Genomic DNA, 72,089 nt, shown 5'->3' on the forward strand with positions numbered 1-72,089 from the left:
AGGTTCTGTTTTTCTTTAAATTTAGCCTCTAGCTGCTCATACCCCTTGGTAGGACCTCCCTCCTAGTTCTACCTATGTTGTTGGTACCCACATAGACCATGACTGGATACTCCCCCTCCCACTGCGAGTTCCTCTCCAACCCTGAGCTGATGCCCCAAGTCCTGGCATTGGGTAGATAGTGTAAATGCTTTCCCTAATCTTCCAATTTTCCTTAGTGGTGGTGGTATCAGAGGATTGGAGAGTGTCAAATGTGATACAGCTATTCAAGAAAGGGTGTAAGGCCATTTCTTGTAACTGCAGGCTGGACAGTTTGACGTCAATGCGACATAAAGTTTTAGAAACAATACTCAAGAATAGAATTAAGAGGCACCTGGAGAGGTTAGAGTTAATTCAGGGGAGCCAGCAGAGATTTGTAAAAGGCAGATTGTGTTTGACTAATCTAATTGGATTCTTTTGTTGAAGGAACAGCTAAGGTTGATGAAGAGAGTGTGGTGGATGTCTAAATGTATTTTAAGAAATTGTAGTAATTATAGTTCTGATAAACATAGGACTGTAGCTTTAGGAATAATCCTGTGTTGTAAGATCACATGATCTGTGTAAACCAATGAGTTAACAGTGTGGGGAACCTCTAAGAGAGAGATCTTCTATAGTTTTAGAGTTTGATGGACATGTGTAGTTGCTGCTGCTATCTTGTAAATAAAGTTAAATGTTTCCACCAAGAAAAGTTGTCTGGAAGATCAGCTCTTTAAAAAACTGGTGATGAGGATAAATCAGATCCAGTGCTGTACCTCGCCAGTGATTGTGAGTATCTAAGATAATTAAAATGAAAGAAAGATATACTCATCCAAGATGCCACAGTTTGGCAGAATTGAACCCTTTGAACCAGCCTCAGACAACTGGTCTCAATATATAGAATGTCTTGCGTTCTTCTTTCAAGCCAACAAAATCACGGGGAGGAAAAGAGGAGAGCAATTCTCCTGAGTATTTCTGGGAGCAAAACCTATAATTTAATTTGAAGATTGACAGCCCCCAGTGCCCCAGATTTGAAGACTTTCAGTGAATTAGTAGACCTCATTAAGGAACATTTTCAACTCAAGCCCTCAGTCATAATGTAGAGTTTCAGGTTCAATTCACGAAATAGAGCCCTGGGGGGAGGGACAATTGCTACCTATGTGGCGAAATTAAAACAACTAATTGAATATTGTGATTTCAGTGAAACTCTGAATGACACGCTCAGAGATCATTTAAAAAAAACTTGGCTTGTAGGAAGACATTATTCAGTGAAGATTGCTGGCTGAAGTGAATCTTGATTTTAAGAAAGGATTAGAAATAGTGCTAGCGATGGAAAGTGGTGTAAGTGATTCACAAGCAATTCAAGGAGTGCACAATGGGGCCGTTCTTCTATTTGGACAGGAACGGTCAGCCGGAGGTGACGCAAAAAGCTGGGACTCCACTGCGAAGCAGGAAACAGCTCCCGCTAACTGAAAATTTAGAGGAATCAGCTTAGCAGCAAAGTCGAAAATTAATTTTTATTGACATGGAAACAATCATTCACTTAACGATTGGCAATTTAAAAAAGTAGAATGTTATTTTTGTTACAGAAATGGACACATATTGAAACATTGCAAAGCAAGATTTAAACAGGCCTCCAAACATCAAACAAAGTCCAATGAAGTCTATAGTGTGGAAGAGTCAGAAACAACCAATTCTGTCATTTATTCATTATTCAACATGAAAGTTGGGAAGACAGAGACAATTACTGTCACAGTGTGAGTGAATGGTAAATCATTGAAAATGGAAGTAGACACTGGTGCTTCTACCACTGTAATAGGAGAAAACACTTCTAGATATTTAAATAAAGGGGATCAACAATTAAATTTGGAAGAAACATCTGCCAAGTTGAAAACGTACACAGGCGAAGAAATCCAGGTGAAAGGTATCGCCAGAGTGACTGTTGATTATAGACACCAATGGGCACAGCTACCAGTGATGGTGGTAGAAGGTGAAGGGCCAAACCTTCTAGGTTGAAATTGGTTGAAGGAGATTAAACTGGTCTGAAATCTTTCAGTTGTGAGCAGGGGACTGCCAGAGCTGCTAAAAAAATGATACCATCTTCAAGAATAAACTGGGCCAAGATTTACTTGGGCCCAGAAACAACCCCTCGTTTCTTGAAAGCAAGACCAGTGCCATACACCCTGAGAGAGAAGGTTGATGCTGAGCTGAACCAGCTAGAGAGGCTGGGTGCCATAAAAGCGGTTCAGTTCTCAGAGTGGGCAACACCCATAGTCCCTGTCCTTAAACCAGACCAGACTGTCCAGATCTGTGGGGACTATAAACTAACATCAAACTGGACAGGTACCCTATTCCCAAGATCAAAGACCTATATGGTAAACTAGCAGGAGGGACACGTATACAAAGCTTGACATGAGACAAGCACATCAGCAACTGGAGCTGGATGATGCCTCCCAAGAACTTGTGATCATAAACACCCACAAAGTGTTATATCAATACACACGCCTGCCCTTTGGTGTTTCTTCGACCTGTGCCATTTGTCAGAGGATGATGGAGGGACGGTTACAAGGGCTACCTCAAGCTGTGGTCTACCTGGGCAATATACTAATAACCGGATTCACAGAAAAGGATCACTTGGCTAATCTAGAAGAAGCCCTGAAACGATTTTTAGAAGCAGGAGTGTGCCTAAAGAAGGAAAAATGCACTTTTCAGCAAACAAAGTCATTTATTTGGGCCACCAGGTAGATGCCCAACGGTTACTCCCAGTTGAGTAGAAGGTTAAAGTAATCTGAGAGGCACCTACACGCCTCTGAACTTAAATCGTTTTTAGGGGTGGTAAATTATTATGGCTGATTTCTACCAAATTTATCAACAGTTCAGGCCCCTCTATATTCACTGCTAAAGAAAAACCAGCATTGGGTTTGGAAGTCACCCCAAGAAGAAGCCTTCGTGAAAGTAAAACAGCTCATACACTCTTCAAATCTGTTAGTGCACTATGACCTGACAAAGGGATTGGTGCTAACCTGCGATGAGTCCCCCTATGGAGTGGGAGTGGTACAATCTCACAAGATGGACAACAGTACAGAGAGGCGAATAGGCTATGTGTCCAGGACACTTACCACAGCTGGAAAAGGATATTCTCAGATCGAAAAGGAAAGCCTGTCAATTATTTTTGGTGTAAAAAACTTCCACCAATACATGCACAGGTGATATTTCACAATAGTTTCAGATCACAAACAACTTTTGGGTCTGTTTAGTGAGGAAAAGGATTTCCCTCCCATAGCTCCTGCACAAATTCAAAGATGGGCCCTAATTTTGGCAGCATATGAATACACCTTTGTGCATAGACCAGGGATTCATATAGCCAATGCCGATTCCCTAAGCCACCTTCCTTGACAAGAGAATGATGAACATGTCCCAACTCCACAGGAGCTCGTGTTAGTGATGAATTCTCTCGATTCCTCACCAGTCTGTGCCAGGCAGATAAGAAACTGGATAAATCGTGATCCAGGCCTATCTCAAGTGAGAGACCAGGTGTTACATGGATGGTCCCAGGAACCAGTCTCTGATGAATTGAAACCATTTTTCAACCAAAGACATGAAATGAACAGTCAAGATGGTATTCTATTACAGGGTAAGCAAGTAGTAGTTCCTTCACAAAGAAGGGAACCACTCCCAGTAGAGCTACACAGTGCCCATCCAGGAATCTCACGAATGAAGACAATAGCGCAAAGTTATCTTTGGTGGCCGGGAATGGACGGCAATGTTGAGAAGGTGGTAAAACACCGTGTGCAATGTCAACAGCTACAGATGTTGCCGGTGACAGCCCCATTACACTCATGGGAGTGGCCTGGGAGATCCTGGGTGAGATTGCACATAGATTACATCAGTCCTTTCCTTGGAACCATGTTTCTACTGATTATAGAAGCTCATTCCAAGTGGTTAGATGTTTTTGAGGTTAAGTCGCCAATGTCAGGCGCTACTATAGAAAAACTACGTCAAAGCTTTTCTATCCGGGGATTGCCAGAAGTAATCGTCTCAGATAATGGGAATGTGTTTACTAGCGCTGAATTTCAAAGATTTACCAGCCTAAAGGGTATCAGCCACATGAAGCCTGCACCATACCATCTGTCATCTAATGGACAGACAGAAAGGGCAGTACAAACTCTTAAGGTGGGAATGAAAAAGTTAACAGGTGAATCATTGGAAACTAAACCACCAATCCCCCCTCCCATCCCCCACCCCCCACACTACGACAGGAGCAATACCTGCAGAGTTATTGATGAGGTGCCGTCTTTGAACAAGACCAAGCCTGATACTTCCCAATTTGGAGGGGAAGGTGGAGAAAAGTCAAGGGAACCAAAAAGCAACTCACGATTTGCAAAGTCATGAGCAACAATTTCCTGTTGGAGAAGCAGTATATGTAAGAAATTTCGGTGGAGGATCAAAGTGGTTACCTGGTAAAGTAAGCTCTGTGAACGGACCATTGTCGTACCACATGGAAGTGGAGGGCTGGATCACCTGTGAGCATGTGGATCATTTAAGAAGAAGGGAGATACCCCAACAAAATGATGTTCCACCTGTAACCACGCCCAATGTCTCTGTCGGAGTGGAAGACACTGAACTGCATGTGCCTAATGAGGTACCTGATGTTAATGCGGTTCCAGAGAATGTTGTTCCCGCCAAAGAATCGGAAATCGTAGATCTACGAAATTCCACACGGATCAGGAAACCACCTGAAAGACTGAACTTGTAATTTCATGATCTGTGTAAATATTGTAATGTCATGAGATAAATACCCTTGTAAATACAAAATGGACAGAAAAGTTAAAGGGGGAGGGATGTAGTAATTACAGTTCAGATAAACGTAGGACTGTAACTTTAAGATTAATCCTATGTTGTAAGATCACATGATCTGTGTAAACCAATGAGTTAGCAGTGCAGGGAACCTCAAGGAGAGAGTTCTTCTTTAGTAATAGAGTTAGATGCACACGTGTAGCTGCTGCTGCTGTCTTGTAAATAAAGTTCAATGTGTCCACCAAGAAAAGTTGACTGGAAGATCAACTCGATAACAAATTATTTGACAAAGTACCACATAAAAGACTGGTTAACAAAATTGACGCTCACGGAATAGCAGGGTCAGCATCAGCTTGGATAAAAACATGGCTTAAGGACAGGAAATAGTGAATCATGGTAAATGTTTGTATTTCAGACTGGAGGATGGTAGATGCTCCATGTATAAGAACAGCAGTGCTTCAGTATTATCTTCTCAGTGAGAGGCTTTATTGAACCAGTTAGAAATGGCAACTGACAGTCAGCTTGCCTCATGGCAGAGTCACATGACCATGGCAAGCTGGGTAGTACACTTAGTAAGATTGCATTTTCAGAACCGCAAACAGTAGACAGTGAGAGTTCCTCAAGGGTCAGTGCTAGGGACACTGCTTTTTTTGATATATATAAATGACTTGGATATTGGAATACAGAGTAAAATTTCAAAATTTGCCAATGACACCAAACCTGGAGGAGTGGAAACAGTGAGGATGTTACAAATCAACTGCAACAGGACTTAGATAGGCTGGCAGAATGGGCAGCAAGTGGCAGGTAGAATTTAACACAGTGAGGTGATGTATTTGGCTAAAGTGATATGGAGAGGCAATATAGACTGATTGGCAGGGACAGAGGAACCTGGTGCATCGATCTTTGAAGATGACAGGGCTTAATGAGAGAGTTGTTAGCAAAGCTTATGAGGCCTTGGGCTTTATAAATATTGTGTACGAAAGTGGGGAAGTTATGCTGAAACTTTCTAAAGCTCTGATTAGGCCACAGTTAGTGCACTGTGTCTAGTTCTGGTCAGCAGACTTTAGGAAGGATGTGAGGGTCCTTGAGAGGGTGCAGAGGAGCTTTACCAGAATGGTTTCAGGGATGAGGGATTTTGGTGACAAGAATAGGTTGGAGAAGCTGGGATTGTTCTCCTTGGAGTAAAGGAATGTTTGGTAGAGGTGGTTTAGATAAGGTAGGCAAAAGAAAGCTTTTCCCATTAGCTGATGGTACAGGAGCTTGGGGACACAGGTTTATGGTTTTGGGCAGGAGACGCAGGGAGATATGAAGAAGAGATCTTTACCTCTGCAAGTGGTAATAACCTGAAACACTCTGTCTCTGAGGGTGGTGGAAGTGGATATGATTGATGATTTCAAAAGGAAATTGGATGGGCACTTGAGGGAAATAAACTTAGAGCTATGGGGATAGAGTGGGGGATGAGAGTGAGGCCGATCTGATTGCTTACAGAGGACTGGCATGGGTTTGACAGGTCGACCAGTCTCCTTCTGCGCTGCAATGACTTTATGGCTTACAGAAACTATTAGAATGTGTTTTTGTATTTCTGGCTAATTTACTTCCATATTCTATTTTCTCCCTTTTTAACAATGTACTGGTCATCATGTGCTAGTACCTAAAACACTGGCAATCCTCAGTGCTAGTTCAGATGGAAATAGTACAAGCCTATTATTTTAACCAAATATTATCCTTAACTTCTAATTAGCCATGAATGGATCTCTTTCCCCTGGATTTTTATTTTTCAACAGAATATAACATTTTGAAGTATTTCTTTAAATGTTTCCATTATTTCACCATCATACTTTTAAATCTATTTTCCCAATCTACTTTAGCAAACTAGGACTTCATATCTATGCAATTGGCTTTATTGAAGTTCAGTATTCTAGTTTGGGGCCGATGTGGTTCACTCCCATATAAAGGAGCTCAGAAGTGCTGGAGCTACAGATTTAAGGAGTTTGATGGGGTAACATCTGACATTAAGGAATGGAAAGGATCAACATTAAAAATTAAAGATTGAGGCAGTGCCACATATAGAACTAAATAATCAATGCACATGGAACCTTTCCAAAAATGTTTAATAAATTAAGGGTAGGTTGTCAGGTATAAATATCACCATGCAGTTTGTATAAGTTAAGGAAATAATTTACACTGAGGTAGGGTGGACTCGGGTGCTACTGTGTCATGGTTTCCATGTTTTCCTGGTGAGAACGCACACACAGGCAGTCCTGATCCGAATGAAATTCCACCTGATGAGATTGTTGTCCAGCACCAATGCATGGACGTGGCTGTCGGTGGTGTCGCAGTGAGAATTCCAGTGACGGCTGTCAATCCCCCGACATCCTTGCCTGGTGGGCTTCCTCTTCTTGCATGTGGTCTCATAAAACATCTGTCGAACCAGCGTCCCATTCACGTAGAAGTGTGACAGCACACTCACCTCTCGGCCCCGAATGTCCAGGGCCACTTTCTTATCCAGGATCCAGTGGTGCTTCTTATCACAGACTGAAAACTGGCCCTGGTGTCGCACACTCGCGTCACGACGCTTCAGGTGGTGACTCGGCTTGATGGGCGGCTGCCAGGCTCTGGTATCACTGGCTGAAAGTTCACCAAGGTGTTGACTGTGAAACCGCACTCGAGTGGAATGGATGGGCCGGTTTCTGAACAAGTCAGCTTCAACTGTGAAAGGCTGGAAATCCCTCATCCTCACATTCATCCGTCCTGCCAGGGGCTGAGTATTTGGGGCACTGCCAGTGGGGGACCCATGCCTATGCCCCCCTGGGTTGGAGGGAAGCATCAATATGGCATTGTCAATCCTTGTTGAGGCCGGAATGGCACTGAGGTAAATAATGAGAAAACAGCAAAAGATGGACATCACTCATTTACCTGAGAAAAAAAAGGAAATTGCATCAGAAGCGTACAGAATGTAAACCAAACGCCCTGGCACTCTGTGTACACTCCACTCATCATATGTACACTTCCCTGGCTCTGTGTACACTCCACTCACCATATGTATACTTCCCTGACTCTGTGGCACTCCACTCATCATGGGTACACATCCCTCACTCTGGGAACACTCCACTCACTATGTGGACATTTCCCTCACTCTATATACACTTCACTCACCATGTCAACACTTCCCTGACTCTGCGTACACTCCACTCACCATGTGTACACTTCCCTCACTCTGTGTACACTCTACTCATTGTGTGTACACTTCCCTCACTTTGTGTATACTCCAATAATTGTGTACACTTCTCTCACTCTGTGTGCACTCCACTCACTGTGTGTACACTTCCCTCACCTTGTGTGCAATTCCCTCAGTCTGTGCATACTCCACTCACCATGTGTACATTTCCCTCGCTCTATGTATACTCCACTCACCATGTATACACTACCCTCACTCTGTGTATAGTCCTGTCACTGTGTGTACACTACCCTCACTCTGTGCATACTCCACTCACCATGTGTACACTTCCCTCGCTCTATGTATACGCCACTCACCGTGTGTAACTTCCCTCTCTGTGTATAGTCCAGTCACTGTGTGTACACTACCCTCACTCTGTGCATACTCCACTCATCATGTGCACACCACCTTCGCTCTGTGTATACTCCACTCATTGTGTATATAATTCCCTTACTCTGAGTATACTCCACTCACCCTGTGTACACTTCCCTCACTCTGTGTACTCTCCACTCACTGTGTACATTTCCCTCACTCTGTGAATACTCCACTCACTTTGTGTACGCTTCCCTCAATCTTTATGTACTCCAATCACTGTGTGTGCACTTCCCTCAGTCTGTGCATACTCCACTCACCATGTGTACACTTCCCTCTCTGTGTATAGTCCAGTCACTGTGTGTACACTTCCTCACTCTGAGTACATTCCACTCACCCTGTGTACATTTCCCTCACTCTGTGTATACTCCAATCACTCTGTGTACACTTCCCTCGCTCTGTATTATTTACTCATGGTGTGTACACTACCCTCACTCTCCTTATACTCCACTCACTGTGTGTACACTTCCCTCACTATTATTTACTCACCGTGTGTGCACTTCCCTCAGTCTGTGCATACTCCACTCACCATTTGTACACTTCCCTCACTCTATGTATACTCCACTCACCGTGTGTACACTTCCCTCACTCTTTATATACTCCACTCACTGTATGTACACTTCCCTCACTCTGAGTACACTCCACTCACCCTGTATACACTTCCCTCACTCTGTGTACACTCCACTCAGTGTGTACACTTCCCTCTCTGTGAATAGCCCAGTCACTGTGTGTACACTAACCTCACTCTGAGTACATTCCACTCACCCTGTGTACACTTCCCTCACTCTGTGTATACTCCAATCACTCTATGTACACTTCCCTCGCTCTGTATTATTTACTCATGGTGTGTACACTACCCTCACTCTATTATTTACTCACTGTGTATGCACTTCCCTCAGTCTGTGCATACTCCACTCACCATGTGTACACTTCCCTTGCTCTATGTATACTTCACTCACTGTGTGTACACTTCCCTCTCTGTGCATAGTCCACTCACTGTGTTCCACTTCCCTCACTCTGAGTACACTCCACTCACCCTGTGTAGACTTCCCTCACTCTGAGTACACTCCACTCACCCTGTGTAGACTTCCCTCACTCTGTGTACACTCCACTCACCATGTGTACACTTCCCTCACTCTGTGTGTACTCTACTCACTGTGTGTACACTTCCCCCACTCTGTGTATACACCACTCACCGTGGAGCTGTACACACACCTGGGACTATCTCCATGATGACCAATTCCAGGGAACCGTTGACACACGTTGCATTATCTGAGTAATGACGGATTGCCGTCACACACCTGGGAATCTATTAGTAATAATAGCTTCCCAAAAGCCGATCACACACCTGCAACTGTCTTAACGAAGACAGCTTCCCGGGAACCGTACACACACCTGGGACCAACTCCGTAATGATGGATTCCCGGCATCTGTACACACGCATCTGGGACTATCTCTGTACTGATGCATTCCCGGGATTCGTACACATACCTGGGACTGTTTCAGTAGTGACAGCTTCCCGGGAATCATACACACCATATGATCCTTTATGATGGTAACACACGTTTTGCACATTGATACACAGTCACCCCTTTCTGTTGACGAATACTGCTGCTGAACCTGAGAGATACTTGTCGGCCACATGTGTGCAGCCTATAACCTCCTGACCCTGGCCAACCCTTTATAGTGCTGAGTCCATAGGCCCTCTGTGCCTGACTTGCATTATAGGGACAGAATTTTATGTACTCCCTTGTGCTCACAAGCCAGGCACCCATCACCTGCCTGATGCACTGATGGGCTGCTGATTATGAGATCCCACAAATGTCTGCAGCTGATCCCTCGAATGACCTGTTGCCTGAAAATTGAGTGCCACGTTCACCCACCACATTCCCCCCTCCAGCATTCTGCTCAGGTCAACGACTACCCGTCTGTAGAAGTACAGGCATCACAGAAACTGCCAAACTGACAGGGTCTTCTAACAGCCATTGCCTGTAGACCACTTGCATTTGGCAATACCTCCTTCCAGCATTCATCTCCCTTTCTGCCCCTCTGTGCCCTGCACATGCCTGTACCAGCATAGTGCCTCCCCCTGGTGACCCTCTGTCGCTGCAGCCAGTTTCATCTGGCAGCTAATGTGGCAGCCCTGTCACTCCCCTCCTGACTGGAGGAGGTGCTCTCTGAGTGCAGAGCACCCATGTCCCTTTGCAGCGTCCAACACTTCATCACTGTCAACACCCCCTGTGCCCGCCATGCACCCTCCTGCCCCCCCCGCTCGGCCCCCACCACTTGCACTCCCCACTTCACACCCCCCGCCACCTCTTACATTGCTTGGGCTCAGTGAAGGGCTCCAGTTACTGCCCCCTGCAGCATTCCTTCCTCACTGCAATCCTTTCAAACTACTCTCACTTCCAGTGGCAGATCCTGTGCATCTCGAGGGAAACTTTACATTCATGATGACTTGTCAGCTACAGGCATCCATCACCTCTCTCTCTCTACACCAGCCTCCTTACGGCTGGCAAACCAAACCATGTAGGAGTGTTTACAATTCCCGGGAAGCTGCCATTACAGAGAGAGTCCCAGCGCCTTCTATAGAATTCCAAACACTGCTCCAAATGGGCGTCAATGGTGCTGTTAATGGCCTCAATTTAGTGTCAGTCAGCAGCGTGCGGGCTCCTGATGCACCTCACTGACCACTCCTGGGAACATGGTGGTCAGCAGTCACAATAACTTCTTCCGCTATTCTCCCAACAGCCCCCACCCCCCGACACCCGACCCACCCCCACACACACCCGACCCACCCCCACTCACACCCGACCCCACCCCCTCCACACACCCGACCCCACCCCCTCCACACACCTGACCCCACCCCCTCCACACACCTGACCCCACCCCCTCCACACACCCGAACCCACCCCCTCCACACACCTGACCCCACCCCCTCCACACACCCGAACCCACCCCCTCCACACACCCGACCCCACCCCCTCCACACACCCGACCCCACCCCCTCCACACACCCGACCCCACCCCCTCCACACACCCGAACCCACCCCCTCCACACACCCGACCCCACCCCCTCCACACACCCGACCCACCCCCACACACACCCGACCCACCCCCACTCACACCCGACCCCACCCCCTCCACACACCCGACCCCACCCCCTCTGCATACCCGAACCCACCCCCACCACACACCCGACCCACCCCCACTCACACCCGACCCCACCCCCTCCACACACCCGACCCCACCCCCTCCACACACCCGACCCCACCCCCACTCACACCCGACCCCACCCCCTCCACACACCCGACCCCACCCCCTCCACACACCCGACCCCACCCCCTCCACACACCCGACCCCACCCCCTCCACACACCCGACCCCACCCCCTCCACACACCCGACCCCACCCCCTCCACACACCCGACCCCACCCCCTCCACACACCCGACCCCACCCCCTCCACACACCCGACCCCACCCCCTCCACACACCCGACCCCACCCCCTCCACACACCCGACCCCACCCCCTCCACACACCCGACCCCACCCCCTCCACACACCCGACCCCACCCCCTCCACACACCCGACCCCACCCCCTCCACACACCCGACCCCACCGCCTCCACACACCCGACCCCACCGCCTCCACACACCAGACCGCTCCCCCCTTATGACACTCGACACCAGGCCCTCCACTCACACGTACACCCACCCTCCACACAGCCGACCCCACCCATTACACATCCCCGTCTCCACCCCCTCTACCCGACCAACCCCAGCCCCTCTACCCACCTGACCCCACCCCCTCCACACCCCCGACCCCACACCCTCCACACACCCGACCCCACACCCTCCACACACCCGAACCCACCCCCTCCACACACCCGACCCCACCCCCTCCACACACCCGACCCCACCCCCATCCACACACCCGACCCCACCGCCTCCACACACCAGACCGCTCCCCCCTTATGACACTCAACACCAGGCCCTCCACACACCCGAACCCACACCCTCCACACACCCGACCCCACCCTCATCCACACACCCGACCCCACACCCTCCACACACCCGACCCCACCCCCATCCACACACCCGACCCCACACCCTCCACACACAGGTCACCATCCCCTCCACACACTGGACCCCACCCCCAGATAGAACAGACCCCATCTCCCAGACACACCCGACCCCACCTCCACACACACCTGACCCCACCCCCAGACACGCCAGACACCATCCACCACACGCACCCAAACCCACCGCCTCAGCCCACCTGATCCCACACCCACACACACCTGACCCCACCCCCAGACACACCAGTCCCCATTCCCCACACACACCCAACCCCACCCCCTGCATGCACCCAACAGGACCCCCACACACACCCGACCCCACCCTCTCCACACTCCCTCCAACCGACCGACCAAAACACCTCCACCCACCCGACCCCACCCCCTCCACAGACCCGACCCCACCCCCTCCACACACCCGACCCCACCCCCTCCACACACCCGACCCCACCCCCTCTGCATACCCGACCCCACCTACTCTGCACACCCAATTCCACCCGACTCCGCACACCTGACCCCACCCACACAGACACCCGACTCCTCCCCGTCCTCAGACCCGACCCCAACCCCTCCTGACAACCGACCCCACCCCCTCCACATACCCGACCGCTCCCCCCTTATGACACCCGACCCCACGCCCTCCACTCACACGAACCCCCACCCTCCACACACCTGACCCCACCCTTTACACATTCCCGACCCCACCCCTACACACACCCATCCCCAACCCCTCCACACACCTGACCCCACCCCCTCCACACACCTGACCCCACCCTTTACACATTCCCGACCCCACCCCTCCACACACCCATCCCCAACCCCTCCACACACCTGACCCCAACCCATCCACACGCCCGACAAAACCCGCAAACAGAGCCAACCCTATCCCATCCGCAAACCCGACCCCAACCCCTCCACACACCCGACCCCACCCCCTCCACACACCCGACCCCACCCCCTCCACACAGCCGACCCCACCCACTACACACACCCGACCCCACCCCCTTCCACACACCCAACACCACCCACCACACACCCGACCCCCCCTCCACTCACCCGACCCCACCCCCTCCACACACCCGACCCCACCCCCTCCACACACCCGACCCCACCCCCTCCACTCACCCGACCCCACCCCCTCCACTCACCCGACCCCACCCCCTCCACACACCCGACCCACCCCCTCCACACACCCGACCCCACCCCCTCCACACACCCGACCCCACCCCCTCCACACACCCGACCCCACCCCCTCCACACACCCGACCCCACCCCCTCCACACACCCGACCCCACCCCCTCCACACACCTGACCCCACCCCCTTCCGCACACCCGACCCCCACCCCCTCCACACACCCGACCCCACCCCCTTCTGCACACCTGACCCCACCCCTTCCGCACACCTGACCCCACCCACTACACACACCCGACCCCACCCCCTCCACACACCCGACCCCACCCCCTTCTGCACACCTGACCCCACCCCCTTCCGCACACCTGACCCCACCCACTACACACACCCGACCCACCCCCTCCACACACCCGACCCCACCCCCTCCCACACACCCGACCCCACCCCCTCCACACAGCCGACCCCACCCACTACACACACCCGACCCCACCCCTTCTGCACACCTGACCCCACCCCCTTCCGCACACCTGACCCCACCCACTACACACACCCGACCCCACCCCCTCCACACACCCGACCCCACCCACTACACACACCCGACCCCACCCCCTCCACACACCCGACCCCACCCCCTCCACACACCCGACCCCACCCCCTCCACACAGCCGACCCCACCCACTACACACACCCGACCCCACCCCCTTCTGCACACCTGACCCCACCCCCTTCCGCACACCTGACCCCACCCACTACACACACCCGACCCCACCCCCTCCACACACCCGACCCCACCCACTACACACACCCGACCCCACCCCCTCCACACACCCGAACCCACCCCCTCCACACACCCGAACCCACCCCCTCCACACACCCGAACCCACCCCCTCCACACACCCGAACCCACCCCCTCCACACACCCGACCCCACCCCCTCCACACACCCGAACCCACCCCCTCCACACACCCGAACCCACCCCCTCCACACACCCGAACCCACCCCCTCCACACACCCGACCCCACCCCCTCCACACACCCGAACCCACCCCCTCCACATACCCGACCGCTCCCCCCTTATGACACTCGACACCAGGCCTTCCACTCACACGTACACCCACCCTCTACACAGCCGACCCCACCCATTACACATCCCCGTCTCCACCCCCTCTACCCGACCAACCCCAGCCCCTCTACCCACCTGACCCCACCCCCTCCACACCCCCGACCCCACACCCTCCACACACCCGACCCCACACCCTCCACACACCCGAACCCTCCCCCTCCACACACCCGAACCCACACCCTCCACACACAGGTCACCATCCCCTCCACACACTGGACCCCACCCCCAGATAGAACAGACCCCATCTCCCAGACACACTCGACCCCACCCCTAGACACACCCGACCCCACCTCCACACACACCTGACCCCACCCCCAGACACGCCAGACACCATCCACCACACACACCCAAACCCACCGCCTCAGCCCACCTGATCCCACACCCACACACACCTGACCCCACCCCCAGACACACAGTCCCCATTCCCCACACACACCCAAAGCCACCCCCTGCATGCACCCAACAGGACCCCCACACACACCCGACCCCACCCTCTCCACACTCCCTCCAACCGACCGACCACAACACCTCCACCCACCCGACCCCACCCCCAAACATAGCCGAACCCACCCCCTCCACGCACCCGACCCCACCCCCTCCACACATCAGACCCCACCCCCTCCACGCACCCGACCCCACCCCCTCCACACACCCGACCCCACCCCCTCCACACACCTGACCCCACCCCCTCCACACACCCGACCCCACACCCTCCACACACCCGACCCCACCCCCTCTGCATACCCGACCCCACCTACTCTGCACACCCAATTCCACCCGACTCCGCACACCTGACCCCACCCACACAGACACCCGACTCCTCCCCGTCCTCACACCCGACCCCAACCCCTCCTGACAACCGACCCCACCCCCTCCACATACCAGACCGCTCCCCCCTTATGACACCCGACCCCACGCCCTCCACTCACACGAACCCCCACCCTCCACACACCTGACCCCACCCTTTACACATTCCCGACCCCACCCCTCCACACACCCATCCCCAACCCCTCCACACACCTGACCCCAACCCCTCCACACACCTGACCCCACCCCCTCCACACACCTGACCCCACCCCCTCCACACACCTGACCCCACCCCATCCACACGCCCGACAAAACCCGCAAACAGAGCCAACCCTATCCCATCCGCAAACCCGACCCCAACCCCTCCACACACCCGACCCCACCCACTACACACACCCGACCCCACCCCCTTCTGCACACCTGACCCCACCCCCTTCTGCACACCTGACCCCACCCACTACACACACCCGACCCCACCCCATCCACACACCCGACCCCACCCACTACACACACCCGACCCCAACCCCTCCACACACCCGACCCCACCCACTACACACACCCGACCCCACCCCCTCCACACACCCGACCCCACCCCCTCCACACACCCGACCCCCCCCCCTCCACACACCCGACCCCACCCCATCCACACACCCGACCCCACCCACTACACACACCCGACCCCAACCCCTCCACACACCCGACCCCACCCACTACACACACCCGACCCCAACCCCTCCACACACCCGACCCCACCCACTACACACACCCGACCCCAACCCCTCCACACACCCGACCCCACCCACTACACACACCCGACCCCACCCCCTTCCGCACACCCAACCCCACCCCCTCCACACACCCGACCCCACCCCTCCACACACCCGACCCCACCCCCTCCACACACCCGACCCCACCCACTACACACACCCGACCCCACCCCCTTCCGCACACCTGACCCCACCCACACACACATCCGACCACTCCCCGTCCTTACACCCGACCCCACCCCCTCCTGACAACCGACCCCACCCCCTCCACATACCCGACCGCTCCCCCCTTATGACACTCGACCCCAGGCCCTCCACTCACACGTACACCCACCCTCCACAGAGCCGACCCCACGCATTACACATCCCCGTATCCACCCCCTCCACCCGACCAACCCCAGCTCCTCTACCCACCCGACCCCAACCCCTCCACACACCCGACCCCAACCCCTCCACACACCCGACCCCAACCCCTCCACACACCCGACCCCAACCCCTCCACACACCCGACCCCAACCCCTCCACACACCTGACCCCACCCCCTCCACACACCCGACCCCACCCCCTCCACATACCCGACCGCTCCCCCCTTATGACACCCGACCCCACGCCCTCCACTCACACGAACCCCCACCCTCCACACACCTGACCCCACCCTTTACACATTCCCGACCCCACCCCTCCACACACCCATCCCCAACCCCTCCACACACCTGACCCCAACCCCTCCACACACCTGACCCCACCCCCTCCACACACCTGACCCCACCCCCTCCACACACCTGACCCCACCCCATCCACACGCCCGACAAAACCCGCAAACAGAGCCAACCCTATCCCATCCGCAAACCCGACCCCAACCCCTCCACACACCCGACCCCACCCACTACACACACCCGACCCCACCCCCTTCTGCACACCTGACCCCACCCCCTTCTGCACACCTGACCCCACCCACTACACACACCCGACCCCACCCCATCCACACACCCGACCCCACCCACTACACACACCCGACCCCAACCCCTCCACACACCCGACCCCACCCACTACACACACCCGACCCCACCCCCTCCACACACCCGACCCCACCCCCTCCACACACCCGACCCCCCCCCCTCCACACACCCGACCCCACCCCATCCACACACCCGACCCCACCCACTACACACACCCGACCCCAACCCCTCCACACACCCGACCCCACCCACTACACACACCCGACCCCAACCCCTCCACACACCCGACCCCACCCACTACACACACCCGACCCCACCCCCTTCCGCACACCCAACCCCACCCCCTCCACACACCCGACCCCACCCCTCCACACACCCGACCCCACCCCCTCCACACACCCGACCCCACCCACTACACACACCCGACCCCACCCCCTTCCGCACACCTGACCCCACCCACACACACATCCGACCACTCCCCGTCCTTACACCCGACCCCACCCCCTCCTGACAACCGACCCCACCCCCTCCACATACCCGACCGCTCCCCCCTTATGACACTCGACCCCAGGCCCTCCACTCACACGTACACCCACCCTCCACAGAGCCGACCCCACGCATTACACATCCCCGTATCCACCCCCTCCACCCGACCAACCCCAGCTCCTCTACCCACCCGACCCCAACCCCTCCACACACCCGACCCCAACCCCTCCACACACCCGACCCCAACCCCTCCACACACCCGACCCCAACCCCTCCACACACCCGACCCCAACCCCTCCACACACCCGACCCCAACCCCACACACACCTGACCACACCCCCTCTACACACCCAACCCCAACCCTCCACACACCTGACCACACCCCCTCTACACACCCAACCCCACCCCCTCTACACACCCGAACCCAACCCCACACACACCTGACCACACCCCTCAACACACCTGACCCCACCCCCTCCACACACCTGACTCCACCCCCTCCACACACCCGACCCCACCCCCTCCACACACCCGACCCCACCCCCTCCACACACCCGACCCCACTCCCTACACACACCTGACCCCACCCCCTGTACACACCTAACCGCACCCCCACACTCACCCGACCCCACTCCCTAAACACACCTGACCCCACCCCCACACACACCCGACCCCACCCCCTCCACAAACCAGACCTCATCCCCTCCTTATACCCGACCCCACCCACTCTGCACACCCGACCCACTCTCCAAACACCCGACCGCCCCTCCACGCACCCGACACCCCTTCCACACACCCGACCCCCCCTCCACACACCCGACACCCCACTCCACACACCCGAACCCCACTCCACACACCCGAACCCCCCTCCTCACACCCGACCCCCCCTCCACACACCCAACACCCCACTCCACACACCCGACACCCCACCCCACACACCCGAACCCCCCTCCACACACCAGACCACACCCCCTCCTCACACCCGACCCCAACACCTCTGCAGACCTGACCCACCTTCTCACATAACTCTCCCCACCCCCTCCACATACATGAAAGCCCCCTACACACCTGACCACCCCTCCACACTCCCGACACCCCCCTCCACACACCCGACCCCACCCACTCGACTCAATCGAGCGCCCCCTCCACACACCCTACCCCACACTCTCCACACACCCTACCCCCCTCCAGACACCCTACCCCACCCTCTCCACACGCGACCCCACGCCCTCCACAAACACTCGAACCCACCCCCACACAAATTCAACCCCACCCCCAGACACACCTGACCCGACCCCTCCACAAACCTGACTCCTCCCCCTCCCAACAACCGACCCCACCCCCGCCACACACGCGTCGACACCCCCTCCAGACACCCATTCCCAACCCCTCCACACAGCCGACCGAACACCCACAAACACCTGACCCCACCCCCTCCACACAGCCGACCCCACCTACTCCGCACACCAGACCACATCCACTGCACAACCGACCCTGGAAACACATACACCCGGCCACACCCCCACAACACAACTGAGCCCACCCCCTCCAAAAAACCGACCCCACCACCTCCACACACACGAACTTCCCTCCACACACCCGACCCCACCCCCTCCACACACCGGCCCCCACCCTCTCCACACACCCGACCCCAACCCCTCGACACACCCGACCCCAAACCCTCCACACACCCGACCCCAGCCCTCGTCAAACCCGACCCCACGCCCTCCACAAACCCGACACCACCCTCTTCACACACCCGACCCCACCCACTCCACACACCCGACCCCAGCCCCTCCACACACCCGACCCCACACCCTCCGCATACCCGATCACACCCCCTCCACACACCCGACCCCACGCTCTTCACACACCCGACCCCACCCCCTCCGGACACCCGATCACAGGCCACACACACGCCCGGCCTGACCCTCTCCACAAAACTGACCCCATTCCCACCACACACCCGACCCCACCCCGACTCTCAACCAACCCCACGCCCACCACACACCCGTTCCCAACCCAATCACACTCCCGACCCCACCCCATGCACAGCCACAACCCCACCCCCTCCACACACTCGACCCCACCCCCAAACATACCTGACCACACCTCCTCTACACACCAGACCCCACCCCCTCCAGACACCCATTCCCAACCCCTCCACATAAATGACCCCACCCCCTCGACACACCCGACCCCACCCCCTCCACACACACGACCCCACCCCCTCGACACAGCCGACCCCACCCCCTCCACACACCCAACCCCAACCCCTCTGCACACCTGACCCCCCCCTTCACACATCCGACCCCTCCCACCACCTCACACCTGACCCCCCTTCACACATCCGATCCCACCCACTCCACTAACTTGACACCCCGTCCACACATCCGACCCCATCCCCTCCACATACCCGACCTCCCCTCCACACACCAGACTCCACCCCCTCTGTACACAACCGACCCCAACCCTCCACACACCCGACCCCACCCCCTCCACACACCCGACCCCACCGCCTCCACACACCTGACCCCACCCCCTCCACACACCCGACCCCACCCCCTCCACACACCCGACCCCACCGCCTCCACACACCTGACCCCACCCCCTCCACACACCCGACCCCACCCCCTCCACACACCCGACCCCACCCCCTCCACACACCCGACCCCACCCCCTCCACACACCCGACCCCACCCCCTCCACACACCCGACCCCACCCCCTCCACACACCCGACCCCACCGCCTCCACACACCCGACCCCACCCCCTCCACACACCCGATCACAGCCACATACACGCCCGGCCTGACCCCCTCCACAAAACTGACCACATTCCCACACACAACCGACCCCACCCACACTCTCAACCGACCCCACCCCCACCACACACCCGTTCCCACCTCCATCACACACCAGACCCCACCCTCTGCACAAGCTGAACACCACACATTACGCATCCCCGTCCCCACCCCACCCACCCGACCGACCCCACCCCCTTCACACACTCGACCCCACCCCCAAACATACCTGACCACACCTCCTCTACACACCAGACCCCACCCCCTCCAGACACCCATTCCCAACCCCTCCACATAAATGACCCCACCCCCTCGACACACCCGACCCCACCCCCTCCACACACACGACCCCACCCCCTCGACACAGCCGACCCCACCCCCTCCACACACACGACCCCACCCCCTCGACACAGCCGACCCCACCGCCTCCACACAACTGACCCACCCCCTCCACACACCCGACCCCATCCCCTCCACACACACGAACCCACCCTCCACACACCCGACCGAACCCCCACACACACCCGACCCCACATCCTCCACACACACGACCCGACCCCCTCCACACACCCGACCCCACCCCCTCCCCACCCCCTCCACACACCCGACCCCACCCCCTCCACACCCAACCCCACCCCCTCCACACACTCGACCCCACCCCCACCACACACCCGACCCCACCCCCTCCACACACCGGACCCCACCCCCTCCACACACCCAACCCCACCCCCTCCACACACCAGACCCCACCCCCACACAAATTCGACCCCACCCCCAGACACATACCCGACCCCACCCCCTCCACACACCTGACCCCACCTCCTCCACACACCCAACCCCACCCCCTTCACACACCCGACCCCACACCCTCCACACACGCGACCCCACCCCCTCCACACACCTGACCCCAGCCTCTCCACACGCCCGACCCCACCCCCTCCACACACCTGACCCCACCCCCTCCACACACCCGACGACCCCTCCACACACCCGACCCCACCCTCTTCACACACCCGACCCCACACCCTCCGCATACCCGATCACACCCCTTCCACACACCCGATCCCACCCTCTTCACACACCCGACCCCACCCCCTCCGCATACCCGATCACACCCCTTCCACACACCCGATCCCACCCTCTTCACACACCCGACCCCACCCCCTCCGCATACCCGATCACACCCCCTCCACACACCCGACCCCACCCTCTTCACACACCCGACCCCACCGCCTCCACACACCCGACCCCACCCCCTCCACACACCCGATCACAGCCACATACACGCCCGGCCTGACCCCCTCCACAAAACTGACCACATTCCCACACACAACCGACCCCACCCACACTCTCAACCGACCCCACCCCCTCCACACACCTGAACCCATTCCCTCCACACATCCGCCCCGACCCCCTCCACACACCCGCCCCCACCCCCACACACACCTGAACCCAACCTCTCCACACAACCGACCCCAACCCCTCCACACACCCGACCCCAACCCCTACACACACCCGACCCCAACCCCTCCACACACCCGCCCCCACCCCCACACACACCTGAACCCAACCTCTCCACACAACCGACCCCAACCCCTCCACACACCCGACCCCAACCCCTACACACACCCGACCCCAACCCCTCCACACACCCGCCCCCACCCCCACACACACCTGAACCCAACCTCTCCACACAACCGACCCCAACCCCTCCACACACCCGACCCCAACCCCTACACACACCCGACCCCAACACCTCCACACACCCGCCCCAACCCCCACCACACACCTGAACCCACCCCCTCCACACACCCGACCCGACCCCCTCCACACACCCAACCCCACCCCCTCCACACAACTGACCCCACCCCCTCCACACAACTGACCCCACCCCCTCCACACACCCGACCCCACCCCCACCACACACCCGACCCGACCCCCTCCACACACCCAACCCCACCCCCTCCACACACCTGACCTCATGCCCTCCACACCCCTGACCCCACCCCCTCCACACACCCGACCCCACTCCCTCCACACACCCGACCCCACTCCCTCCACACACCAGACCTCACCTCCTCCACACATCCGACCCCACCCCCGCACAAATTCGAACCCACCCCCAGACACATGCCTGACTCCACCCCCTCCACACACCCGACCCCTCCCCCACCACACACACGACCCCACCCCCTCCACACACCCGACCCCACCTCCTCCACACACCCGACCCCACCCGCTCCACACACCCGACCCCACCCCCTCCACACACCCGACCCCACCCCCTCCACACACCCGACCCCACCCCCTCCACACACCTGACCCCACCCCCTCCACTCACCCGACCCAACCCCCTCCACACACCCGACCCCACCCCCTCCACACACCCGACCCCACCCCCTCCACACACCTGACCACACCCCCTCCACACCCCTTACCCCACTCCCTCCACACACCAGACCTCACCCCCTCCACACATCCGACCCCACCCCCACACAAATTCGACCCCACCCCCAGACACATACCTGACGCCACCCTTTCCACACATCCGACCCCTCCCCCTCCACACACCCGACCCCCCCTCCAGACACCCGACCCCACGCACCACACACCCGACCCCCCCTCCACACACCGGACCCTACCCGCTCCACACACCCGACCCCTCCCCTTCCACACACCCAACACCACCCACCACACACCCAACCCCCCCTCCACTCACCCGACCCCACCCGCTCCACACACCAGACTTCACTCCCTCCACACACCCGACCCCACCCCCCCCACTCAACCGACCCTACCCCCTCCACACACCCGACCCCACCCCCTTCACACACCCGACCCCACCCCCTCCACACACCTGACCCCACCTCCTCCACACACCCAACCCCACCCCCTTCACACACCCGACCCCACACCCTCCACACACGCGACCCCACCCCCTCCACACACCTGACCCCAGCCTCTCCACACGCCTGACCCCACCCCCTCCACACACCTGACCCCACCCCCTCCACACACCCGACGACCCCTCCACACACCCGACCCCACCCTCTTCACACACCCGACCCCACACCCTCCGCATACCCGATCACACCCCTTCCACACACCCGATCCCACCCTCTTCACACACCCGACCCCACCCCCTCCGCATACCCGATCACACCCCTTCCACACACCCGATCCCACCCTCTTCACACACCCGACCCCACCCCCTCCGCATACCCGATCACACCCCCTCCACACACCCGACCCCACCCTCTTCACACACCCGACCCCACCGCCTCCACACACCCGACCCCACCCCCTCCACACACCCGATCACAGCCACATACACGCCCGGCCTGACCCCCTCCACAAAACTGACCACATTCCCACACACAACCGACCCCACCCACACTCTCAACCGACCCCACCCCCTCCACACACCTGAACCCATTCCCTCCACACATCCGCCCCGACCCCCTCCACACACCCGCCCCCACCCCCACACACACCTGAACCCAACCTCTCCACACAACCGACCCCAACCCCTCCACACACCCGACCCCAACCCCTACACACACCCGACCCCAACCCCTCCACACACCCGCCCCCACCCCCACACACACCTGAACCCAACCTCTCCACACAACCGACCCCAACCCCTCCACACACCCGACCCCAACCCCTACACACACCCGACCCCAACACCTCACACACCCGCCCCCACCCCCACACACACCTGAACCCAACCTCTCCACACAACCGACCCCAACCCCTCCACACACCCGACCCCAACCCCTACACACACCCGACCCCAACACCTCCACACACCCGCCCCAACCCCCCACCACACACCTGAACCCACCCCCTCCACACACCCGACCCGACCCCTCCACACACCCAACCCCACCCCCTCCACACAACTGACCCCACCCCCTCCACACAACTGACCCCACCCCCTCCACACACCCGACCCCACCCCCACCACACACCCGACCCGACCCCTCCACACACCCAACCCCACCCCCTCCACACACCTGACCTCATTGCCCTCCACACCCCTGACCCCACCCCCCTCCACACAGCCTGACTCCACCCCCTCCACACACCCGACCCCTCCCCCACCACACACACGACCCCACCCCCTCCACACACCCGACCCCACCTCCTCCACACACCCGACCCCACCCGCTCCACACACCCGACCCCACCCCCTCCACACACCCGACCCCACCCCCTCCACACACCCGACCCCACCCCCTCCACACACCTGACCCCACCCCCTCCACTCACCCGACCCAACCCCCTCCACACACCCGACCCCACCCCCTCCACACACCCGACCCCACCCCCTCCACACACCTGACCACACCCCCTCCACACCCCTTACCCCACTCCCTCCACACACCAGACCTCACCCCCTCCACACATCCGACCCCACCCCCACACAAATTCGACCCCACCCCCAGACACATACCTGACGCCACCCTTTCCACACATCCGACCCCTCCCCCTCCACACACCCGACCCCCCCTCCAGACACCCGACCCCACGCACCACACACCCGACCCCCCCGCCACACACCGGACCCTACCCGCTCCACACACCCGACCCCTCCCCTTCCACACACCCAACACCACCCACCACACACCCAACCCCCCCTCCACTCACCCGACCCCACCCGCTCCACACACCAGACTTCACTCCCTCCACACACCCGACCCCACCCCCCCCACTCAACCGACCCTACCCCCTCCACACACCCGACCCCACCCCCTTCACACACCCGACCCCACCCCCTCCACACACCCGACCCCTCCCCTTCCACACACCCAACACCACCCACCACACACCCGACCCCCCCTCCACTCACCCGACCCCACCCCCTCCACACACCCGACCCCACCCCCTCCACACACCCGACCCCACCCCCTCCACACACCCGACCCCACCCCCTCCACACACCCGACCCCACACCCTCCACACTCCCGACCCCTCTCCACAAACCCGACCATCCCCTCCAGACACCCGACCCCACCCCCTCGATACACCCGCCCCCACCTCCTCGACACACCCGCCCCCACCCCCTCGACAGACCCGCCCCCACCTCCTCGACACACCCGCCCCCACCCCCTCGACAGACCCGACCCCACCCCCTCGACACACCCGACCCCAGCCCCTCGACACAACCAACCCCACCCCCTCGACACACCCGACCTCATCCCCTCGACACACCTGCCTCCACCCCCTCGACACACCCAACCCCACCCCCTCGACACACCCGACCCCACCCCCTCGACAAACCCGACCCCAGCCCCTCGACAAACCCGACCCCAGCCCCTCGACACAACCAACCCCATCCCTCCACACACCCGACCCCACCCTCCAGATACCCGACCCCATCCTCCACACACCCGCACCCACCACCTCGACACACCCGACCCCAGCCCCTCGACACACCCGACCCCAGCCCCTCGACACAACCGACCCCATCCCTCGACACACCCAACCCCACCCCCTCCACACACCCGACCCCACTCCCTCCACGCACCCGACCCCACCCCCTCCACGCACCCAACCCCACCCGCTCCACGCACCCGACCATCCCCTCCACACACCCAACCCCACTCCCTCCGCACACACTACCCCACCCCCTCCACACAGCGGACCCCACTCCCTCCGCACATCCGATCACAGCCACACACACGCCCTGCCTGACCCCCTCCACAAAACTGACCCCATTCCCACAAGCACCCGACCCCACCCCCACTCTCACCAGACCCCAAGCCCACCACACACCCGTTCCCAACCCCTTCACACTCCCGACCCCACCCCGTGCACAGCCACGACCCCACCCCCCTACACACCCGACCCCACTCCCTCCACACACCCGACACCACCCCCTCCACACACCCGACACCGCCCCCTCCACACACCCGACCACCCCCTCCACACACCCGACCACCACCTCAAAACACCCGACACCACCCCCTCCACACACCCGACCACCCCCTCCTAACACCCGACTCCACCCCCTCGTCAAACCCGACCTCACCCCCTCCACACACCCAACCCCACCCCCTCCGCACACCCGGCCCCACCCGCTTCACACACCCGACCCTACACCCTCCACACACCCGACCCCACCCCCTCCACACACCCGACTCCCCTCCAGAAACCCGATCCCAGCCCCTCCACACACACGACCCCATCCCCTTGACACACCCGACACAACCCCCTCCACATCCCCGAACCCACCCCCTCCGCAAACCCGACCCCAGCCGCACATACACCCGGCCTAACCACCTCCACGCAACTTATCCCACCCATTCCAAACTCCCGACCCCACCACCTCCACACACCCGACCCCACCCGCTTCACACACCCGACCCCACCATCCAGACACCCGACCCCATCCTCCACAAACCCGCCGCCACCCCCTGGACAAAACCGACCCCACCCCCTCGACACACCCACCCCCACCACCTCAACACACCTGACCCCACCCCCTCCACACACCTGACCCCATCCCCTCCACACACCTGACCCCACCCCTCCACACACCTGACCCCACCCCCTCCACACACCTGACCCCACCCCCTCCACACACCTGACCCCACCCCCTCCACACACCTGACTCCCCCCCTTCCACACACCCGACCCCACCCCCTCCACACACCCGACCCCACTCGCTCCTCACACCCGACCCCACCCTCTCCACACACCCGACCCTACCCCCTCCCGACGCCCGACCCCATCCCCCACTCGCACCCGACCTCAACCACTCCACACACCAGATCCCCCCTCCACACACCCGACCATCCCCTCCACAAACCCAACCATCCCCTCCACACACCCGACCCCACCCCCTCCACACACACGACCCCACTCGCTCCTCACACCTGACCCCACCCTCAATGCTGCTCTGTCCCCACCTACTCTGCACACCCCCGAGCCCATCCCCTCCGCACACCCGACCTCAGCCACACATACACCCGGCCTCATCCCCTCCACACACTCGACCCCACCCGCTTCACACACCCAACCCCACCCCCTCCCGACGCCCGACCCCATCCCCCACTCGCACCCGACCTCAACCACTCCACACACCCGACCATCCCCTCCACACACACGACCCCACCCTCCAGACACCCGACCCCATCCTCCACACACCCGCACCCACCCCCTCGACACACCCGACATCATCCCCTCGACACACCCGCCCCCACCCCCTCGACACACCCGACCCCACCCCCTCGACACACCCGACCCCAGCCCCTCGACACACCCGACCCCATCCCTCGACACACCCGACCCCACCCCCTCCACGCACCCGACCATCCCCACCTCTGCACACACGCAATGACACCCCCTCCACACACGCATCCCTCACCCCTCCACACACCGGACCCCACTCCCTCCGCACACCCGACCCCACCCCCACTCTCACCCGACCCCACGCCCACCACACACCCGTTCCCAACCCCTTCACACTCCCGACCCCACCCCGTGCACAGCCACGACCCCACCCCCCTACACACCCGACCCCACCCCCTCCACACACCCGACACCACCCCCTCCACACACCCGACACCACCCCCTCCACACACCAGACCACCCCCTCCAAACACCCGACCCCACCCCCACGTCAAACCCAACCTCACCCCCTCCACACACCCGACCCCACCCCCTCCACACACCCGGCCCCACCCCCTCCGCACACCCGACCACCCCCTCATCCAACTCGACCTCACCCCCTCCACACACCCGAGCCCACCCCCTCCGCACACCGGGCCCCACCCGCTTCACACACCCGACCCCACCCCCTCCACACACCCGACCTCACCCCCTCTACACACCCGACCCCACCCCCTCCACACACCCGACCCCACCCCCTCCACACACCCGACCCCATCCCCTCCACACACCCGACCCCACCCCTCCACACACCCGACCCCACCCCCTCCACACACCCGACCCCACCCCCAAACAAATTCGACCCCACCCCCAGAAACATACCTGACTCCACCCCCTCCACTCAACCGACTCCACCCCCTCCACAAACCCGACCCCACCCCCTCCACACACCCGACACCAACTCCTCCACACACCCGACCCAACTCCACACGTCCGCACCCCCCCCTCCACACACCGATCCCACCCACCACACATCCAACCCCCCCTCCACACACCCGACCCCACCCACAACACACCCGACTCCCCCCTCCAGATATCCGACCCCAACCCCTCCACACACTCGATCCCACCCCCTCCACAGTCCCAACACCCCGCCCCACACACCCGACCCCCCTCCACACAACCGACCCCACCCCTCCACATACCCGACCCCACCCCCTCCACATACCCAACCCCACCCCTTCCACACACCCGACCCCGCTCCAGACACCCGACCACACCCCTTCCACACACACGACCCCACCCCCTCAACACACCCAGCACAACACCCTCCACACACCCGATCCCCATCCAGACACCCGACACCACCCCCTCGACACCCCCGATCCCACCCCCTCCGCACATCCGACCCCAGTAGCACATACACCCGGCCTCACCCGCTACACACAACTGTTCCCACCCCCTTCAAACTCCCGACCCCACCACCTCCACACACAGGAATACCCTCCACACACCCGACTCCACCCGCTTCACACACCCGACCCCACCCCCTCCCGACGCCCGACCCCATCCCCCACTCACACCCGACCTCAACCCCTCCACACACCGGACCCCCCCTGCACAAACCCAACCATCCCCTCCACATACCTGACCCAACCCGCGCCAGACACCTGACCCCACCCTCCAGACACCCGCCCCCACACCCTCGACACGCCCGACCTCACCCTCTCCAGACACCCGACACCACACCCTCCACACACTCGCCCCCACCCACTCCAGAAACACTGACCCCACACCCTGCACAGCCAACTCCACCCCTCCACACACTAGATCCCACCACCTCCGAGACACTAAACACCATCCCCTCAACACACCTGACCCCACCCTCTCCACACACCCGACACCACTCCCTCCACACACCCGACCTCAACCCCTCCACACACCCGACCCCACCCCCTCCACACACCCGACCCCACTCCCTCCACACACCCGACCCCAACCCCTCTGCACAACCGACACCACCCCCTCCACACACCCGACCCCACCCCCTCCACACACCCGACCCCATCCCCTCCACACACCCGACCCCACCCCTCCACACACCCGACCCCACCCCCTCCACACACCCGACCCCACCCCCAAACAAATTCGACCCCACCCCCAGAAACATACCTGACTCCACCCCCTCCACTCAACCGACTCCACCCCCTCCACAAACCCGACCCCACCCCCTCCACACACCCGACACCAACTCCTCCACACACCCGACCCAACTCCACACGTCCGCACCCCCCCCTCCACACACCGATCCCACCCACCACACATCCAACCCCCCCTCCACACACCCGACCCCACCCACAACACACCCGACTCCCCCCTCCAGATATCCGACCCCAACCCCTCCACACACTCGATCCCACCCCCTCCACAGTCCCAACACCCCGCCCCACACACCCGACCCCCCTCCACACAACCGACCCCACCCCTCCACATACCCGACCCCACCCCCTCCACATACCCAACCCCACCCCTTCCACACACCCGACCCCGCTCCAGACACCCGACCACACCCCTTCCACACACACGACCCCACCCCCTCAACACACCCAGCACAACACCCTCCACACACCCGATCCCCATCCAGACACCCGACACCACCCCCTCGACACCCCCGATCCCACCCCCTCCGCACATCCGACCCCAGTAGCACATACACCCGGCCTCACCCGCTACACACAACTGTTCCCACCCCCTTCAAACTCCCGACCCCACCACCTCCACACACAGGAATACCCTCCACACACCCGACTCCACCCGCTTCACACACCCGACCCCACCCCCTCCCGACGCCCGACCCCATCCCCCACTCACACCCGACCTCAACCCCTCCACACACCGGACCCCCCCTGCACAAACCCAACCATCCCCTCCACATACCTGACCCAACCCGCGCCAGACACCTGACCCCACCCTCCAGACACCCGCCCCCACACCCTCGACACGCCCGACCTCACCCTCTCCAGACACCCGACACCACACCCTCAACACACTCGCCCCCACCCACTCCAGAAACACTGACCCCACACCCTGCACAGCCAACTCCACCCCTCCACACACTAGATCCCACCACCTCCGAGACACTAAACACCATCCCCTCAACACACCTGACCCCACCCTCTCCACACACCCGACACCACTCCCTCCACACACCCGACCTCAACCCCTCCACACACCCGACCCCACCCCCTCCACACACCCGACCCCACTCCCTCCACACACCCGACCCCAACCCCTCTGCACAACCGACACCACCCCCTCCACACACCCGACCCCACCCCCTCCACACACCCGACCCCAACCCCTCCGCACACCCGACCCCAACCACTCCACACACCCGACCCCAACCACTCCACACATCCGACCCCAACCCCTTCACACACCCGACCCCCCTCCACACACTCGACCCCCCTCCACACACCTGACCCCACTCCCTTGACAAACCTGACAAAAACCCCTCCACACACCCGTCCCCACCCTCCACACACCCGACCCATCGTCCACACACTCGACCCCACCCCCTCCACACACCCGACCCCACCCTCCACACACCTGACCCATCGTCCACACACCCGACCCCACTCCCTCGACACACCCGACGCAACCCCCTCGACACACCCGACCCCACCCTCTCCGCTGCTCTGAGCCCACCAACTCTGCACACCCGACCCCACCCCCTCCGCACACCCGACCCCAGCCGTACATTCACCCGGCCTCACCCCCTCCACACAACTGATCCTACCCTCCACACACACGACCCATCGTCCACACACCCGACCCCACCCGCTCCGCACACCCGACCCCACCCCCTCCAAACACCCGACACAACCCTCTCCACACACCCGACCCCACCCTCCACACACCCGACCCATTGTCGACACACCCTACCCCACCCCTTCCGCACACCTGACCCCACGCTCCACACACCCGACCCATCGTCGAGACACCCGACCCCACCCCCTCCACACACCCGACCCCACCCCCTCCACACACCCGATCCCACCCCCTCCACACACCCGACCCCACCCCCTCCACACACCTGACCCCACCCCCTCCACACACCCAACCCAACCACCTCCGCACACCCGACCCCACCCCCTCCACACACCCGACCCCACCCCCTCCACACACCCGAACCCACCCCCTCCACACACCCGACCCCACCCCCTCCACACACCCGACCCCACCCCCTCCACACACCCAACCCAACCACCTCCACACACCCGACCCCACCCCCTCCACTCACCCGGCCCCCCCCCAATCCACACACCTGACCTCACCCCCACTGCACACCCGACCCCACCCCATCCACACCCCAGATCCCACCCCTTCCACACATCAGACCCCACGCCCTCCACACAACCGATCCCACCCCCCTCCGCACACCCGACCCCACCTAATCTGCACGCCCGAGCCCACGCCCTCCGCACACCTGACCCCACCCACAGACACACCCGACCCCTCCCCGTCCTCACACGCAACCCCACCCGCTCCTCACACCCGACCCCACACCCTGCACACACCCAACCCCACATCCTGCACACACCCGACCCCAGCCCCTCCACATACCCGACCCGTCCCCCCTCATGACACCCGACCCTATGCCCTCCACACCCCCGACTCCCCACCCTCCACACACCCGACCCCACCCTCTATGCATCCCTGTCCCCACCCCCTCCACTCGACCAACCCCACCCCCTCTACCCACCCGACCCCACCCCCTCCACACACCCATCCCCAACCCCTCCACACACCTGACCCTACCCCCTCCACACACTCGACCCCACCCCCACACACACTCGACCCCACCCCCTCCACACACCCGACCCCACCCCCGCCACACAACCGACTCCACCCCCTCCACACACCTGACCCCACCCCCTCCACACACTCGACCCCACCCCCACACACAACCGACACCACCCCCTCCACACACCTGACCCCTCCCCCACACTCACCCGACCCCACCCCCTCCGCACGCTCAACCCCACCCCCCACACACACCTGACCTCCCCTTCCTGACAATGTGGAAATTGAGCCCAATGTATCTTTGTCCCTCTCTGTCTCTCCTGCTCTTTGTCTGTTTGTCTCTCTCTGTCTCCTCAGTCAACCTGTCTCCCTCCCACCTCTGTCTGTTTCCCTCTCTGTGTCGCTGTCACACTAACGATCACTCCCATTCCCTCTATCTCACTCCCTTTCACTCTCTCGCACTCCTTTACTCTCTCCCTCATTCCCTTTCTCTCCCTCTGTCTCACTCTCTTTCTCTCTCTGTCTCAGTTTGTCTCCCTCTGTATGGGCAGAATCTTGCCATTCTGTTGGTGGTACCTGACCAGCCACCTATGCCAATGAAGAGGTTGTCTTCAGGAGTGATCAAGGCAGGCTAGGCACCTGGCTAGGGCAATGCCCAGCAATGCCCAGCCAGCTCACAGTGGCAGCAGGAGAACATGAGAATGTCTCAAGGTGAAGGTGCACTGAAGACCTGCAAAATATTTTAAATTATTCATGGACGTGGCTGCCGGGGCCCTTCTTGCAGAGACAACCTCTCTCCACCCCACAGGGTGGCCTGTGCTCACAGCTGTGTCCCTGTGGAAAAGATGGCTCTGTGTGGGGGAGGCAGGGATAAATAAATGAGATCTCTGCACACTGGCTTTCCACAGCGTGGGCCCATCTGCCACTGGTCAGGTCCCAGCCGTGCCCCTGATCCTTGCCCAAGTAGTCAGTTAATTGGCACTAATTGGTCACCAGTCTCTGGCAAAAATAGCAGATATGAGAAAGTACTGGGTGGCTGATCGGGCACAGCAAATCCTGCAATAGCCCCTTCCTCACCCGTTCCAAAACCACATCCACACAGCTGGTAAGATTCCACCCCATGTGTCTCCATGTCTCTCTCTGTCTCTCCATCCCTCTCTCTATCTCTCTCTTTCGCTGTCTGCTTCTCTGTATCTCTTTTTCTCTCTGACTCTGCCTCTCTTTTTCTCCCTCTGTCTCTCTCTCTGCCTCTGTCTCTCGCTCTCTTACTCTATGTCAGGAAGATATATAATTCTCATAATGTTATTGGAACTTACTGTAAAATAGAGTAATAGTGAGATGAGTCTATGTGTCTATATGTGTGTGTCTGTGTGTGTGTGACTTAATTGAATTATCCTGGGTGCTGTGATGTAAGACGAGAAGTTGGTTTGAATTGTTAATTAGGTAAACATGAGACGTTTAGAAACATAGGCGTCAATTTGCATGTTTGGATAAACCAGACTAAATTGTTTTCAAAGGAGGGGTGAAATGTGCCACCTTGCCAGGTGAAGATTAGAAACAGTCTGTTTATTTTTCCCAAAGATTACTGGTAAAACTTAGTGCTTTAAGAGGTTTTATTATCAGGAAGATAAAGCCCAAAGACATAGTGAAACAATGGGTATTTGCATTCAAAGAAGATGATATGTATAAAGGAGAGAAGGCTGTGTGTAAGGGAAGGCATTTTAAGATCTTTCAAGTGTGAAAAAGCTTTCAGCATCTATGCCTCAAGCTGCTGTCTTCAAAAAGGACTGAAAACTCACTTTGAATTTGACTTGTTCAGGATATCATGTTTCTTTACCTGGGTCTTTTAAAGTCTATGTGTTGTACTGTTGCCTTAACAAAAGTGTAACTGGGAGTTAGATTGCTTATGGGATTTAGAAGTTATCACAATAGTAATTTGTAGATCTATGTACGTATTTAAAAATCATTTCTCTTATTAATAAATGTTTAATTTAGTTTTGTTAAACCTAAAAGACTTGGTGGTCTTATTACTACTGAATTCAAGGCAATCATCTCGAAATTTATACAAACGGCAAAAATACAAACTGCAAAATAATTTATGGCAGTTGTTTCAAGTTTCCCTTTGGGATTTGAACAACTCAGCATTTACCATCGGCTGTGTCATAACAAAAATTGAGGGCTGGTCTGGGATATATTTGAAATTCCTTGATTGGGTTGGAGTTGGTGAACCTTAAGGTTACGAGTATGAGAAGCACTTTGAATTCAGGAGTTGGTATGAGGCTTTTTTAAGTGGTGAGACTGCAATATAGCTTTGGCAGTTTCTCAGACTTGTCTGGGAGTTGAAGTTATAACTTTGGCTGGTTTACAAGAAGTAACTAAAGTTAAGTTAATGGAATTGGTGGATAAATTACAATTGGGGTTACCTGCAGGGGCTAAGACAGCAGATATAATTGAAGGTATAGCACAGCATTTAAAGTTGGAAGTGATACCTGACACTAGTGAGTCACAGCTGGAGGTAGTGAGACTTCAGTTAGAAATGAAGAGACTTGAATTTGAACAAGCAAAGGAAATGAAAAAACTTGAGCTAGAGGCAGCAGAAAAAGAAAAAGGAAGAGCATTTCAAAGGGAAAGAAAGCAAGAAAGGGAATTAGAAATGGTGAAGTTAGAAGAGGAGGAAAGAGAACGAGACAGAGAGAGAGAGAGAGTTCCAGATTAAAATGCAGACAATTATAAACAAGGTGAGGAAGGACTTATTTCCAGACCAGAACCCAGTGGGGAGATGTTTAAATTTGAGCAAGCTCTTCCAAAGTTTGGGGAAAGAGATGTTGGAGCATTCTTTATTTCATTTGAGAAGATAGAGGAAATGGCCACAGGAAAACTGGAGATTGTTGTTACAATCCAGGTTTGTGGGTAGGACACATGAGGTTTATGCTTCACTGTTAGAAGAGGTGAACTATGATGTGGTTAAATGAAGTCTATTTTGAGTGCATATGAGTTGGTTCCTGATGCACACAGGCAGACATTTAGGGATATGAGAAAACAACCTGGGCAAACTTATACTGAGTTTGAAAGAGTAAAACAAAGTAATTTTGACCGGTGGAAGTGGGTATTGAAGATAGAGACAACATATGCAGCTCTGAGAGAAGTAATTCTTTTGGAAGAATTTAATGAATCAATTACTTTGGTAGTGAGAACTCATGTGGAGGAACAGAGAATTGGACTGTAAGACAAGCAGCAAAGATAGCTGAAGATTATGAGTTAGTTCATAGAGATAAACCTTATTTTTAGCACCCTTTCAAATTGGAAAATGATAGAAAGTGGGAAGGTGAAAGGAAAGTGGGTAGTCAGGGGAGATAAGGATTAGGTAGAAATTCGCAGGAAGCTTTTTCTCAGATAAAAGGGAAGGTGCTGAGGGTAAAAGTGACATTCGAAAATTAAGGTGTTTTCATTGTAATAAACTTGGACACATGAAGTCATTGTGCTGGAAATCGCGAGGAAAATCTGTTGGAGTGGTGCCGAAAAGCTCTGGAAGTAAGAGTTCTGTGGGTTCTGAGGTTCAGGTTCAGGAAAAACCATTAGTTTGCGCGCAGGTAGAGCAGGAAGAATCAGTGATAGGGAAATAAGTAGGAAAGTGTTCACAATTTATCCAGGAGAATCCAGAGGAGCAGGTTGCACAAATGTTTAAATGTTTTGTGTGTGAAGGGAAAGTCTTTCAATGTGTACAATGTGGAGTAGGTAAAGATATTAAAGTTTTAAGAGGCACATGGGCTAGTCATGTTGTGGGATAGTGATATTTGATGTTGAGAGGGAGTATTGCAGGAACAGGTGATAATAAGTGAGGTTCATGGAGGTGCTAAACCTATTCCATTGAGAATTTAAATTTAAAGAGTGAGTGGAAAACAAGTGAGGTGATTGTTGGAGTAGTGGAAAAATTGCCTATTGCTCAGGTTCAATTTATCCTGGGTAACAAAATAGCTGGATCACAAATGTGGGTGATGCCTATGGTAGTTGAGCAGCTTGTAGCGGTGTCTTTGAGAGAAGTGTTGCAGAGAGAGGGCATCCTGGATTGTTTCCAGATTGTGTAGGACCCCTCACTAGGAATAAAAGTGGAAATCAGTACTAACTGACAACAATGGATGTGTCGACAAGATTTCTTGAAGCAATACCTTTGAGAAACATTGCAACAAAGAGGATTGTGGAAGCGTTAACCAAACTTTTTACAAGATATGGTTTACCGAAGCAAATACAATCAGATCAGGGTTCAAATTTTATGATAGAGCTGTTTAAGGAAGTAATGAACACTTTGAGGATAAAACAGTTTAAGTCGACAGTTTATCATCTGGAGTCACAAGGGGCTTTGGGAAGATGGCATAAAACTTTAAAAACTATGATGAGGGCGTACAGTCAGGAATATCCACAGGATTGGGAAAAAGGAATTCCATTGGTTATTTGCTATTAGGGAAGCCCCTAATGCATCAACTGGATTTAGTCCTTTTGAACTAGTCTATAGTCAAGAGGTAAGGGGGCCACCGAAATTGACTTTTGAGAAATTGGTGCGTCAAAATTCAGAAACTACTCTCCTGGATTATGTATCAAACTTCAGAGAGAGATTAGACAGAGCGTGTGAGCTAGCTAGGGGACATTTAAAGATATCACAGTAAGTGATGAAAGTGAAAGCAGACGGGAAGCTTCAGCTCGGAATTTTGTTGCTGGAGAGAAAGTGCTAGTTCTGTTACCCATTGCTGGGTAACTCATTAAAGGCAAGGTTTAGTGGGTCTTACAGGATTGAAAAGAAACTGAGTGAAGTAAATTATTTAATAAATACTCCAGATAGAAGAAAGAAGAAGAGGGTGCGTCATGTAAATAAACTTTAAAAGTACTTTGATAGGGAAGAGGACTAAAAGGAGGTATTATTGGTCGTAGATAATGAGAAAGAAGTAGAAATGCAGGATTCTGAAATTGATTTTCCTCTAATCAAATTGGGTAATGAGGAACACTTGAAAATTTAAATATAATATGGAGCTACCTTCCAGGCAAGTGTCAAAGTGATTTGGAAAAGCTATTGCAGTCACACAAAGCTATTTGTGGAAATAAGTTGGGGAAGACAGATTTAGCTATACATGATGTGCCTGTAGATGTTTCATCTTCGATAAGGCAACATCCTTATAGGTTTAATCCGGCAAAGTTATCACAAGTGCAGAAAGAAATCGAATTCGTGCTTCAAAATGATATCATTGAGTCTAGTTGCAGTAACTGCAACTGGTGTGGTACCAAAACAAGATGGAACACAAAGACTGTGTGTGGACTTGAAAAGTGAATGCGGTGACAGAAGAGGATTCATATCCTCTGTTGGGAGATTGCATTGATGAAGTGGGACAATCAAAATTTATCACAAAGATTGACTTGCTAAGAGGATATTGACAAGTACCGTTGTTGGAGAGAGCAAAGGAGATATCGGCTTTTGTGACACCAGATAGACTATATCAGTTATTGTTATTTAGTCTGAAAAATGCAACATTTCAAAGACTGGCGAACAAAGTAATTGCAGGTCTGAACAACTGTGCTGTGTATATTGACAACTAAATAATTTTCAGGCCTACATGGGAGGAGCATTTACAACATCTCAAAGAATTATTTACTCAACTACAAGAAGCTAACTTGGTGATAAACCTGGCTAAAAGTGAATTTGCAAAAGCGCAAGTTACATATCTAGGCCATACCATTGGACATGGTAAGGTGGCTCCGAGAGTTGCGAAAGTCAAGGCTATCGTGGATTTCCCAGAGCCTACAACAAAATGAGAAGTTATGAGATTTCTGGTCATGAATGGGTTTTATCAGAAATTTGTACCATAGTTTAGCAGTGTGGTTGCTCCACTGACTGAACTATTAAAAATGAACAAGAAGTTTTAATGGACACTGGAGTGTCAGAAATTATTCGGTAGTTTGAAAACTGTATTAACTACAACACCAGTTTTGGCAGTACCCAAACACGCCAAGCAATTTAAGTTAGCCATTGACGCAAGTGATAGAGGCATTGGGGCTGTACAGTTACAAGAGGATGACACTGGAATTGAAAAACTGATAGGGTATTTTTAACGGAAGTTGAATGTACAACAGAAAAGATATTCCATGATCAAAAAGGAAACATTGAGTTTAGTGTTAGCATTGCAGCATTTTGAAATTTATGTGGCAAACAACACCTCAGAAACAATTGTTTATACAGACCACAATCCTTTAAAGTTTCTGGACAAATTTTGAGACAGGAGTACAAGGCCGGATGGAGATTGTTAATGTAACCATTTAATCTACAGATTATACTTGTCGCTGGACTAGAGAATCTGATTGCAGATGCTTTATCAAGAGTTTGAAGCTTAAAGGGAAAATTGGACATTTAGAAACCTAGACCCTGAACTGGAATGATTTCTGTTGTGTGAAGAATTTATATATTTATATATTGTTATGTAAATGCATGCATCAGGTAATGTAATACTGTAGGTATAGAGTCTTGCTATAGAGGGAGTGCAGCGAAGGTTTACCTGACTGATTCCTGGGATGGCGGGACTGACATATGAGGAGAGATTGAGTCGATTAGGATTATATTCACAGGAGTTCAGAAGAATGAAGGGGGATCTCATAGAAACCTATAAAATTCTAACAGGACTAGACAGCATAGGTGCAGGAAGGATGTTCCCAGTGGTGGGTGGGTCCAGAACCAGGGGCCACAGTCTGAGGATACGGGGTAGACCATTTAGGACTGAGATGAAGTGAAATTTCTTCACCCAGAGAGTGGTGAGCCTATGGAATTCGCTACCACAGAAAGTAGTTGAGACCAAAACACTGTATGTTTTCAAGAAGGAGTTAGATGTAGATCTTGGGGCGAAAGGGATCAAAGGATATGGGGAGAAAGCAGGAGCAGGCTATTGAGTTGGATGATCAGCCATGATCATGATGAATGGCAGAGCAGGCTCAAAGGGCCGAATGGCCTACTCCTGCTCCTATTTTCTATGTTTCTATGTTTCGATCTAGATAAATATAGGAGATAGTATAAGACAGGTTAGTAAAAATGAACTAAATTGTGAAGGTTCATTTTTCAATGCGTTGGGGGATGTCAGGAAGATATAATTCTTATAACGTTACCAGAAAATCCTGTGAAATAGAGTAATAGTGGGGTGTGTCTATGTATCTGTGTGTGTGTGTGTGTGTGTGTGTGGCTTAATTGAATTAGTCTGGGGTCTTTGATGTAAGAAGAGGAGTTAGGTTTGAAATGTTAATTAGGTAAACATGGGAAATTTCGAAACATAGGTTCCAAAGGAACATTTGCATTTTTAAATAAACCAGGCTAGATTGTTTTCAAAGGAGGGGTGAAATGTGTCACCTAACCAGGTGAAGTTTAGAAATAGTGGATGGAATTTTCCGTGCCCGCTGGCAGCGGGTGTGATAGGTGACTGACGTGGGTAATGCAGCGCGATCTGGTTAACGACGGCAGGAAGGTAGGTCACGATTGTCCGCTCAGTCTGCCAACGGCGGGCCGCATTTCCCATCAACGGTCGGCTGGGAGCTCATTGCAATACATCAGCATCTGATTAAAAGGCCACCCCACCAGGCTCTGGAACCCGGCTGGATTGTCCGTCCACATCAGCGGGAAAGCACATCAACGTGTTTCACAACAGCACACAGGCGGCGTGCACTTGGCAGCCTTCACTTTGGGGGAACTGAGGTGAGTGAGCAGCAGTGTTCTCCACAGCTCACCAGGGTCACTTGTGTCCGGGGGCAACTGCTGCCCTGGTGTTTGATCCCGCGCACAAGCAATGGAGGCAGGGGGCAGGGTAGGCGAGGAAAGTGGCCACACATTAGGGACACCTGTAAAAACTGACCATCCCTCTGCAACTGAGACAGATCAGGCACAGCCGCAGTGATATGATTGGGGTCAGGCTCCTAGCCTGCCCGACCATGCCAGCAATGCAGAGGCACCAAAAGGCCACCAAACCCTCCAGACCTTACCCCCACCCCTCTCCCAGCACAGACTGCGAGTCTACGACCACTTTACTGGACTGTGCAGCAGTTGGACTGCACACATTGTACAATCTCCCCACCAACGCTGGCCATGTAACAGTCACTGCTGGAGGTGCTCACAGCCCCTTGCAATCTCAGCGTCTTGGTTTGGACCAGTGTCCCCCATATCGCAGGTTGACAGGGCAGCCATGCAGTGCAGTCATCTCTGGCCATCCGAGGGGTGACCAGCACTCTCCGGGAAGCGTTAACAGGTGGTCACACAGGGCCAGGAAAGGTGCTAAGTACAGCCTTGATAACCATGTCTCTCTCTCTCTTTCGTGTTGCAGGAGGACCATGTCAGGACCATGGATCCTAGTGACCTAGCTGTATGCCTGATGGCCTACAGAGACTGTAGAAGACGGAGGAGAGAGCGACTCAGGCTCCTGGCTGCTCAAAGGCAGGAGCAGCAACCTCATGAAGGGACAGCAGGGGGTCCTGCACACGCTGCCCAGGAGTGGCAGCGAGCCATGGCTGCTCAGCGCCTAGCGACACCCAGGGTCTATAGACACCGCCTGCCATTCCTGCAGATGACTGAGAACCAGTATCACCGACGACTGCACATGTCTAGGGACCTGGTGGCTCACATCTGCCACTTACTGCAGGACTTGGCACCAAGAGGACATGGAGGGCATCCACTGCCAGTGGCTGTGAAAGTGACAGCGGTACTCAATTTTTTTTGCCAGTGGCTCCTTTCAGGGCTCCACAGGTGACCCCTGTGGAATCTCACAATCCACCACCCACAAATGCATCCATGAGGTCACGGATGCCATCTTCTCCATGGCACACAACTTTGTGCATTTCGCCCGGGACCAGGACAGCCAGGATGCAAGGGCCATTGGATTCGCCCTGATCTCGGGATTCCCACAGGTGCAGGGTGCGATTGACTGCACCCATGTGGCGCTCAGGTCTCCATCGCTACACTCGGTGGACTTCATCAACCGCAAGGGCTTCCACTCACTGAATGTGCAGCTGGTGTGCAACCACCAGAAACACATCCTGCAGGTCTGTGCACGGTTTCCAGGGAGTGTCCACGACTCCCACATCCTGAGGCGCGCACAGCTCCCTGCAGTCTTCCAAGGTCCACAGAAGCTGCAGGGATGGCTCCTTGGGGACAAGGGCTACCCGCAGAGGCCGTGGCCGATGACACCCGTGTAGCGGCCTCAGACTGCAGCAGAGTGAAGGTATAACCAGGCTCATGCTCCAACTCACAGCTTGGTGGAGCAAACCATCGGGATGCTGAAGATGCGGTTCTGGTGCCTGGACCGGTCTGGTGGAGCCTGCAATACAGTCCACAGAGGGTGTCACACATCATCATCACCTGCTGCGCCCTTTACAACCTGGCACTGCAATGGGGAGAGGAGCTGGCTGAGGAGCTGGAGGTCTCCTCCGATGAGGACTCACCAGCAGGGATGAGAGTGAGGGAGTCCTCTGTGGTCATTCGTTTTAATTTAATTATGGATAAGGATAGGTCTGATCCTCAAGTTGAGATTCTAAATTGGAGAAAGGTCAATTTTGTGGAAATGAGAAAGGATCTAGGAAGAGTGGATTGGGATAAGTTGTTTTCTGGCAAGGATGTGTTCAGTAAGTGGAAGGCATTCAAAGGTGAAATTTTGAGAGTGCAGAGTTTGTATGTTCCTGTCAGGATTAAAGGCAAAGTTAACAGACGTAGGGAACCTTGGTTTTCAAGGGATATTGGCGATCTGGTTAAGAAGAAGAGAGAGGTGTATAGCAGGTATAGGCAACAAGGAACAAATGAGGTACTTGTAGAGTATAGAAAATGTAAGAAAATACTAAAAAAGGAAATCAGGAAGGCAAAAAGAAGACATGAGGTTGCTTTGGCAGATAATGTGAAGGTAAACCTGAAGGGTTTCTACAAGTATATTAAGAGTAAAAGGATAGTAAGGGACACAATTGGTCCCCTTGAAGATCAGAGTGGTCATCTATGTGTGGAGCCTCATGAGATGGGGGAGATCTTAAACAGTTTTTTTGCATCAGTACTTACTCAGGAAACTGGCATAGTGTATAAGGAAGGAAGGGAAACAAGCAGTAGTGTCATGGAACATATAGAGATTAAAGAGGAGGAGGTGCTTGCTGCCTTACAGCGAATAAAGGTAGATAAATCCCCCGGGCCTGACATGATATTCCCTCGGACCTTGAGGGAGACTAGTGTAGAAATTGCAGGGGCCCTGGCAGAAATATTTAAAATGTCCTTAGCCACGGGTGAGCTGCCGGAGGTTTGGAGGGTAGCTCATGTTGTTCCGTTGTTTAAAAAAGGCTTCAAAAGTAAACCAGGTAATTACAGGCCAGTGAGCTTGACGTCAATAGTATTGGAAGGTGTTCTGAGAGATCGGATATACAATTATTTGGACAGCCAAGGGCTGATTAAGGATCGTCAGCATAACTTTGTGCCTGGTAGGTCGTGTTTAACGAACCTTGTAGAGTTTTTCGAGGAGGTTACCAAGAAAGTAGATGAAGGAAAGGCTGTGGATGTTGTCTACATGGACTTTAGTAAGGCCTTGACAAGGTCCCACATGTGAGGTTAGTTCAGAAGGTTCAGACACTTGGTATCCATGGAGAGGTTGTAAACTGGATTCGAAATTGGCTGTGTGGGAGAAGGCTGGGAGTGGTAGTGGATGATTGCTTCTCAGACTGGAGGTCGGTGACTAGTGGTGTGCCTCAGGGATCTGTGCTGGGACCATTGTTGTTTGTTGTCTATATCAATGATTTGGATGATAATGTGGTAAATTGGATCAGCAAGTTTGCTGATGACACTAAGATTGGAGGCGTTGTGGATGGCGAGGAAGGCTTTCAAAGCTTGCAGAGGGATCTGGACCAACTGGAAAAATGGACTAGAAAATGGCAGATGGAATTTAATGCGGATAAGTGTGAGGTGTTGCATTTTGGAAGGACAAACCAAGGTAGGACATATACAGTAAATGGTAGGGCACTGAGGAGTGTGGAGGAACAAAGGGATCTGGGAGTTCAGATACATAATTCCCTGAAAGTGGCGTTACAGGTAGACAGGGTTGTAAAGAAAGCTTTTGACATACTGGCCTTCATTAATCAAAGTATTGAGTATAGGAGTTGGGATGTTATGGTGAGGTTGTATAAGACATTGGTGAGGCCAGCTTTGGAATATTGTGTGCAGTTCTGGTCGCCTAACTACAGGAAGGATATCAGTAAGATTGAGAGAGTACAGAGAAGATTTACTAGGATGTTGCCGGGTGTTAAGGAGTTGAGTTACAGGGAAAGATTAAACAGGTTAGGACTTTATTTCTTGGAGCGTAGAAGTATGAGCGGAGATTTGATAGAACTTTACAAAATTATGAGGGGTATAGACAGTAAATGTGAGTGGGCTCCTTGCACTTAGATTAGGAGAGATAAACACGAGAGGACATGGCTTTAGGGTGAAAGAGGAAAGGTTTAGGGGGAACATCAGGGGGAACTGCTTCACTCAGAGAGTGGTGAGAGTGTGGAACGAGCTGCCATCTGATGTGGTAAATGCGGGCTCACTCTTAAGTTTTAAGAATAAATTGGATAGATACATGGATGGGAGAGGTCTGGAGTGTTATGGACTAGGTGCAGGTCAATGGGACTAGCGGAATAATATTTCAGCACAGACTAGAAGGGCTGAATGGCCTGTTTTCTGTGCTGTAGTGTTCTATGGTTCTATGGTGATGATGACAGATATGAGGCTCTCGCACTGACTAAACAAGGCAGGCGCGCTCTGGAGGCCCTCATAGCTGCCAGATTTATGGAGGATGATGATGACATGCTGTGAGGTGTCCCCACAGATCCCCACATCGTAGTTGTGAATGTTTGACTCCAGTCTGGCTTATCTCAGCGCCAATACCCTCTGTGAGAATGCTCCTGTCATGGAGATGCAGTGGAGGCCCTAATAGTTGCTCGATTACAGGAGGATGATGACAACATGCAGTGAGGACACTCCATAGATCTTCACATAGCCTCTGAGAATGTCTGACTCCTGTCTGGCCGAGGGCAGCTCGCTTGCGCCCCGTGATCAGGGTCGCCTCAGAGACGCAGCCATGAAACTTTAGACACATCTGATGCTGTGTCCGCCTTCAGCACCTCAGCCCTTCAGGAGCTGGTGCACAGCATCACTGGTCACAGGTGCTGGTGTGATGGGGACCAGCCCCACCTTAAAGGTGCTGAGAGCACACGGAGAGAATGAGGGAACTCTGTGGCACCTGCCCACTACATTCTGGCAGCAATGACCAGCACTGCCGAGGTGCAGGCATCAGTAATGTTTCCAGGGAGTGTGAGGCTGGACTGTGGTCTGAAGGCTGCACAAAGCACAGGGAAGAGGCCCTGGACTGAGACACCTGCCTTTATCATGTGCAGAAAGGTTTCACATCTGAGTGACACAAACACTGTTCATCAGAACAAAGAGCCACAGGCAGGGAGACATTCTTAGGAGTTTGTTGACAATACCTGTGCCCAGGCTGTGAAACTAATTCTCCTTAACTGTCCTAACCCTGCCACTGTGTCTTGGTGCTCCCCGGACATCCAGAGCGGAGGTGGAGGCAGCCTGCTGACTGTGACACCTTGTCTGTGATGACTTTAGTCCTCTGGAGGGCCAAGACTTGGAGGGCTCCGGCCTGTTTTCCAGGCCCTGCTGTGTGGCAGTGGCACCCTTCTCGGCCTGTGAAGCTGGGGCTGCTGGGGTCAAGGAAGAGAGGAGTCGGATGGGCCGGTCACTCCCAGAGTCACCTGGGTGGATGGCCCTGGAGTGTGCACCTGCTGATCCTCCTCCCTATGGGTGCCTGAGGGCCCCTAACTGACTCCATGAGCAGAAGGGGGAGCTGGAGTGAGATCAAGCTGCCTGGCACCCCTCTTGCGTACACACTTTTGGAGGCCAACTATGTCCTCAGCGCATCAGTGCGGGAGGGATGTCCTGGACCAAAGTCTCCATGGCGGCCACTGTCCTGCCAGTGTTGACCTTGGTGCGTTGCAATGCTATCACCTCAGCCTGAAGGCGGACGGACTCCTCCATCGTGCCTTGCAATCTGAGGAGTGCAGTGGACATCCCTTCCTGATGTTCCCGAGCTTGGCTTTGCAGCTCCAGCAACTGAGGTATGACCGAGTCCAGAGGCTCGTCATCTGACTTGGACTCAACAGGTTCCTGGCCTCCAGCAGCCCTCCAAGTGCTGGGGATCTCGAAATCCCTGCCTCTGCCTGCTGTGGATCAGAAAGTGCACTGTGCTCACCAGATTGTGGTCCCGTGCCTATTCTAGATCTAGGCCCACCGAGGTGTGTGTCTCTGCACTGGTGGAGGGTGTGGGTGAGCGCTGTGATGGGACTTCAGGGAGGGTGCCTTCAGATTCCCCCTCATAGGTTTCTTCGGAGCTTGATTGGAGGCCCTGGGTCATGGACTCTGTCGGCTCTTTGGCAGATGTGCCTGTGAAAGCAAGGGGAGATAATTAGTGCATGGCAGTGGCCTGCGAAAGAGGACACATCACTCACGGCATGGTTGTCTGATGGATGTTGCTCTGCTGGATCCTCACTTGGTAGAGCAGAGCTGATCTCACCGCCAGCAAAGGACCGGTCCTGGTCATCTCCAGCCAGCTGCATGGCTCTGTTTTCAAGTCCGTGAGGACCTTGATGTTGGGCATTCCGCCACCAGTCTGCGACCTCTCCCTCTTGTTGCATGCCAGGCTGTCCTTCATGAGTAGAGAAGGAGAAAGTGTAAGCGGGACGCCTGCCAGGCCAGATGATAAGTATAAAAACAAAAAAACTGCGGATGCTGGAAATCCAAAACAAAAACAGAATTACCTGGAAAAACTCAGCAGGTCTGGCAGCATCGGCGAAGAAGAACAAAGTTGATGTTTCGAGTCCTCATGACCCTTCAACAGAACTAAGTAAAAATAGGAGAGGGGTGAAATATAAGCTGGTTTAAGGTTGGGGGGTGGGGAGTGGGGGGAGAAGTTGGGGGGGTGGTGGTTGTAGGGACAAGCAAGCAGTGATAGGAGCAGATAATCAAAAGATGTCACAGACAAAAGGATCAAAGAGGTGTTGAAGGTGGTGATATAAAAGAATGTGCTAATTAAGAATGGCTAGCAGGACACGCAAGGTACAGATAGCTCTAGTGGGGGTGGGGCATAAGTCTAAAAGGGCATAAAAGGTATAGATTTAAAAATAATGGAAATAGCTGGGAAAAGAAAAATCTATATAAATTATTGGAAAAACAAAAGGGAGGGGGAAGAAACGGAAAGGCGGTGGGGATGGAGGAGGGAGTTCAAGATCTAAAGTTGTTGAACTCAATATTCAGCCCGGAAGGCTGTAAAGTGCCTAGTCGGAAGATGAGGTGCTGTTCCTCCAGTTTGCGTTGGGCTTCACTGGAACAATGCAGCAAGCCAAGGACAGACATGTGGGCAAGAGAGCAGGGTGGAGTGTTAAAATGGCAAGCGACAGGGAGGTCTGGGTCATTCTTGCGGACAGACCGAAGGTGTTCTGCAAAGCGGTCGCCCAGTCTGCGTTTGGTCTCTCCAATGTAGAGGAAACTGCATTGGGAGCAACGAATGCAGTAGACTAAGTTGGGGGAAATGCAAGTGAAATGCTGCTTCACCTGAAAGGAGTGTTTGGGCCCTTGGACGGTGAGGAGAGAGGAAGTGAAGGGACAGGTGTTGCATCTTCTGCGTGGGCATGGGGAGGTGCCATAGGTGGGGGTTGAGGAGTAGGGGGTGATGGAGGAGTGGACCAGGGTGTCATGGAGGGAATAATCCCTACGGAATGTCGCCACGGGGGGTGAAGGGAAAATGTGTTTGGTGGTGGCATCATGCTGGAGTTGGCAGAAATGGCGGAGGATGATCCTTTGAATGTGGAGGCTGGTGGGGTGATAAGTGAGGACAAGGGGGACCCTATCATGTTTCTGGGAGGGAGGAGAAGGCGTGAGAGCGGATGCGCGGGAGATGGGCTGGACACGGTTGAGGGCCCTGTCAACGACCGTGGGTGGAAAACCTTGGTTAAGGAAGGAGGACATGTCAGAGGAACTGTTTTTGAAGGTAGCATCATCAGAACAGATGCGACGGAGGCGAAGGAACTGAGAGAATGGGATGGAGTCCTTACAGGAAGCGGGGTGTGAGGATCTGTAGTCGAGGTAGCTGTGGGAGTCGGTAGGCTTGTAATGGATATTGGTGGACAGTCTATCACCAGAAATTGAGACAGAGAGGTCAAGAAAGGGAAGGGAAGTGTCAGAGATGGACCATGTGAAAATGATGGAGGGGTGGAGATTGGAAGCAAAATTAATAAATTTTTCCAGGTCCAGACGAGAGCATGAAGCAGCACCGAAGTAATCCTCGATGTACCAGAGAAAGAGTTGTGGGAGGAGGCAGGAGTAGGACTGGTACAAGGAATGTTCCACATACCCCATAAAGAGACAGGCATAGCTGGGGCCCATGCAGGTACCCATAGCCACACCTTTTATTTGGAGGAAGTGAGAAGAGTTAAAGGAGAAATTGTTCAGTGTGAGAACAAGTTCAGCCAGACGGAGGAGAGTAGTGGTGGATGGGGATTGTTCGGGCCTCTGTTCGAGGAAGAAGCTGAGAGCCCTCAGACCATCCTGGTGGGGGATGGAGGTGTAGAGCGATTGGACGTCCATGGTGAAGAGGAAGCTGTTGGGGCCAGGGAACTGGAAATTGTTGATGTGACGTAAGGTGTCAGAGGAATCACGGATGTAGATGGGAAGGGACTGGACAAGGGGAGAGAGAAGGGAGTCAAGATAACGAGAAATGAGTTCCGTGGGGCAGGAACAGGCTGACACGATCAGTCTGCCGGGACAGTCCTGTTTGTGGATTTTGGGAAGGAGGTAGAAGCGGGCCGTCCGAGGTTGAGTGACTATCAGGTTGGAAGCTGTGAAAGGAAGATCTCCAGAGGAGATGAGGTCAGTGACAGTCCTGGAAACAATGGCTTGATGTTCAGTGGTGGGGTCATGGTCCAGGGAGAGGTAGGAGGAAGTGTCTGCGAGTTGACGCTCAGCCTCTGCGAGTTAGAGGTCAGTGCGCCAGACAACAACAGCATCACCCTTGTCAGCGGGTTTGATGACAATGTTAGGGTTGGACCTGAGAGAATGGAGTGCAGTAAGTTCAGAGAGAGACAGGTTAGAATGGGTGAGAGGAGCAGAGAAATTGAGACGACTAATGTCACGCCGACAGTTCTCAATGAAAAGATCAAGAGAAGGTAAGAATCCAGATGGAGGGGTCCAGGTGGAGGGAGAATATTGGAGGTGGGTAAAAGGATCCGTTGAACGGGGAGAGGACTCCTGCCCAAAGAAGTGAGCACGGAGACGAAGGTGGCGGAAGAAGAGTTCAGCATCGTGCCGAGCCCGAAATTCATTGAGATGAGGGCGTAAGGGTATGAAACTAAGTCCTTTGCTGAGCACTGAACATTCAGCGTCGGAGAGGGGAAGGTTAGGGGGTATAGTGAATACACAGCCGGGGCTGGGATTGGAAGATGGGGTAGGGACGGAGGGACAGGCAGGGGTGGAGGGTCCTAGATGGGTATTGGTGTCGATAAGTTGTTGGAGTTGATAAGTATGCCTGGCCTGTGTGGGTGGTGAGTGGTCCCATGGACGGGATAAGGACAATGAAGGTGTGTGTGAGAGAGTGAATGGTGATGTCCCTTGCACTGGCAGTGAGTGTGGGCCCTGTGGATGTGTGATGGGTTTGTGAGTGTGTGTGAGTTGAGAGTGATGAAAAGAGTGACTTACCCTGGCGGAATGGAGGAGATCATTCAACCTCTTGTGGCACAGCATGGTTGTCCTCTTCTGAAAAGCATTGGCGCTGACCACTGCTGCCACCGCCTCCCAAGCTGGATTGGTTACATATCAGCCCATCCTGCGGCCAGAGCTGGGGTACAGGATATCCCAGCAGGCCTGCACAGCATCCAGCAGATGCTTAAGGGACCCGTCATTAAACTGGAGGGGACTGCAGTCTTTTTCCTTTGCTGGCCATGTCTCCCAGGCAGCGTTGGTGAGCTGGTAGCAATGAGCGGTGTGCTGGAAGCTGCCTTTTAAACATGACGGCCGGTGTGATGCAACAACAGGGTATTGGAGGGAGGATGAATGAGAGCCCGCTCGCCATGGAAACGGTGTGTTTCGCGGGATAGCATAAATAATGAGGGACAATACAGTGTGAAAACCTGCCGTTGTTTTACCCGCCCACTGCTGCACTCAGTGCAAATTTAGGAAAATTCCGCCCAGTGTGTTTATTTTTCCCAAAGTCTACTGGTAAAGCTTAGTGCTATGAGAAGTTTTTATTATCAGGAAGATAAAGTCCAAAGACATAGTGAAACAATGGGCATTTCTATTCAAAGAGGAAGATAGGTATAAAGGAGAGAAGACTGTGTGTAAGGGAAGGAATTTTAAGATCTTATAAGTTTGAAAAAAACCTTCAACATCTATACCTCAAGCTGCTGTCTCCATGGACTGAAGTTAAGAAAACCCACTTTGAATTCGACTTGTTCAGGGTATCATGTTTCTTTACCTGGGTCTTTTAAAATCTATGTGCCTTACCATTGCCTTGATGAAAGTGTAACTGGGAGTTAGATTGATTAGGGGATTTAGAAGTTATCATAGTAGTAATTTGTGTTTAAAAATCATTTCTCTTACAAATAAATGTTTAATCTAGTTTGGTAAAATCTATAAGATTTGGTGGTCTTATTACTACTGAATTCAAGGCACACACCTCGAAATTTATACAAATTGCAAAACAATTTGTGGCAGTTGTTTCAAGTTTCCCTTTGGGAGTTAAACAATTCAGCATTCACCATCAGCTGTGTCATAACACTCATCTCTTTTTCTCTCTGACTCTCTCTCTCTCCCTCTTTCCCTCTCTCCCTCTGTCTCTCTGTCTCTGCCTCTCTCCATCTCTTTTTCTTTCTATGTCTCTCTCTCTCTTTTTCCCTATATCCCTCCATCTGTCTCTCCATCGGTCTCTCTATCTCCCTCTGTGTCTCTGTCTCTCTCTCTCTCTTTCTGCTTCTCTCTAACCCTTTTTTCCTCTGGCTCTACTTTTCTCCCGCTCTGTCTCTCTCTGCCTCTATCTCTCTTTCCTTCTCTCTTTGCTCTCATTCTTTCTGCTTTTCTGTCTTGATCTCTCTATCTCTCTCTCTGGGCTGGATTTCCCACAGGGTGTCAGGAGCCTGACTTTGGGCCCATAGCAGATTCCTGAGGCCGCCCATCTTTTCAGCGCATCCTCCAGCAGAACCTTCTGAGAGGTGGCCGCCCCTGTGCTCGCCATTCAATTGACGACAGTCGGTGGGCTCCTGATGCTGCCGGCCCAATCAGAGGGCCTGCAACGATGTCACACCAGCACTCCCACCTAAAGAGGAGGGTTTTGCTGAGACAGACACAAGACCACAAGGGTGCTTCAACATGGAGGTACTCTCAACTGCCTGTGTGCAAGTACCGAATTAAAGGGGCCTGAAGCCAGTATGACTATCAGGGTGGAGGGGAAACCTGTTTGCTGGACTATTCATGAACGAGGCCATGGCCTTTCATCCCCATGGTCCTAGAGACAGGGAGCCTCTGGCACAAGCCCCTGGCCGGCCGCCATTAAACTGGGACAAGACCAGTATCATCACAAAATGCGTTTAACTGGTCTAATCGGCTGCCCACCCCCATGGGCCAAGCAGCTGACCACGTTTCCAGCCAGTTCTGGGAATTCCTCCTGGAGGCAGGAATGGGTCAGGGAGCCTTCCTGTTGCTGTTCCTCCCTATTCTCAGTCCCCACCCCCGCCCTCCCCACACCCAAACTCCAACCCTGTCTCCACAGGGCCAGGAAGATCCAATCTCTTTCTCCACCTCCTCAATCTATCCCTGTCCATCTACATTCCACTCTGTGTGTCTTTCTTTGTCTATCTCTCTCTTTGTCATCTCTCTCTCCTGCTCTCTCTCACTGGTTCTTTCTTTCTTCTTTGATTCTCTGTTTCTCTCTAACTCCCACACGTGTCTCTCCATCTGTCTCTATCTCTCTCTCTCCCTGTCTGCCTGTTCCTCTGTTAGTCTCTCCTCTCTGTCATCCTCTGTCTCTCTATCTCATTAACTTTTCCCTGACTCTTCTTTCATTTCTGTGTCTCCCTGTCTCAGTCTCTCTCTCTCTCCCTCTTTGTTTATGTCTCTCACTCAGTATCTCTGTCTCTCCTTTTGCCTCTGTCTCGCTTTTCCCTCTGTCTATTTTTCCATCTCTCTCTCTGTCTTTGTCTGTCTGTCCCTCTATCTTTTGTCTCTGGCATACTTTGCTCTCTGTCTCCCTGACAGTCTCACTTTGTTCTCTCAGCCTCTGTCTATTCTCTGTCTCCATCTCTCTCTCTCTCTCTCTCTCTCTCCCTCTATCTCTCCATGTTTTTCTCCCTCTCTCTTCCCTGCTTCCCTCCTCTCTCTCCCTCATTTTCATGTCTCCCCATTGACCCCCATCTCCCCTTCATCACTCATCTTCCCCTCGACCATCCTCCTCCACCTCATGCCACATCGTGCCTCCCTGGGCCCCTTTCAGATCTTAGCACCCACCTTTTCGGCACTTGGTACTTGGTGAGGTTTCCCTCCGTAGTCTTCCACCAGGGAATTTTCACAGGAGGTTCACAATGAGTGAAGTCGATGGTCCCATTAATGAAAAAAATATGTCCCCGGGTATGTGAGGTGCCTTGCTCTCTCTCTCTCTCCTTCTCTTTCTCGTTCTCCCTGTCAGTTGTTCACAGGCAGCTTGCTCACGTGCTCAGTCTACAAGTGCTGATTGCGTGCCGGAGATATTTTAAACAGTTTAAAAATGTAAGTCTCTTTCAAATAAACAACTCCAGCTGAGGATTCTTTCTTTGATTTGTTTTGCTGTTATAACTGTGGCCTCTAACAGGCCCATGCTGCTCCCACCTCCCGAGACTCTCCATCATCCCCTGAAGCATTTCCCAGGGACTGACTGCCAGGGTGTGCAGAGGTTGTCAGGGTGCAGGGTTCCACACAGGAGCAGTGGCCTGTCTGTGGGCGATGGTGCTATAGGCCTGGCCCTGCTCTCAGGCAGGGTGGAGTCAGCTCCTGTGCCTGTTTCCATGGCACTGACGCAGTTACTGGGAGTGCTGCTTTGTTCCCAGTGTGAATCTCACCCTCCAGCAAGATTAAGGATCCAGAGTGACAAGTTTTCAGAATAAATTATTCACTGGGACTTCACTCAGCCCAACACAGGAGCAAATAAGAATGTTACACTCTGCCTGAGCAAGAATCTGAGCAGCTCCCTCAGTGGGCCTGGGTTTGTGCATCTCACATGAACGCCAGGCTCAGCAGCTGCAGTCCAAGTCTCAGTCTGAGCTTAAACTGTAGCCACAAGCCCAGTTTCAGCCCAGTACGAGCCCCGGGTCCCAGGTCCAGTCCAGTCTGAGCCCCGGATCCAGAACCAGTCCAGTCTGAGCCCCGGATCCAGAACCAGTTCAGTCTGAGCCCCAGATCCAGGTCCAGTCGAGTCTGAACCCCAGACCCAGATCCAGTTCAGTCTCAGCCCCAGAGCCAGGCTCAGTCCAGTTTGAGCTCCAGATCCAGGTCCACTCCAGTCTGAGCCCCAGATCCAGGTCCAGTCCAGTCTGAACCCCAGACCCAGATCCAGTTCAGTCTCAGCCCCAGAGCCAGGCTCAGTCCAGTTTGAGCCCCAGATCCAGGCCCACTCCAGACTGAGCCCCAGATCCAGGTCCAATCCAGTCTGAGCTCCAGACCCCGGTCCAATCCAGTCTGAGCCCCAGATCCAGGTCCACTCCAGTCTGAGCCCCAGATCCAGGTCCAAATCAGTCTGAGCCCCAGACCCAGGTCCAAACCAGTCTGAGCCCCAGATCCAGGACCACTCCAGTCTGAGCCCCAGATCCAGGTCCAATCCAGTCTGAGCCCCAGATCCAGGTCCAATCCAGTCTGAGCCTCAGATCCAGGTCCAATCCAGTCTGAGCCCCAGATCCAGGTCCAATCCAGTCTGAGCCCCAGATCCAGGTCCAATCCAGTCTGAGCTCCAGACCCCGGTCCAATCCAGTCTGAGCCCCAGATCCAGGTCCACTCCAGTCTGAGCCCCAGATCCAGGTCCAAATCAGTCTGAGCCCCAGACCCAGGTCCAAACCAGTCTGAGCCCCAGATCCAGGACCACTCCAGTCTGAGCCCCAGATCCAGGTCCAATCCAGTCTGAGCCCCAGATCCAGGTCCAATCCAGTCTGAGCCTCAGATCCAGGTCCAATCCAGTCTGAGCCCCAGATCCAGGTCCAATCCAGTCTGAGCCCCAGATCCAGGTCCAGTCCAGTCTGAGCCCCAGATCCAGGTCCAGTCCAGTCGGAGCCCCAGATTCAGGTCCAATCCAATCTGAGCCCCAGAACCAGGTCCAGTCCAGTCTGAGCCCCAGATCCAGGTCCAGTCCAGTCGGAGCTCCAGGTCCACTTCTCTACACTGCATAGCAGGCGGGTGCCATGCCCATGAAATTTTGGAGACCATGAAGATGCACTTTGAACCCTCTTCTAATGTGAGTGCCACGTGTTTAACAGTAGAGTTCAGGAAGGGTCAAACAACATTGGTCAGTATGGGGCTGGATTGAAATGCCTAACTGAACCTTGTGAGTTTGAGCAACTGAAGAATGATTCAATCAGAGATAGGATTGTCTTAGGAGCAGAGATACTACAAGAGCATGTCTGCTGAGCGAACATAAACTTACTCTCAAGAAAACTATGGGCCAGTACTGAAGCTCTGAAATGGTCAATCATCAGCTGAAGAGTATTGACGGGAGAACTGTTGAGGTTTTCATCTATGCAGAGAGGCAGCCCAGGCCTCCCAAACACAAGACAATGGAGAAAAGGAAGAGCTATTTACAGAACTGCTAGCAGAAAGATCGAGATCAGCGTGCTGGATATGAATGTTGTGGAGCCTGTGCAGAATGGGGAAGAAGAAGCTTACTCACTTTGCAGGCAAATGTTTTACTGGAAAGAAGGAAAGCAAGCCTATAAAAATGGTTGCTGGAGTGATGTCACATGATGGTTCTGTCAAATCACTTACACCCTAGAACAGTTTGGCATGGTCAAGTCTCAGGATCAAAAGTGATTTGTGTCCATGGGAATAGTGACTGCAGAAAGAGATGATCCACCAAGTCAGCACAAAGAAGGAAACAGTCTAGAATAAATTTGTTTCTCTTCCATATTCTCTTCTTTAAATTCTGTTTCTCTTTAAATAGACAAATGGCTGGACTGATAAAATGCTCCCCACTGACCAGACAATGGTAGTTCTGGAAGTTTCTGAGCAGTTTAAAAATGAACAAAGGTTAGCACATCAAATCCCTGGAATGTAACACTCCTTTCATTGTATAAACATTCCAGCCAAGCCAACACAAAAGATAGTAGATGAGACGTCTGCACAAGCCAGCTATGGACAAAGGTAGAGCAATTTGTGACTCCTCATTTCCAACATTGTGCCAATGGTTTGACAGTTACCTGCTCAAAACATGATAGGTTTTAACAAGGGGCCTTGTTAGCTGAATAGCTCGAACTGAAACCACCTTATCGCATGACTGAGACTTGAGCTGTTTGATTTGCTTTAATTAAACAGCTTTTCGGTTTTATTATCAGTTACTGTTTAACCTCAGAAGAGATAACAGGGCTTCAGGGTATAGCAGCCTGCCTCTGTCTACCATTTACCACCTATTAAGTAGGAACAAAGATCTCTGCCCAGGTTTTAAGTTTCCTGGTCCTCACCTACATTGTGTTCCACTGGAACATCTGAACTTCTGCATCTGTGCCTAAAAGATTAATTCATCCCGATGTGCCTCATGGAAGTCATCGATTCTGGAAAAGCAGATCACCCTGCAACAGTTTCAGCCTGCTAACTTCTGAAAGAATACACCATTAGACTTCTCGATTCTGGACTCTGGAGTCATGTGAAACCATAAACCTTATCTTCTTTGTGGTCTTCGCCCTGTATCTCTGTCTTTCCCTTACCCCTCATTTATTGTATGAATGCAAAAGTGGGGGACATTGCCAACCCACTTCCACATTTTGAGTGTGTGTGAAATGAACTAAGTCTCTGATTTTACTCTATCTCGAGTTTGTTGTGGGGTTATTAATAGAGGATCGGATAACTCCAAACTGAAGGGTCGGGGAAAATACACCACCAATTATAAAGGAGGAAATTGAAAATCATAAAAAGCACCATTCTGTTTACGGACAGGTAGTGAGTGGAGAAATCAGGACTGTTTTAAATTAAACCCCTTCCCATCTACAACAGAAAGCATTGAGTAAATACGAAATTTCAGTTAGACGCTGATGCCAAGCACAACATCATGAACTTCACAGGTCTTTGTGTTTTTTTTGAGTTTTTCCCGGGATGTGGGCTTCGCTGGCTGGGTCAGCATTTATTGCCCATCCCTAACTGCCCTTGAGAAGGTGGTGGTGAGCTGCCTTCTTGAACCGCTGCAGTCCATGTGGTGTAGTACACCCACAGTGCGGTTAGGGAGTTCCAGGATTTTGACCCAGCGACAGTGACGGAACGGCCGATATATTTTCAAGTCAGGATGGTGAGTGGCTTGGAGGGGAACTTCCAGGTGGTGGTGTTCCCATCTATCTGCTGCCCTTGTCCTTCTAGATGGTGGTGGTCGTGGGTTTGGAAGGTGCTGTCGAAGGAGCCTTGGTGAATTCCTGCAGTGCGTCTTGTAGATGGTACACACTGCTGCTACTGTCAGTAGCGGAGGGATTGAATGTTTGTGGATGTGGTGCCAATCAAGTGGGGCTGCTTTGTCCTGGATCATGTCAAGCTTCTTAAGTGTTGTGGGAGCTGCACTCATCCAGGCAAGTGGAGAGTATTTCATCACACTCCTGACTTGTGCCTTGTAGATGGTGGGCAGGTTTTGGGGAGTCAGGAGGTGAGTTACTCGTCACAGGATTCCTAGCCTCTGACTTGCTCTTGTAGCCACAATGTTTATATGGCTAGTCCAGTTCAGTTTCTGGTCAACAGTAACCCCCAGGATGTTGATAGTGGGGGATTCAGCAATGGTTATGACATTGAATGTAAAGGGCCGATGGTTAGATTCTCTCTTGTTGGAGATGGTCATTGCCTGGCACTGGTGTGGCGCAAATGTTACTTGCCACTTGTCAGCCCAAGCCTGGATATTGTCCAGGTCTTGTTGCATTTGGACATGGACTGCTTCAGCATCTGAGGAGTTGCAAATAGTGCTGAAAATTGTGCAATGATCTGTGAACATCCCCACTTCTGACCTTATGATGGAAGGAAGGTCATTGATGAAGGAGCTGAAGATGGTTGGGCCGAGGACACCACCCTGGGGATCTCCTGCAGTGATGTCCTGGAGCTGAAATGACTGATCTCCAATTACCACAACCATCTTCCTTTGTGCTAGGTATGACTGCAACCAGCAGAGAATTTTCCCCCTGATTCCCATTGACTCCAGCTCTATATAACTGTATTCAAGAAATACTCTGCATTTCTGTCAAAAAGTGGATAGCTTCACATTTTTTCACATTATGCTCCATCTGCCATGTTCTTGCCCACTCACTTATCCTGTCCAAATCCCCTTGAAGCCCCTTTGCATCCTCCTCACAACTCACATTCACATCAAGTTTTGTGTCATCTGTAAACTCGGAAATATAACATTTGTCCCTACATCCAAATCATTGATATAGATTGTGAACAGTCAGGGCCCAAGTACTGACCCCTGCGGTACCCCATTGGCCACAGCCTGCCATCCTGAGAATACCCATTTATTTCTATTCTCTGCTTCCTGTCCATTAAACAATTCTGGAGTGTATTATATCACCCAGTTAATTATCCCCAATCCCATTCACTCTAATTTTGCTTACTAACCTTCTGTGTGGGACCTTACCGAAAGACTTCTGAAAACCCAAATGCACCAATCCCTGGTTCTTCCTAATGTATTCTGCTAATTACATCCTCAAAAAACAGGTTTGTCAAACATGATTTCCCTTTCATAGATCTATGTTGACTCTACCCAATCCTACCAATATTTTCTAAGCGGAGCGTTTTCCCCTCATTGGGCTGGCTTGGCAGGGGTGGGAGGAGGTGGTCGGGAAGCCAGCCGCCGCCCGCGATCGAGGCTGGACCACAGTTTCATGCTAGCACTCAGAGCTGCCTGTGTGCGGGGGGGAGGAGGGCGAGTTCGAAATTCGCACATGCGCGTGGGTGCAGGCTTACAAATCTCCCTGAGGCACAGAGCTGCCTTAGGGAGATGAACATTTTTGAAAATAAGAAATAAAGCTTTCTAAAATGTTATAAAACATGTCCCCTCATGTGACTCTGTCACCTGAGCAGGGACATGTTATTAATTAAATGTTAAAATTTTTATTTAATTTTTAATATCTGTTGGAAACCTCATCCCGCCCTTGGATAAGGTTTCCTAAAAAACCCAAGGCCCCTTGGCCTTATTGCCTGCCTGCCAACCGCAAGATTGGACAGGTAGCAAAAAATTTATTTTGATTATCACTTTAAAGGCCTTAATAGGCCTCTTAATTGTTGACAGGTGCGCTGTCGACTCCGGCGCGATGATGTCGTGATGCTTGTCCAACATCATCACGTGCCGTTTCACGCTCGGTCGGGTCGGGCACATGTCTGCCCGACGAGCTAAAAATTCTCCCTAATGTCCAGTTATCACGTCCTTTATAATCGGCTCTAGCATTTTTCCTACCGCTGATGTCAAGCTAATAGGCCCAATTTTCTCTCTCCCTCCTTTCTGAAACAGTGGGGTTATATTTGCTACCTTCCAATCTGCAGGAACCATTCCAGAATCTAAAGAAGTTTGAAAGATGACCACTCTTAGATGCAGACTTTTGCGGCTTAGGGATCATAAGACCATAAGATATAGGAACAGAAGTAGGCCATTCAGCCCATTGAGTCTGCTCCACCATTCAATGAGATCATGGCTGATCTGATAATCCTCAAATCCACTTTCCTGCCTTTTCCCCTTAACCCTTGCTTCCCTTATTGATTAAAAATCTATCTATCTCCTCATTGAATTTACTTAATGACCCAGCCTTTACAGCCCTCTGCGGTAAAGAATTCCACAGATTCACTACCCTCTGAGAGACGAAATTCCTCCTCATCTCTGTTTTAAGTGGGTGACCTCTTACTCTGAGATTATGCCCCCTGGTCCTAGACTCTCCCACAAGGGGATCAACCTCTCAGCATCTACCCTGTCAAGCCCCCTAAAAATCTTATATGTTTCAATAAGGTCACCTCTCATTCTTCTAAACTCCAGTGGGCACAGGCCCAACCAACTCAACCTCTCCTCATAAGAAAAGATCTCCATCCCCGGGATCAACCTAGTGAACCTTCTCTGGACTGCCTCCACTGCCAGTATATCTTTCCTTAGATAAGGGAACCAAAACTGTTCACAGTATTCTAGGTGTGGTCTAAGTAGTGCCTTGTATATTTTTAGCAAGACTTCCCTATTTTTATACTCCATTCCCTTTAAAATAAAGGCCAACATTCCATTTGCCTTCCCTATTACCTGCTGAACTTGTATGCTAGATTTTTGGGATCTATAAACTTTCAGCCCCATTAATTTCTCCAGTGCTACTTTTTTTATGAGCGCTAATTTCTTTCAGGTCCTCAATCTCACCAGTTCTTTGGTTCGCTTGCATATCAGGGAGTCCCCCCCATGAAGACACATGCAATATATTTGTTTAGTTTCTCTTCCATTTCTTTATTGCCCATTACAAATTCTCCTGTCTCTGCCTGTAATTGGTGCCACATTTGTCTTTGCTAATCTTTTTCTTTTTACATATCTATGGAAGCCTTTTCAGTCCATTTTTATGTTTCTTGCTAGTTTACATTCATATTCTATTCTCAATTTCTTTATCAGTTTCTTGGTCCTCCTTTGCTGAATTCTAAAATCCTCCCAATTCTCAGGCTTGCTACTTTTTTAGCAACTTTATAAGACTCTTCCATTTATCTAATACAACCTTTAACTTTTCTTATTGGTCATGGTTGGATCATTTTCCTGCTGGGTTTTTGTGCCTCAAAGGAATGCATTTTTGTTGTAAACCATGTATTAGTTCTTTAAATGCTAGTCATTGCCTGTCTACATCATACCTTTTAATGCAGTTTCCCAATTTATCATAGCCAACTTGTCCCTGATATCTTCGTGGTTTCCTTTGTTTAGATATAAGACCCTAGGTTTGGATTGCACTGCATCACTTTCAAACTCAATGTAAAATTCTATCATGCTCCTTTACTACAAGATTATTAATTAGCCCTTTCTCATTACGAGATCTAAAATAGCCCGTTTTCTAGTTGGTTCCTCGGCATACTGGCCTAGAAAACCATCCTGTATGCATTCCAGGAATTCATCCGCCACAGCATTTGTGTTAATTCGGTTCACCTAGTCTACATGTAGATTGAAGTCCCCCATGATTACTTTATTATCCTTGTTACTTGTAACTCTTATTTCCTGATTTATACCATGTCCTACATTACCACTATGGTTTGATGGCCTATGAAAAACTCCTACCAATGTTTGTTGCCCCTTGCTGTTTCTTAGCTCCATCCAAATTGATTCTACATCTTGATCTTCCGATCTAAGATCCTCTCTCATTAACGCACTGATCTCATCCTTTATTAACAGTGCTACCCCACCTCCTTTTATGTTCTACCCATCCTTCCTAAATGTTGAATATCCTTGAATATTAGTTCCCAGTCTTGGTCACCCTACAGACATGCCTCTGTAATGGCAATTAGATCATACCTGTTTGCTTCTATTTGTGCTGTCAATTTATCCAGCTTGTTGTGAATGCTGCATGCATTCAGATAGACTGCCTTTAATTCTCTCTTTTTGTTATTTTTGCAACCTCTAGCCTTATCTGCTGGTGCAGTCTTAAGTTGTATGCTCTATCCTTTCCTGCCTCACTCTGATTATCAATTCTCTTAATGCTATCCTGCTCTCTTGCCCTCCTTCTCCCCTTTAATTTGTCAGATGAACAACCAGCACAAACACACACACATTCCATTAGAAGACCCAAATGCTTTAAAGATTATGTGTGCATTGTTTATGTAGAGACAGACGAGAATGAACAGCTTTTTGCTTGCAGGTGATGACTTTATAGACTGTGTATATCGATTCTAGGTATAACCTTTCCTACTGCCTTTAGGGGTCATGTGATTGTACTGATGAATGAGTCCTAAGCGCAGGTAATCTTAGGGATGGAGCTTTCTGGTCATGGATCTGGTTCAAGCATGTAACTTCTAAAAGAGCTCTTTAATAAAGTTTTCTGTTCCAAGTGAGAAACCTGTCCAATGCATCAAGTTTATTACAATTGGCGTCGAGGATAAATAGCTCCAACACTGCACCTCGCCCTCGTGAATATGAGTACATCAATTCTTAAGGAAAGAAAGAAAAGTATACTCACCAGTCATGCCACTCTTTGGCAGAATCAACCCTTATGACTCGTCCGTGGAAGCCTGGAGCAGTAAATAGAGCTCCTATGTTTTTATTTTGTGGCGAATGAAATAAGGGCAGAGGAAAAGCAGAGAGCAATTCTTTTGAGTGTCTGTGGGAGCAAGGCATATAACCTCATCCATAGTATGATAGCCCCGAACGTGCCAAACTCTAAATTTTCTAACAATTGGTAGACCTCATGAAGATGCATTTTCAGCTGAAGCCATCGGTAGTTATGCAGAGGTTCTTGATTGGTAAGGGGATCAAAGGTTACGGGGAGAAGGCGGGAGAATGGGGTTGAAAAACTTATCAGCCATTATTGAATGGCGGAGCAGACTCGATGGGCCGAATGGCCTAAATTCTGCTCCTATGTCTTATGATCTTATGGTGGTTTAAGTTTAACTCCAGGGTAAGAGCCCTGGGAGACTCAATTGCAACTTATATAACAAAGTTGAAGCAGTTGACTGAGCAATGCGACTTCAGAGATACACTCAATAACATGTGCATTGGGGTGCTGTTTTGGGCTGCAGTAGAGTGCTTAAATTGGAATTTGGTGACTGAGGGAGTTTAAGGGTTAAATTAAAGGTTAAATTCTGTCTAAAGTCCAGTCTTTTGTTAATTTAACGATTAACTAAAAGTTGAGGGTTCGAGAAAGGTACATTTTAGTCCAGTCTTAAAATAGGGCTCATGCAGGCTCTGCATGCAGCTGCAACCAGCTAATTAGATAATTTGCCTAATCAGGTTTTTAGAGGCTAGGTTCAGGGAGTATAAAAAGTAGGCTATCTTATTGTGCTGACTTTGTCTGCCCTAGAGTGCTGTGTTTGACTGCAGTAGAGTGCTTCAGTTGGAGTTTGGTGACTGAGGGAGTTTGGTGAGGAGGGAGGAGGTGCTCCTTTTCTTTTCCTCCTTCCCTCAGAAAGAAGAGCGGCAGCCTTGGTGAGGAGAACCTGGTGAGTAAATTAGGTAAGTGCAATATTTTTTTACAAGTAGCTATACTTGGATTTAACTGAGAAGTGCCAGGAATAAGGGAAATTTAGGATCAATAAAGAAGTAATGTAAATAATCTAAAGTAAATAAAGTTAACATAAGAGAAGTAGAGTCCAGACATGGCAGGGAAGCTCAGTTGAGTGGAATGCCTGTCCTCTAATATGTGCCGAAGTCATGGATGCTACTGGTGTCCTAAATGACCACATGAGCAGCTGCAGAACCTTGAACTCTGGGTTTTGGAGCTCAAGCAGCAGCTGGAGTCACTGTGGCTCATCCGTAAAGCTGAGAGCTATGTGGATTGCATGTTCAGAGAGGCACGTTCGGTCGCATGACTGCTCAAAGGTCTAGAGACAGAGAGGGAATGGGTGACCACCAGGCCATCCAAGAGAAGTAGGCAGGTAGGCAGGAGTCCCCTGGGGTCCTACTCACCAGTTGGTTCTTCAGAGGAGTGCAGTCAGAGTCAAGTTTGTGGCACCACGAGAGGCTGGGCTGTACAGGTGGGGAGGATTTAGAAAGGAAGATCAATAATGATAGGGGATTCATTAGTTAGGGGAACAGAGAGGCACTTCTGTGGCCGTAGACATGACTCCAGGATGGTATCTTGCCTCCCTGGTGCCAGGGTCAAGGATGTTACCGAACTGCTGCAGGACACTCTTTTGGGGGAGGGTGAACAGCCAGAGGTCATGGTCCACACGGGCCAGTGACTTAGGTAAGGAGAGGGATGTTGTCCTACAATCAGAATTTAGGGAACCAGGTGGAAAATTAGCAAGCGGGACCTCTAATGAAGTAATCTCCAGATTACTCTCAGTGCCATGTGCCAGTGGGTACAGAAGTAGGTGGATTAGGCAGATTAATGTGTGGCTGGAAAGGTGGTGCAAGAGGGAGGGCTTTAAACTAACTCAGCAGGGGTGTGGGAACCAATAGAAAGTATTAGAGAGGAATACCAGCATGCACAAAATACTGGGAGAGGCAGATAGCACTAGACTAGGGAATAGTAAGCTAATATGTGAAGCTGGGGTGAGGGAGAAAGTAACAAAATCTAAATCAGGGTTACTGCGCATGTATGTGAATGCACGGAGTATAGTAAATAAGATTGGGCAGTTACAGGTGCAGATTGCCATGTGGAAATATGATGTTGTGGCAATAACAGAGATCTGGCTCAAGGAAGGGCAGAACTGGGTGTTAAATATTCCCGGGTACAAGGTGTTCAGAAGAGGAAGGAAGGAAAGGAGGAGGGGTGGTGGCGTGTTTAAGGGGAGCATTGTAGTGCTGGAGAAAGAGGATGTCCCAGAAGGTTCATGGACAGAATCAATTTGGCTACAGCTGAGGAACAAAAAGGGTGCAATTACATTGTTCGATGTAGTCTATAGACCACCAAATAGTGAGAAGGATGTAGAAGAACAAATCTGTAGGGAAATTACAGAGAGATGCAGGCATTATAGAGTAGTTATATAAATGGAAGGCTTTAATTACCCGAATGTAGACTGGGACAGTGGTAGTGTAAAGGGCAGAAAGGGGCATAAGTTTCTAGATTGTGTTCAGGAGAATTTTCTACAGCAGTATGTGTCCAATCCAACAAGAAAAGATGCACTGTTGGACTTGGTTCTTGGAAATGAGGTGGGCCAAGTAGATCAAGTGTCAGTGGGGAAAATTTAGGAGACAGTGATCATTGTATTGTACATTTTAGGATGATGATAGGTAATTCAGAACAAGAATAATTAACTGGACGAGAGCCAACATCAATGGGGCAAGAATGGAACTGGGCCAGGTAGACTGGAATGAAATATTGGCGGGAAAAACTGTAGATGAACAATGGGCGACCATCAAAAAAGAATTGGTTTGGGCACAGTCAAGGTACCTTCCATCGAAAGAGAGAGGCAGGACAAATAAATCCAGAGCTCCGTGGATGAAAAAGAAGATAGAAATTATAATAAAGAAGCAACCCAGATCTATATTAGTGCAGCTTTCCATCCATTTCTGTGCAGTACCCCCCTGTTTCTACATCTGTGCAGCATTCGCCCTGTTTCAATATCTGTGCAGAATTCGCCCTGTATCCATATCTCTGCAGTATTCCCCTTGTTTCAATATCTGTGTATGATTCACCCCGTTTCAATATCTGTGCAGTATTCGCCATGTTTCGCAATCTGTGAAGTATTCCTCTTTTTTCTAGATCTGTGCAGTATTCACCCTGTTTCTATATCTCTATAGATTTCCCCTTGTTTCTATATATGTGCAGTATTCGGCTTTTTCAATACCTGTGCAGTATTCGCCCCGTTTCTATATCTGTGAAGTATTCCACTTTTTTCTATATCTGTGCAATATTGGCCCTGTTTCTATATCTGTGCAGTATTCCCCTTTTTACTATATCTGTGCAGTATTCCCCTTGCTTCTATATTTGTGTAGTATTAACCCTGTTTCCTTATCGGTGCAGTATTCACCCATGTTTCGATATCTGTGCAGTATTCCCCCTGTCTCTATATGCGTGCAGTATTCCACCTGTTTCTATATCTGCAGTGTTCCCCCTGTTTCTAAATCTGTGCAGTATTCCCCCTTATTTCTATATCTCTGCAATATTCCCCTTGTTTCTATATCTGTGCAGTGTTCCCACAGTTTCTACACCTATGCAGTGTTCCCACTGTTTCAATATCTGTGCTGTATTCCCCCTAATTCTATATCTGTACAGTAATCCCCCTGTTTCTTTATCTGTGCAGTATTCCCGATGCTTCTATACCTGAACAAAATTCCATCTGTTTCAATATCGGTGCAGTATTCCCTCTGATTCTATATCTGTACAGCATTCCCCCGATTCTATATTTGTGCAGTATTCCACCTTTTAATTATCTGAGCAGCATTCCCCTTGAATCTGTACCTGTGCAGCATTCCCCCTGTTTCGATAACTATGCAGTATTCGCCATGTTAGAATATCTGTGCAGTATTCTCCTGTTTCTATATCTGTGCAGTATTCTCACTGGTTTTACATCTGTACAGTCTTTCCCTTGTTTCTATTTCTGTGAAGTATTCCCCCTGGTTATATATCTGTGCAGTATTCCTCCTGGTTATATATCTGTGCAGTATTCCCCCTGTTTCTATATCTGTGCAGTATTCTCCTGTTTCTATATCTGTGCAGTATTCTCACTGGTTTTACATCTGTACAGTCTTTCCCTTGTTTCTATTTCTGTGCAGTATTCCCCCTGGTTATATATCTGTGCAGTATTCCCCCTGGTTATATATCTGTGCAGTATTCCCCCTGGTTATATATCTGTGCAGTATTCCCCCTGTTTCTGTATCTGTGCAGTATTCCCCCTGTTTCTGTATCTGTGCAGTATTCCCCCTGTTTCTGTATCTGTGCAGTATTCCCCCTGTTTCTGTATCTGTGCAGTATTCCCCCTGTTTCTGTATCTGTGCAGTATTCCCCCTGTTTCTGTATCTGTGCAGTATTCCCCCTGTTTCTGTATCTGTGCAGTATTCCCCCTGTTTCTGTATCTGTGCAGTATTCCCCCTGTTTCTGTATCTGTGCAGTATTCCCCCTGTTTCTGTATCTGTGCAGTATTCCCCCTGTTTCTGTATCTGTGCAGTATTCCCCCTGTTTCTGTATCTGTGCAGTATTCCCCCTGTTTCTGTATCTGTGCAGTATTCCCCCTGTTTCTGTATCTGTGCAGTATTCCCCCTGTTTCTGTATCTGTGCAGTATTCCCCCTGTTTCTGTATCTGTGCAGTATTCCCCCTGTTTCTGTATCTGTGCAGTATTCCCCCTGTTTCTGTATCTGTGCAGTATTCCCCCTGTTTCTGTATCTGTGCAGTATTCCCCCTGTTTCTGTATCTGTGCAGTATTCCCCCTGTTTCTGTATCTGTGCAGTATTCCCCCTGTTTCTGTATCTGTGCAGTATTCCCCCTGTTTCTGTATCTGTGCAGTATTCCCCCTGTTTCTGTATCTGTGCAGTATTCCCCCTGTTTCTGTATCTGTGCAGTATTCCCCCTGTTTCTGTATCTGTGCAGTATTCCCCCTGTTTCTGTATCTGTGCAGTATTCCCCCTGTTTCTGTATCTGTGCAGTATTCCCCCTGTTTCTGTATCTGTGCAGTATTCCCCCTGTTTCTGTATCTGTGCAGTATTCCCCCTGTTTCTGTATCTGTGCAGTATTCCCCCTGTTTCTGTATCTGTGCAGTATTCCCCCTGTTTCTGTATCTGTGCAGTATTCCTCTTGTTTCTATATCTGTACAGTGTTACACTTGTTTCTATATCTGTGTATTATTCACCTTGTTTCTGTATCTATGCAGTATTCCCCTTATTTATTTGTGTGCAGTATTCCCATTTTTTCTATATCTGTGCAGTATTCCACTTGCTTCCATATCTGTGCGGTATTCCCCCTGTTTGTATATCTCTGCATTAGGCACCCTGTTTCTATAACAAAAATCGAATTACCTGGAAAAACTCAGCAGGTCTGGGAGCATCAGGCATTTGCCAGACCTGCTGAGTTTTTCCAGGTAATTCTGTTTTCGTTTTGGATTTCCAGCATCCGCAGTAGTTTTTTAGTTTTAACCCTGTTTCTATATCTGTGCAATATTCTCTGTTTCAATATCTCTGAATTATCTCCCCTGTTTCTATACCTGTGCAATATTGCCTGCTCAATATCTCTGCAGTTTTCCCTTTGTTTCTGTATCTGTGCAGAATCCCCCTAGTTTCAATATCTGTGCAGTATTCTCCCTTTGCCTTTATATGTGCAGTATTCCCCTTCTTTCTATATCTGTGCAGTATTCTCCCTGTTTCTATATCTGTTCAATATTCCCCTTTTATCTATATCTGTGCCGTAATCTCGCTGTGTCCATATCTGTGCAGTTATCCACTTTTTATTATATCTGTGCATTATTCCCCTTGTTTCTATATCTGTGCATTATTCCCCCTGTTTATATATCTGTGCTGTATTCACCCTGGTTCTACATCTGAGCTGTATTCCTTCCCTTGTTACTATATCTGCGCAGTAATCCACCTGTTTCTATATCTGTGCAGTATTGATCCTGCTCCTATACCTGTGCAGTATTCCCCTTTTTCTATATCTGCGCTGTATTCCCCTTGTTACTATCTCAGTGCAGTATTCCCTCTGTTTCTATATATGTGCTGTATTCCCCTTGTTTCTATATCTGTGCATTATTCCCCTTGTTTCTGTATCTGTGCATATTTCCCTTATTTCTATATCTGTGCAGTATTCCCCTGTTTTCCATACCTGTGCAGTATTTCCCTTGTTTCCACATCTGTGCAGTATTCCCCCTATTTATATATCTGTGTAGCATTCCACCTGTTTCCTTATCTGTGCAATATTCCCTGTTTCAATATCTCTGCAGTTTTCTCTTTGTTTCTGTATCTGTGCAGAATTCCCCTTGTTTCTGTATCTGTGCAGTATTCTCCCTGTTTCTATATCTACGCGACATTCACCTATTATCTATATCTGTGCCCTTTCCTCCCTGTTTCCATACCTGTGCAGTTATCCCCAATTTAGTATATCTGTGAAGTATTCCCCTTGTTTCTATATCTATGAAGTATTCCCCTTGTTTCTATATCTGTGCAGTATTCCCCTTGTTTCTACATCTCTGCAGCATTCCCCTTGATTCTATATCTGTGCAGTATTCCAGTATTCACCCTGTTTCTATATCTGTGCAGTATTCCCCCTGTTTCTATATCTGTGCAGTATTCCCCCTGTTTCTATATCTGTGCAGTATTCCCCCTGTTTCTATATCTGTGCAGTATTCACCCTGTTTCTATATCTGTGCAGTATTCACCCTGTTTCTATATCTGTGCAGTATTCACCCTAGTTCGACATCTGAGCAGCATTCTCCTTGTTACTATATCTCTGCAGTGTTCCCCTTGTTTCAATATCTGTGCATGATTCACCCTGTTTCAATGTCTGTGCAGTATTCCCCTTGTTTCTATATCTGTGCAGTATTCAGCCTCACCAAAAACAGAATTACCTGGAAAAACTCAGCAGGTCTGGCAGCATCGGCGGAGAAGAAAAGAGTTGACGTTTCGAGTCCTCATGACCCTTCAGCTGAACTGAGTAAAGTTAGGAGAGGGGTGAAATATAAGCTGGTTTTATCTGTGCAGTATTCGCACCGTTTCTATATCCGTGAAGTATTCCACTTTTTTCTATATCTGTGCAATATTGGCCCTGTTTCTATATCTCTGCAGTACTCTCCCTGTTTCTATATCGGTGCAATATTCACCTTTTTTCTATATCTGTGCAGTATTCCCCCTGTTTCTATATCTGTGCAGTATTCCCCCTTTTTCTATACCTGTGCAGCATTGCCCCTGTTTCAATATCAAAGCACAAGGAACAAAGAAAAGTACAGCACAGGATCAGGCCCTTCGGCCCTCCAAGCCTGCGCCGATCATATTGCGCGTCAACTAAAACATTTTGCACTTCCAGGGTCCGTATCCCTCTATTCCCATCCTATTCATGTATTTGTCAAGCTGCTTCTTAAACACCACTATCGTACCTGCTTCCACTACCTCCTCTGGCAGTGAATTCCAGACACTCACTACCCTCTGCATAAAAAACTTACCCCACACATCTCCTCTATAGTTTTCTCCTCTCACCTTAAATCTATGTCCCCTAGTAATTGACTCTTCCACCCTGGGAAAAAGCTTCTGACTATCAACTCTGTCCATGCCACTCATAATTTTGTAAACTTCTATCAAGTCGCCCCTCATCTCCGTCGCTCTAGTGAGAACAATCCGAGTTTCTCCAACCTCTCCTCATAGGTAATGACCTCCAGACCAGGCAGCATCCTGTTAAACTTCCTCTGCACCCTCTTTAATGCCTCCATATCCTTCTGGTAATGTGGCGACCAGAATTGCATGCAATATTCCAACTGTGGCCTAACCAAGACATGACTTCCCAGCTTTTATACTCAATACCCCTGCCAATGAAGGCAAGCATGTCATATGCCTTCCTGACTACCTTATCCACTTGTGTTGCCACTTTCCGTGACCTGTGGACCTGTACACCCAGATCCCTCTGCCCGTCGATGCACTTAAGGGTCTGCCATTTACTGTATAATCCCTGCCTGTTTTAAACCTTCCAAAATGCATTACTTCACATTTGTCCAGATTAAACTCCATCTGCCATTTCTCCACCCAAGTCTCCAACTGATCTATATCCCGTTGTATCCTTTGACAATCCTCTTTACTATCTGCAACTCCTCCAACCTTAGTGTCATCTGCAAACTTACTAATTAGCCTAGTTACATTTTTCTCCAAATCATTTATGTATACTACAAACAGCAAAGGTCCCAGCACTGATCCCTGCAGAACTCCACTAGTCACAGATCTCTATTCAGAAAAGCACCCTTCCACTGCTACCCTCTGTCTTCTATGACCAAGCCAATTCTGTATCCATCTTGCCTGCTCACCTCTGATCCTGTGCGACTTTACCAGTCTGCCATGAGGGACCTTGTCAAAGGCCTTACTGAAATCCATGTATATAACATTCACTGCCCTTCCATCGTTGGTCATCTTTGTCACTTCCTCGAAAAACTTAATCAAGTTAGTGAGACACGACCTCCCCTTCACAAAACCATGCTGCCTCTCACTTATACGCCCATTTGCTTCCAAATGGTAGTAAATCCTGTCACGAAGAATCTTCTCCAATATTTTCCTTACCACTGACGTAAGGCTCACCAGCCTGTAATTCCCTGGATTATCCCTGCTACCCTTCTTAAACAATGGAACAACATTGGCCATTCTCCAGTCCTCAGGGAGCTCACCCGTAGCCAGTGAGGATACAAAGATTTCTGTCAAGGCCGCAGCAATCTCCTCCCTTGCCTCCCTCAGTACTCTGGGGTAGATCCCATCTGTGCAGTATTACACCTGTTTCTATATCTGTACAGCATTTACCCTGTTTCTAAATTTGTGCAGTATTCACCCATTTTCTTTATCTGAGCAGCATTCCCCTTGATTTTATAACTGCGCAGCAGTCCCCCTGTTTCTTTTTCTGTGCAGTTGTCACCGTGTTTCTATATCTGTGCAGTATTCCCCCTGTTTCTATATCTGTGCAGTATTCCCCCTGTTTCTATATCTGTGCAGTATTCCCCCTGTTTCTATATCTGTGCAGTATTCCCCCTGTTTCTATATCTGTGCAGTATTCCCCCTGTTTCTATATCAGTGCAATATTTCCCCTGTTTCTATATCTGTGCAGTATTCCCCCTGTTTCTATATCGGTGCAATATTCCCCTGTATTTCTATATCGGTGCAATATTCCCCTGTATTTCTATATCTGTGCAGTATTCCCTGTATTTCTATATCTGTGCAGTATTCCCTGTATTTCTATATCTGTGCAGTATTCCCTGTATTTCTATATCTGTGCAGTATTCCCTGTATTTCTATATCTGTGCAGTATTCCCCTTGTTTCTATATCTGTGCAGTATTCCCCTTGTTTCTATATTTGTGCGGTATTACCCTTGTTACTATCTCTGTGCAGTATTCTCTCTATTTCTATATCTGTGTAGTATTCCCCCTGTTTGTATGTCTTTGCAGTATCCCCTTGTGTCTGTGCAATTTTCCCTATTTCAATATCTCTGCAGTATTCCTACTGTTTCTATATCTTTCAATATTCCCTGTTTCAATATCAATGCAGCATTTCCCCTGATTCTATATCTGTGCAGTATTCCCCCTGCTTCTATATCTGTGCAGTATTCCCCCTGCTTCAATATCTGTGCAATATTCCCTGTTTCTATATCTGTACAGTATTCCCCCTGTTTCTATATCTGTACAGTATTCCCCCTGTTTCTATATCTGTACAGTATTCCCCCTGTTTCTATATCTGTACAGTATTCCCACTTTTTCTGTATCTGTGCAGTATTCCCACTTTTTCTGTATCTGTGCAGTATTCACTCAGTTTCTCTTTCTCTGCATTATTCCTCTTGTGTCAACATCTGTGCAGCATTGCCCTTGTTTTTAAATCTCTGCAGTATTCTGCTTGATTCTATATCTCTGCAGAGTTCCCCCTGTTTCTAAATCTTTGCAGTATTCTCCAGGTTTCTTTATCTGTGCAATATTCCCTGTTTCAATATCTCTGCAGTACCACCAGACCCACCTGTTTCAAAATCTGTGAAATATTCCCTGCTTCAATATGTGTGCTGTATTACTTGTTTCTATATCTGTACAGCCTTCCCCCTGTTTCAATATCTGTGCCATATTCCCCGTTTCTTCATCTGTGCAATATTCCCTGTTTCAATATCTCTGCAGTATTACCCCTGTTTCTACATCTGTGCAGTATTCCCCCTTGTTTCTATTCCTGTGCTGTATTCCCCTTGTTTCTACATCTGTGCTGTATTCCCCTTCTTTCTACATCTGTGCTGTATTCCCCTTGTTTCTACATCTGTGCTGTATTCCCCTTGTTTCTACATCTGTGCTGTATTCCCCTTGTTTCTACATCTGTGCTCTATTCCCCTTGTTTCTACATCTGTGCTGTATTCCCCCTGTTTCTACATCTGTGCTGTATTCCCCCTGCTTCTACATCTGTGCTGTATTCCCCCTGTTTCTATATCTGTGCAGTATTCCCCCTGTTTCTACATCTGTGCAGTATTCCCCCTGTTTCTATATCTGTGCAGTATCCCCCCTGTTTCTATATCTGTGCAGTATTCCCCCTGTTTCTATATCTGTGCAGTATTCCCCCTGTTTCTATATCTGTGCAGTATTCCCCCTGTTTCTATATCTGTGCAGTATTCCCCCTGTTTCTATATCTGTGCAGTATTCCCCCTGTTTCTATATCTGTGCAGTATTCCCCCTGTTTCTATATCTGCGCAGTATTCCCCCTGTTTCTATATCTGCGCAGTATTCCACCTGTTTCTATATCTGCGCAGTATTCCCCCTGTTTCTATATCTGTGCAGTATTCCCCCTGTTTCTATATCTGTGCAGTATTCCCCCTGTTTCTATATCTGTGCAGTATTCCCCCTGTTTCTATATCTGTGCAGTATTCCCCCTGTTTCTATATCTGTGCAGTATTCCCCCTGTTTCTATATCTGTGTAGTATTCCCCCTGTTTCTATATCTGTGCAGTATTCCCCCTGTTTCTATATCTGTGCAGTATTCCCCCTGTTTCTATATCTGTGCAGTATTCCCCCTGTTTCTATATCGGTGCAATATTCCCCTGTATTTCTATATCTGTGCAG

At 52.0% G+C, this 72,089-nt stretch overlaps 1 protein-coding gene across 1 annotated transcript; it reads right to left on the bottom strand.

Annotated features, from left to right (window-relative positions):
- Positions 1–6,903: 6,903 nt before the first annotated feature.
- On the bottom strand, positions 6,904–52,446 carry LOC144683655 (neurotrophin-7-like). Its single transcript, XM_078546906.1, has 2 exons — positions 52,049–52,446; positions 6,904–7,725 (listed from the first exon to the last, which is right to left on the bottom strand). Exon 2 carries the CDS (start codon positions 7,712–7,714, stop codon positions 7,025–7,027), a length of 690 nt encoding a protein of 229 aa, XP_078403032.1. The 5' UTR covers positions 7,715–7,725; positions 52,049–52,446; the 3' UTR covers positions 6,904–7,024.
- Positions 52,447–72,089: the final 19,643 nt, after the last annotated feature.

Source organism: Cetorhinus maximus, chromosome 8 (assembly GCF_964194155.1).
Source record: "Cetorhinus maximus chromosome 8, sCetMax3.hap1.1, whole genome shotgun sequence".
Lineage (NCBI taxonomy): Eukaryota > Metazoa > Chordata > Chondrichthyes > Lamniformes > Cetorhinidae > Cetorhinus > Cetorhinus maximus.

Bases quoted from the DNA above. Each gene is read 5' to 3' on its own strand.
- LOC144683655 (XM_078546906.1), bottom strand. From the start codon at position 7,714: ATGTCCATCTTTTGCTGTTTTCTCATTATTTACCTCAGTGCCATTCCG.